This window comes from Aspergillus tanneri (assembly GCF_003426965.1).
Source record: "Aspergillus tanneri strain NIH1004 chromosome Unknown AapTan_4_pilon_pilon_pilon, whole genome shotgun sequence".
Taxonomy (NCBI): Eukaryota; Fungi; Ascomycota; class Eurotiomycetes; order Eurotiales; family Aspergillaceae; genus Aspergillus; species Aspergillus tanneri.
This window is the reverse complement of record NW_022984631.1, coordinates 514,197-584,086: the sequence shown is the minus strand read 5'-3', so window position 1 is coordinate 584,086 and position 69,890 is coordinate 514,197. Positions and strand designations below refer to the sequence as shown.

At 45.6% G+C, this 69,890-nt stretch overlaps 16 protein-coding genes across 16 annotated transcripts; 11 read left to right on the top strand and 5 right to left on the bottom strand.

Moving 5' to 3' along the window:
* Positions 1 to 2,327: 2,327 nt before the first annotated feature.
* Positions 2,328 to 3,487, top strand: ATNIH1004_005431 (uncharacterized protein; the record flags this gene model as incomplete). Its single annotated transcript, XM_033570085.1, has 3 exons — positions 2,328 to 2,366; positions 2,428 to 2,791; positions 2,841 to 3,487. The coding sequence occupies 3 exons, from the start codon at positions 2,328 to 2,330 to the stop codon at positions 3,485 to 3,487; spliced, it is 1,050 nt and encodes a 349-aa protein (XP_033426117.1).
* Positions 3,488 to 4,882: 1,395 nt separating this feature from the next.
* On the top strand, positions 4,883 to 5,410 carry ATNIH1004_005430 (uncharacterized protein; the record flags this gene model as incomplete). Its single annotated transcript, XM_033570084.1, has 1 exon — positions 4,883 to 5,410. The coding sequence occupies one exon, from the start codon at positions 4,883 to 4,885 to the stop codon at positions 5,408 to 5,410; it is 528 nt and encodes a 175-aa protein (XP_033426116.1).
* Positions 5,411 to 7,443: 2,033 nt separating this feature from the next.
* ATNIH1004_005429 (Nonribosomal peptide synthetases (NRPS)) lies at positions 7,444 to 14,572 on the top strand (the record flags this gene model as incomplete). Its single annotated transcript, XM_033570083.1, has 7 exons — positions 7,444 to 9,020; positions 9,091 to 9,278; positions 9,335 to 9,838; positions 9,867 to 12,133; positions 12,196 to 12,520; positions 12,577 to 12,972; positions 12,996 to 14,572. The coding sequence occupies 7 exons, from the start codon at positions 7,444 to 7,446 to the stop codon at positions 14,570 to 14,572; spliced, it is 6,834 nt and encodes a 2,277-aa protein (XP_033426115.1).
* A 2,258-nt stretch (positions 14,573 to 16,830) lies between these two features.
* ATNIH1004_005428 (uncharacterized protein) lies at positions 16,831 to 17,691 on the bottom strand (the record flags this gene model as incomplete). Its single annotated transcript, XM_033570082.1, has 3 exons — positions 16,831 to 17,212; positions 17,305 to 17,443; positions 17,493 to 17,691. 3 exons carry the CDS (start codon positions 17,689 to 17,691, stop codon positions 16,831 to 16,833), a joined length of 720 nt encoding a protein of 239 aa, XP_033426114.1.
* Positions 17,692 to 22,180: 4,489 nt separating this feature from the next.
* ATNIH1004_005427 (uncharacterized protein) lies at positions 22,181 to 23,161 on the bottom strand (the record flags this gene model as incomplete). The annotated part of the gene is made up of 1 exon (XM_033570081.1): positions 22,181 to 23,161. The coding sequence occupies one exon, from the start codon at positions 23,159 to 23,161 to the stop codon at positions 22,181 to 22,183; it is 981 nt and encodes a 326-aa protein (XP_033426113.1).
* Positions 23,162 to 26,939: 3,778 nt separating this feature from the next.
* On the top strand, positions 26,940 to 28,311 carry ATNIH1004_005426 (dynamin family protein; the record flags this gene model as incomplete). The annotated part of the gene is made up of 3 exons (XM_033570080.1): positions 26,940 to 27,509; positions 27,584 to 28,023; positions 28,191 to 28,311. 3 exons carry the CDS (start codon positions 26,940 to 26,942, stop codon positions 28,309 to 28,311), a joined length of 1,131 nt encoding a protein of 376 aa, XP_033426112.1.
* A 511-nt stretch (positions 28,312 to 28,822) lies between these two features.
* Positions 28,823 to 30,083, top strand: ATNIH1004_005425 (uncharacterized protein; the record flags this gene model as incomplete). Its single annotated transcript, XM_033570079.1, has 3 exons — positions 28,823 to 28,876; positions 28,928 to 29,020; positions 29,454 to 30,083. The coding sequence occupies 3 exons, from the start codon at positions 28,823 to 28,825 to the stop codon at positions 30,081 to 30,083; spliced, it is 777 nt and encodes a 258-aa protein (XP_033426111.1).
* A 981-nt stretch (positions 30,084 to 31,064) lies between these two features.
* On the bottom strand, positions 31,065 to 31,367 carry ATNIH1004_005424 (uncharacterized protein; the record flags this gene model as incomplete). Its single annotated transcript, XM_033570078.1, has 2 exons — positions 31,065 to 31,121; positions 31,215 to 31,367. 2 exons carry the CDS (start codon positions 31,365 to 31,367, stop codon positions 31,065 to 31,067), a joined length of 210 nt encoding a protein of 69 aa, XP_033426110.1.
* Positions 31,368 to 32,610: 1,243 nt separating this feature from the next.
* ATNIH1004_005423 (uncharacterized protein) lies at positions 32,611 to 34,821 on the top strand (the record flags this gene model as incomplete). Its single annotated transcript, XM_033570077.1, has 1 exon — positions 32,611 to 34,821. The coding sequence occupies one exon, from the start codon at positions 32,611 to 32,613 to the stop codon at positions 34,819 to 34,821; it is 2,211 nt and encodes a 736-aa protein (XP_033426109.1).
* Positions 34,822 to 38,838: 4,017 nt separating this feature from the next.
* ATNIH1004_005422 (uncharacterized protein) lies at positions 38,839 to 39,416 on the top strand (the record flags this gene model as incomplete). The annotated part of the gene is made up of 2 exons (XM_033570076.1): positions 38,839 to 39,196; positions 39,289 to 39,416. 2 exons carry the CDS (start codon positions 38,839 to 38,841, stop codon positions 39,414 to 39,416), a joined length of 486 nt encoding a protein of 161 aa, XP_033426108.1.
* A 1,091-nt stretch (positions 39,417 to 40,507) lies between these two features.
* ATNIH1004_005421 (uncharacterized protein) lies at positions 40,508 to 41,389 on the bottom strand (the record flags this gene model as incomplete). The annotated part of the gene is made up of 2 exons (XM_033570075.1): positions 40,508 to 40,594; positions 41,198 to 41,389. The coding sequence occupies 2 exons, from the start codon at positions 41,387 to 41,389 to the stop codon at positions 40,508 to 40,510; spliced, it is 279 nt and encodes a 92-aa protein (XP_033426107.1).
* A 12,915-nt stretch (positions 41,390 to 54,304) lies between these two features.
* On the top strand, positions 54,305 to 55,225 carry ATNIH1004_005420 (serine hydrolase domain-containing protein; the record flags this gene model as incomplete). The annotated part of the gene is made up of 1 exon (XM_033570074.1): positions 54,305 to 55,225. One exon carries the CDS (start codon positions 54,305 to 54,307, stop codon positions 55,223 to 55,225), a length of 921 nt encoding a protein of 306 aa, XP_033426106.1.
* Positions 55,226 to 55,279: 54 nt separating this feature from the next.
* On the bottom strand, positions 55,280 to 55,666 carry ATNIH1004_005419 (uncharacterized protein; the record flags this gene model as incomplete). Its single annotated transcript, XM_033570073.1, has 1 exon — positions 55,280 to 55,666. One exon carries the CDS (start codon positions 55,664 to 55,666, stop codon positions 55,280 to 55,282), a length of 387 nt encoding a protein of 128 aa, XP_033426105.1.
* An 825-nt stretch (positions 55,667 to 56,491) lies between these two features.
* On the top strand, positions 56,492 to 57,624 carry ATNIH1004_005418 (uncharacterized protein; the record flags this gene model as incomplete). Its single annotated transcript, XM_033570072.1, has 2 exons — positions 56,492 to 56,712; positions 56,781 to 57,624. 2 exons carry the CDS (start codon positions 56,492 to 56,494, stop codon positions 57,622 to 57,624), a joined length of 1,065 nt encoding a protein of 354 aa, XP_033426104.1.
* A 283-nt stretch (positions 57,625 to 57,907) lies between these two features.
* Positions 57,908 to 58,964, top strand: ATNIH1004_005417 (uncharacterized protein; the record flags this gene model as incomplete). Its single annotated transcript, XM_033570071.1, has 2 exons — positions 57,908 to 58,422; positions 58,451 to 58,964. 2 exons carry the CDS (start codon positions 57,908 to 57,910, stop codon positions 58,962 to 58,964), a joined length of 1,029 nt encoding a protein of 342 aa, XP_033426103.1.
* Positions 58,965 to 59,005: 41 nt separating this feature from the next.
* Positions 59,006 to 63,993, top strand: ATNIH1004_005416 (DUF3638 and DUF3645 domain-containing protein; the record flags this gene model as incomplete). The annotated part of the gene is made up of 6 exons (XM_033570070.1): positions 59,006 to 60,009; positions 60,070 to 60,203; positions 60,311 to 61,024; positions 61,087 to 62,024; positions 62,261 to 62,717; positions 62,780 to 63,993. The coding sequence occupies 6 exons, from the start codon at positions 59,006 to 59,008 to the stop codon at positions 63,991 to 63,993; spliced, it is 4,461 nt and encodes a 1,486-aa protein (XP_033426102.1).
* Positions 63,994 to 69,890: the final 5,897 nt, after the last annotated feature.

Genomic DNA, 69,890 nt, shown 5'->3' with positions numbered 1-69,890 from the left:
GTGCACTCCCTAGTGTGGTTGCACTCCCTGGTGTGGCTGCACTTGCTGGTGTGGCCGCACTCCCTTTTATTTATTTATTTATTTATTCATAGACTGTCCCAGCCGCCCTATTGGCAGCTATGCAGCGTACAACTATAAATACAGGAGTCCCCACCCTTCGCTGTCAGAAAATAAGCTATCCCTCCTCGGATTGCTTCCCCATCAGCTCTGAACGGTTTCCTCCCAACTCATAGCCTTTCTAGCTCTTCTGTGTCTCTGGCTTGTTCATTTTGATCGGCCATTCCCAAGGTGTTGTAGATGTTCACCAGCAGGAGAAGAGCAGCTGGAAATAAGATATGCATTCTGAACTTGCGATGTGCCAGAAAAAAACAAAAGGAATATAAGTGAGGATGAGGCTTTTCACTTAATTTTGGGGACTATTAGAAGTTTGAATAACATGTAATATCAACTCCTAATATAAAACCTTCCAAGGGAGGGTTTGAGGAAAAGCTTGTATGACATCACTCTTCACACAGAAGCTTAATCCTTAGGTGAATTTTCTAGCCAATAGCAAAAGATAACTCGCCATTGTAAATTATCTATAAATATTGATGTCCTCTTTATGATGACAGTATATTTGCAAGTAAGAAAGTTTCCGAATTTAAGGCCATTTCCGCTTGGTTCCGAGCAAGTACTGTACCATTCACTGACTACCGCTACCCGTAGTTGCCTAAGCCGTACAACATGGTCGATAATGAAAGTAAACTTAGTAAACCGCCTTAAAGGATAGTAGAGATACTAGTAATTCCTCCTTTTCTTTTGTTTTTTATGGTTGTACCAGCTATAGACATCGGTAAAGTACAAAGTTTAGCAAAGTACAGTGTTGGTCTAGTCCCTAAGATTCTTGAACACCATATGCGTAGGATAAATGTTTAACCAGTTAGCTACAGCACAGCGCTATTTCCTCCTAATCAATAAAGTATCCTAGTTACTTTACAATCCATCCACTGCGATTCCATAAAACCAAACCCATGGTATTCATGTAATGATGTTTTAAGAGGATACACTCATGTCTGCGTATTTTGGCAAGGAACGATGTAAGAAGTTGTTCCTAATGTTACTGTAGCTGCATGGTTTATATCAAGAACCAATCCGTTGTAAGTCTTTCTGTTCCTGCTTAACAGATTTTGAGATGATAAACATTATGTTCGCTGGTAATAGATGAGTCATAGATGTGATTTTATTTCCGCAAACAGCAAATAATAGAATAATAGGGATCCAGACGATACTTGATTGATAATACCAAATCCTTCTCATCAATGAATGATTGCTGTTTGCGGAGTTAACAGCAAATCTGTGACTCTTCTATTACACGCTTGCGGCTCCCCCTTCCAGATGGTGGAAGATAGTGAGTTCCAGAGACTGCTCAACTCGGTCCGCTCTGGACTCCAAGGAGTGGAACTCCCATCTGCAAAGACACTTCGTTGAAGACTGCGTGAAGCTGTGGTTAGCCGACAAGTATTGCAACTGAGGGATCTTCCTGAAGATGCAAATGCCTCTCTTGCCTTGGACTGTTGGACCAGGCCATTCTAGCAAGCTTTCATGACCATCACTGTCTATTTCATTAATAGAGAATGGAGTTGTAGAGAGCTCCTCCTTAGCTTTGAGCCTTTGCATAGCCCTCATTCAGGGGCTAATCTGAGCGACATCCTGCTACAGTTGCTGCGAGAACGGCAGCTGTTAAGTCAAATTTTCAGCGTAACCACTGATAATGCGACAAACAATGAGACTTTGATCCGAGTGCTGCAAGAGGCGCTTCTTTCCACTGGTGCGATCCGTTCTCGTGAATCTATCATTCGGGTTCCATGCATGGCACACGTCATCCAGCTTTATCTGAAGCGGCTGCTGGGACATATTAAAGCAGCTCCCCACAACAAAGACGTGGCAAATGTGTGGTCAGATTCACAGATGCGTTCTCTCGGAAGTTCAACTGACCATGAGGGTGTGGCCTGCACACTTAGAAAGATCTGTTTTCTATTGACTGACTAGTAGAAGTGACGGGACTAATGGATCTTCTAACAGATTAGGTCGTTTGCAACCTTTATTAATGCAAGCCCCCAACGGCGGGACGCATTCCCGCGCCTTAAACCAGGCCGTACTCGACTCTTTCCGCTCCACGACGTACAGACACGCTGGAATTCGACGTACTTGATGCTCCGGCGGGCGCGCAAATTGAGGAACCGCATTGATAGGTATTGCAGTGACCATCACAATTCATCATCCCCAACGACGGATGGCGACAGATTGATTACCTCCTGCAATTGACGAAGCCGTTCTTTCAATTCACCATGGCCCTTATGAAAACAAAAGACGTGACGATTCACAGCGTGTTTCTCGTGTACAGGAAGCTGCTTGAACATATTGAGGAACAAGACAACGCCATGGAAGCAGGGCATGGATGATGCATTACTTGCTGCGAGGCAAAAGTTGAAAGAGTACTATGAAAAGACCTATCGTGATCATGGGTTCCTTTATGGCATAGGGACCTTGCTCGCTCCGCAGTATAAACTCTGCGCCTTTGACGACACGGAATGCTCTAAATGCCAGAGCGAAACATCAAAACGCTACTGTGATTACCTGAGGAACTGTTTTGCACAATACCAACGCGAAGCGCCTGAGATCTCATTTCGTGCAATGCGTTCCTCTTGTCCACAGCAAGCATCAGAGTTAGACCGGCTACTCATCCCACTCAGTACTTCCCAGTCGAGTGCCAGATGCGAGCCCGACGAAGTAGATCGATATTTGAGAGAGGGTGAGAGACACAAGACAATTGTTATTTGACTGCCAGCTGACTTCCGCAGGAATCGTCCAGCTCCCGCCGCGAGCCTATTGGAAAGAGCATGAGCATGAATACCCTGTGTTGTCGCGACTTGCTCGCGACTTGCTTTCCGTCCCAGCCACGGGCGCTGGTGTCGAGCGTCTGTTCAACAGTGCGCGAGATATCTGCCACTATCGTTGTGGGTCGCTTAATGAATCGACCATTCAAGACTTGATCATGTACAAGTGTTCAGAGACATTCAGTTTGGAAACTGAGCGGTTGAGCTATCTTGAGAAACCGTTGATGGAGAGTATTGATCAAGAGACTCTCGAGGAAGAGGAAGCGATCAAAACAAGTGAAGAAGACTTTGATCCAATTAGCGATGACGAAGAGGATGCAGTTGAGCAGAGCAGCACCATGCTTGCTTCAAGGGAAGGAGCAACTCAGGAATGCATGATGTCGCATGTTTCTCCTATGCATGATAGTGATGAACACGAGGGCAAGGAAGAAGACGAAGAGAATGAGGAGGACGCTGCTGATGATGGATTGCTTCCACCAATAATCCAGCAGCTCGGCGACAGATCTCAAAAGAGATCCTCAGGGAGGGTATTAGAGCCGGCCACAAATAGAATTGAGCATGCAATGATTATGATCACTTCTAGTTTCCTGGGAGATCGAATAGTAGACTGATTGCCTTGATAAAAAGCACGAACCCCTGTGAATACACTGTGGAGGAGGAACGTTACGTCACAAATTTGTGCTGTGTAATCTATCGCCGTTTGTTTGCTTTTGCGGGTTCTACGGGTACCGGTGTGGGTTTTGGGTCGGGTTTCCCGGCTCGAAACCCGCCCACTGGTTTTGTTGAAGTGAGAATAGATTGATTGATTGTTCTATTCCTTAAGTTATCTTTTACAGGAGCGGGATGCCTCATATATATACTGTTCCCAATCCCCGCCATAAGGTTCAGCCATCGTGATACTCGACAGGCGGGTTTAGGACACCCCAAATGTCGAGTATCACGGTGGCTGAACCTTATGGCGGGGATTGGGAACAGTATATATATGAGGCATCCCGCTCCTGTAAAAGATAACTTAAGGAATAGAACAATCAATCAATCTATTCTCACTTCAACATCAAACCCAGCTGGGTTTACCCATGGGCGGGCCTAAAAAGTGAGAACCCAACCCAACCCGCGTTTTGACAAGGTTCATGGTGATAACGGTCTGTCCCTCAACGTCAATGAAGCGTTGTATGCCGAAGCAGCGGAAGAAATCTCTGACAAAAGCGATGAAAACAGCCCATAGGCAAGGAGGTGATGAGTGCTGAATTGTAACCTTCCGGATGTGGCTGGGGCCTCAGCCGCACATGGGTAATGGCCGACTTGTATTCTGCACCTCTTATCACTAGCTAGCTCAGACCTAAGTACCAAAAACCTCAGTTTATTTCACAGTCTACAAAAAATGATTTGTCAAAAGTGTGAGCAAAAAGTTGTAGAATGAGGCACTGAAGCTGCGGCTGAGGATAGCACCGAGCGCAAAAATCACGCAGTCATTGGTGGATCCTGCCTGCTTCTAAGCCAGTACGAACTTAAATCAAGGTGCAACGATTATCCACTGAAAAGTAACGGAGTTCTCTCAATCAGACGTTGAAATGCCTAGTTATTGGCTCTTTAATAGTGGAGTTGACTCCTTTTCGGTTCGTTCCCTATTCCGGCTACAGATATGTCTCATTGGGGATAGGTAACAACTAAGTACCTAGTAAATCGCTGTCATGATCGTAATATATCATATTACTACGTCATCACCCTGCTGTAGGTGTCATTTGCGATAATACTAACATAATCCACATAGAAAATGGTCGCCCAACCGAGCTGATAGATAACCAGAATACCCGCGCCTGTGGATATCTGCGATCAGTCCCTAATCCCCGCATGCTCAAAGATCAAGGCCTGAGCTGTTGCCGGTTGTTTCTGCCGTGTCCTCCCACATGCCCCGTGACTGTTGCGACAAGGGCTTAAGAGATATAATTTCCCTTCATTTCATCTCCACCTGACCTCCGCAATCAACAACAATTCAACCAACTACCATGAGAGAATTCATTCCCTTCTGGAAACAACCCAGCCACCCAGACCGACTCAAAGTCGTCAAAGGCGACAAACCATACAAATCTTCCGCAAGGTCACTGATCTCCTTACCCGCGGGGTCATTCTTTGCCAAAATCTCCACGGCCACCTTCGTCAGCCACGACACTTATACATCCGTCGCCAATGGGAAGGGCTCACGGATCGAGCTCAACTCTGACCTCATCTACTGCAACCATTCCTGCTCCCCCAGTCTGGTTTTCGACATGACCAAGTTCGAAGTCCGCGTCTCGGATGACCGACCTCTGGCAGTCGGAGACGAGCTGACGTTCTTCTACCCCAGCACTGAGTGGACAATGGTGCAACCTTTTGAATGTGAATGCAATGCCGGGCCAGGAAAATGCCTTGGACTCATAGCCGGCGCGAGCAAGGTTGACCTTTCAGTTCTGAAAAGATTTTGGCTGAATGAGCATATTCGACAACTTGTGCAGGAGAAGACATGGTTCAGGTTTGAGAAGTTGCATCGCACGTAGTGGAAAAGGTGTTGCGTCGGTCGGGCTGCCGGCAGTTGAACTCTCTGGTTTAATTTATAATAATATATGAACAGATTGGCCAATTTGAACTGTTTGACGATGATACGACCAGAAAGCAATTACATGCAGAAATGTCCCTTGAAGTAAAAAAAAAAATATAAAAAAAGAAAAACCATTACGCCTCCTCTCACAAATCGTCTAGATATAAATTAAAAATTGGTTTCCACCATATCAATAGAGATATGTACCTTGACAGATGAAAACCAGATCCAGAACATAAAGGCCGTTCTGTTAATCCCTTTCTATTCACAACTCACTTATCTTCATCCTCAACATTGAAAACCTCTTTTTCCCTAACAAACACTGTCTTTGAGCAGTGACCCAGTTCTTATTTCTCATATCTTGATTCACGTCATGATGGTTAAGATAGCGGGGAACTAAATTTGCTTTTAAGAGCAGCTCTCTCACTTTGAAGAATGTTAATAATATAAAAAAGAGGAACATAGGGTTGGACACCATTCTTCATAATGCGTTATACATTTAGAAAGTGGGAAAATAATGGCATCACGGTTTGGACAACGACGATTCACTACATCAGGCGTGGGTTGGGTTACGTTTCTGGGTTAAAAAGATACCATCTGCCACAATTTGTCGACTGTGCTTTTCAAAGCAATCTCGAATTCGCGATAGATTCGAGTATTTGGTAGAAAATTATGGTGAAGTCACCAAAAAGCTCCTGTCTAAAAAAATATCTTGATCTTTGAAAGCGGGCAGGACGGTGAAGTCGGCGATCCACTGTAGGTCGGCCGAATATAGTGCAGTTTTAGTTGGACGTTTTAACGTCTGAAAATTTCGGACATCACAGTAATGTACCCAGATCGTTTACTCATCATTTTTTAAGACGGAAATGTCCATCAAGGATGCTACAGGGTGAGAGAGAACTTACACTTTCAAATGTGTAGAACAGAGACGACTACTTGGACGGATACGATGATGTAAACACTCTAAATGTAACAGTTACGTGAGTCTCGTGAGTGAATCATCAAGGAAGTAAGATGGCAGAGTACCGCACAAATACTGCATTCAAACGACGTTCAAATGACAGTTATGGCTCATGATAATTCAATATCACACGCTTGGAATTCGAATTATTCTTATCGATTCTCATTAATTAGACGAGCTCCAATCTGCGAAAGTAGATAAGGCACCTTGGCTTCGGGCTGTCGTAATTGCTGACATTATCGAGGAATTAAGCTGGATGACCATATATATAGTAAATCGGTAATAAATGCAACAATGCATCTTTCCACTTTTTTACAGCTGTCCATTTAGGGAAAATTCGGGTCGATCGATAGCACAGCGGCAAGGTAGAATGACTGAGAAATAGTGATATCGCGAGATCTCAATATTGAACACAGCTGGTGCGTTTCTAAAGTCTCCGAGAGCTTCCCCAGGCAAAAGCTCAATTCGTCTGGCAAGCTTTGACTAGTTGCGCGTCATTATGACGGATTGCATTTGTGGCGCACAGCATCACCGGAATTAGTTGTCCGTCTTTTGCTTTGATTGTAACCGATATTTTGAAAATTTTCATCCTTTGTTGGGTAAATGTAAATCGTATGCGGAAGGTTACCAGAGTACAACACAACACAACCCTGAACATACATTGACCACCCATTGGGTGAATGGACTGACCTTACTGGTTAGGTAACGTAAAGTACAGGCTAAGGGCTCCGTAGCGCAGTCTCGGGCATGGTCGCCAGCCGTTATTATAAGAAATGGGCCACCGTGTACGTCGCAGCTGGAGCACTATTCTTTTCTTATTCACATCCGCAATCTGCTCAGACAGCAGCACGCTTAATGGTGCTTAATGATTAGGATATCCAACTATCTTGTTTAGGATTATCACCTTGTTTCTATACCAACAACAGCATTTATTTAAGTGAAATCTGGTAAGTCTTAATAAAGCTACACAGATGAGCTGGGGATGGCAGGCATGATGCCAGTGCTGACACCAACTTATTGGTAAGGTGAGAATGTCAAACAATACCAAAAAGGGTCATGTTTCGATGCTACCATTCCTCGAAGGGATGACGCCGCGGTACCATGCCTGGACAGGGTGTGCGATACAACACAATATTTTAGGCATTCCGTGGCATCGTTGCGGTGTCGGGTGTTGGACAATAGTAGTCGCAGCGTGGACCATTGTAGCCGCGGCTTATTCTGACTCAGCTGAGGCAGATTATTGTTCTGCAGCATCATTGCATCGGCTCGAAAAGCCTGTTCACGTGACGGCTGACGGCGAGACAGTCGTGGAGCAGCTAGTACAGGACTTGGAAAGCCAGATGTATGGGGAAATGAAAAGTGCGCAGACAAGCGAGCGGTGCTCCAAGAAAGAAAGATTAAGACCCGGGAATGGAGGCAAGTTCAGAGCCTTACTGGTGTTGGAAGCAACGGGGAATGGGGGAGTGAATGATTTTAAGGCACTGTTAGGAATTTCTCGCCCAGCTCATGGCACTGAATTGGCGAATTCTTTCGGGCCATATACGATCGTACTTGAATGCAAGCTTGACGAGCATGGTTTGCAACTCCATATGAGCTTTGATCCCAACGAAATCAGCCAGGAAGAAGCCCACAGTGTGGCTATCCGCATGGAAAACGTCCTGAGGCAGTTGACTGACGGAGGCGTCGAAAAGGAGAAGCTGAAGGATATTGAATTAACGAGTGAACAAGACCTGCGTGACATTTGGAACTGGAATGCTACTGTACCGCCGGCGGTGGAGAGGTGCGTACATGACCTGATCATGGAACGGACCCGCCAGCAGCCAGACGCACCGGCCGTCTGCGCGTGGGACGGAGAGTTGACCTACAAGGAGCTGGACGAGCTCTCAACGCGGCTGGCCCACCACCTGGTCGGGCTGGGAGTCGGCCCGGAGACAATCGTACCGCTGTGCTTTGAGAAATCAATGTGGATGCCGGTGGCGATGCTAGGAGTGATGAAGGCAGGCGGAGCGTCGGTCGCGATAGACGCAAGCCAGCCAGAAGACCGCCTGCGATCAATTATTAGGCAGGTACAACCTACCGTCATCCTTTCATCGGCCACAAACCAAGACTTGGCGGGCCGGCTCAATATCACAACCGTGGTCACCGTTGAAGCATCCAATCTCGCACAGCTGCACTGGCCGCCTAACAGTTACCTCCCAGCGGTCGAGCCATCCAGCAAACTGTATGTGGTATTCACGTCCGGCAGCACGGGAGCCCCAAAGGGAGCCATTGTCACTCATTCAAACTTCAGTAGTGCTATCAAATACCAGCAAGATGCACTGGGCTTCAGTCCAAATGCGCGGGTGTTTGATTTCGCTTCGTACTCCTTTGATGCTGCGTGGTCTAACTTTTTACACTCGGTATCGTCTGGCGCATGCTTATGCATTCCGTCAGAGTCAGCGAGGAAAGACGATATAGCTGCTTCCATGGAGAGAATGCAGGTTAACTACGCTGATCTGACACCATCCATTGCTCGGCTTATCGACCCTGCAACAACACCTAGCCTGCGAACACTCATTCTGGCGGGGAGCAAATTACACAGAATGATATTGCCACTTGGACATCGAAGGTGAATCTAAAAATATTTATGGCCCGGCTGAATGTACTCCTGCGGCCACTGCTATATGTGTCTGTGAAAGACCCTGGGACATTGGGAATATCGGGCGCGGTATAGGGTTAACCACTTGGGTCCTTGGGTTGTCTAATGGCGGTCGCATCGCACCAGTTGGGGCAGTGGGTGAACTTTGGCTCGAAGGACCACTAGTGGGACAAGGATATCTGGGAGACCTGGAAAAGACAGCCACGAGCTTTGTGGAGGACCCCCGTGGTTGCTGAAAGGAGGACCGGGCCACCCGGGAAGGCGAGGCCGGCTGTACCGGACAGGAGACTTGGTGCGATACGATCCAGACGGTACGCTAGTCTTCGTCGGGCGCAAGGACGCGCAGGTCAAGATCCGTGGCCAGCGGGTGGAACTTGGTGAGGTAGAGCACTACGTGCGGCAGAACCTAGCAGAAGGCGCCAACCCGCCAGTGGTGGCCGAGACGATTACTCCGCGAGACAGCAACACTCCAATGCTGGTGGTGTATCTAGCCATCGGGAAGGAGGCAAGCGGAAGCGGCAACAGTGTTAGGGCGGCCGTCCAGAAAGCCACACAAGGGCTCGAGGAACGATTGGCCGAGCAGCTGCCGGTCTACATGGTACCCACCGCGTACATCCCCGTGGAGCAGATCCCGATGACGACGACGGGCAAGACGGACCGCCGGCGACTTCGTGAGATAGGTGCGGCACTGACGCTGGAGCAGCTGGCGGAGCTGCAGCCTTCGCGGGGGCGAGCGGCGGGCGCCGGCGACCGAAATGGAGCGACAACTGCAGGGGCTGTGGTCGTCAGTCCTCGGGGTAGACGCCGGCAGCATAGGAGCGGACGACAGCTTTCTACGGATCGGCGGCGACTCGATCGGGGCGATGCGGCTGGTCGGGGCGGCGCGCGAGCAGGGGCTATCGTTCACGGTGGCGGACGTGTTTGGCACGCCGCGGCTGTGTGAGCTAGCACAGAGGGTAAAGATAGGAAACGGCAAAGAGGAGACTATTGCCCCATTTTCACTCCTCAAGCCCGGTATTAGTGCAAGAGATCTCCGTGCACAGGCGGCCATGCAGTGCGAGGTTAGCACAGATCAGATTAAGGATGCGTACCCGTGCACGCCGCTGCAGGAAGGGCTACTCGCTATGACAGCCAAGCAGCCGGGAGACTACGTTAGCCGAAGCGTGCTAGAGCTCCGGGACGAGATTGATATTAGCCGGTTTCGGAGAGCATGGGAGGAGGTAATCCAGATGACGCCTATCCTGCGGACGCGGATCATCGATCTCCCGGGGCAGGGGCTAATGCAAGTAATACTAGCAGAGGAATCGAAGTGGACAGTTAGCGGGGACCTCCAGACCTACATAGGTGAGGATAAGCAGAGGCCTCTAGGCCTAGGGACGCCTCTTGTTCGGCACGCACTAGTGGAGGACAGTTGGGGCAAATGGTTCTTTGTGTGGACACAACACCATGCTATTTACGACGGGTGGTTATTGTCGTTGGTACTAGAGCAGGTTGAGAGATTATACTGGGAAGACAACACAGACACCCTGACTCCCTTCCAGGGGCTTATCAAATATGTACTAGGGCGCAGCGAGGACACGGATCAGTATTGGCAGGAGCAGCTAGAAGGCTCAGAGGCAGTGCCATTTCCCAGTCTCCCATCGCCAGGATACGAGCCACGCGTCGACGATATGCTGCAATACCAGATTTCCGGGCTACAATGGCCGCAGAACGACATTACGGCCTCAACAGCGGTACGGACATCCTGGGCTATTCTAGCCGCGCGCTACACGCAGTCACCCGATGTGATCTTCGGAGCCACAGTGACGGGACGGCAGGCGCCAGTCCCCGGGGTTGAGCGGATGGCTGGGCCGACGATCGCTACCGTGCCAGTGCGAGTGGGTATTGACTGGGAGTCGGACATGGATATTCTTCTACAGCAGGTACAGACACAGGCAATCCAGATGACCCCGTACGAACAGACGGGATTGCAGCGGATCCGGCAGATCAGTGTGGAGACAGAGCAGGCAGTTCGGTTCCAGACGCTACTTATTATCCAGCCCGCAGCCCGGGACAATCCGTCAGAGGGAGGGGTTGAATTATTCAAGACAACTTCAGATGGAGCTAACAATAATATAAGTAAACTAAATGCTTTTAGCACATATGCCTTCTCTCTGGATTGCCAGCTCGAGGAACACGGAGTGCAGCTGCGGGTGAGCTTTGATACACAGGTGATTAAAAAGGAACAAGTGCAGCGGATATTACAGCAGCTGGAGCACGTACTACGGCAGGTGTGCGCGGACCGTGAAGTCCCGTTGCAAATCAAGGACGTTGAGACAACCAGTGAGCAGGACCGCCGCGACATCTGGACGTGGAATGCCACCGTACCGCCGGCGGTGGAGAGGTGCGTACATGACCTGATCATGGAACGGACCCGCCAGCAGCCAGACGCACCGGCCGTCTGCGCGTGGGACGGAGAGTTGACCTACAAGGAGCTGGACGAACTCTCAACACGGCTGGCTCACCACCTGGTCCGGCTGAGAGTCGGCCCGGAGACAATCGTACCGCTGTGCTTTGAGAAATCAATGTGGACGCCGGTGGCGATGCTAGGAGTGATGAAGGCGGGCGCAGCGTCGGTCGCGATAGACGCAAGCCAGCCAGAAGAGCGCCTGCAATTAATTATCAGGCAGGTACAACCTACCGTCATCCTTTCATCGGCCACAAACCAAGACTTGGCGGGCCGGCTTAATATCAGAACCGTGGTCACCGTTGAAGCATCCAATCTCGCACAGCTGCACTGGCCGCCTAACAGTTACCTCCCAGCGGTCGAGCCATCCAGCAAACTGTATGTGGTATTCACGTCCGGCAGCACGGGAGCCCCAAAGGGAGCCATTGTCACTCATTCAAACTTTAGTAGTGCTATCAAATACCAGCAAGATGCGACGGGCTTCAGTGCAAATGCGCGGGTGTTTGATTTCGCTTCGTACTCCTTTGATGCTGCGTGGTCTAACTTTTTACACTCGGCATCGTCTGGCGCATGCTTATGCATTCCGTCAGAGTCAGCGAGGAAAGACGATATAGCTGCTTCCATGGAGAGAATGCAGGTTAACTACGCTGTTCTAACACCATCCATTGCTCGGCTTATCGACCCTGCAACAACACCTAGCCTGCGAACACTCATTCTGGTGGGGAGCAAATTACACAGAATGATATTGCCACTTGGACATCGAAGGTGAATCTAAAAAATATTTATGGCCCGGCTGAATGTACTCCTGCGGCCACTGCTATATGTGTCTGTGAAAGACCCTGGGACATTGGGAATATCGGGCGCGGTATAGGGTTAACCACTTGGGTCCTTGGGTTGTCTAATGGCGGTCGCATCGCACCAGTTGGGGCAGTGGGTGAACTTTGGCTCGAAGGACCACTAGTGGGACAAGGATATCTGGGAGACCTGGAAAAGACAGCCACGAGCTTTGTGGAGGACCCCCGTGGTTGCTGAAAGGAGGACCGGGCCACCCGGGAAGGCGAGGCCGGCTGTACCGGACAGGAGACTTGGTGCGATACGATCCAGACGGTACGCTAGTCTTCGTCGGGCGCAAGGACGCGCAGGTCAAGATCCGTGGCCAGCGGGTGGAACTTGGTGAGGTAGAGCACTACGTGCGGCAGAACCTAGCAGAAGGCGCCAACCCGCCAGTGGTGGCCGAGACGATTACTCCGCGAGACAGCAACACTCCAATGCTGGTGGTGTATCTAGCCATCGGGAAGGAGGCAAGCGGAAGCGGCAACAGTGTTAGGGCGGCCGTCCAGAAAGCCACACAAGGGCTCGAGGAACGATTGGCCGAGCAGCTGCCGGTCTATATGGTACCCACCGCGTACATCCCCGTGGAGCAGATCCCGATGACGACGACGGGCAAGACGGACCGCCGGCGACTTCGTGAGATAGGTGCGGCACTGACGCTGGAGCAGCTGGCAGAGCTGCAGCCTTCGCGGGCGAGCGGCGGGCGCCGGCGACCGAAATGGAGCGACAACTGCAGGGGCTGTGGTCGTCAGTCCTCGGGGTAGACACCGGCAGCATAGGAGCGGACGACAGCTTTCTACGGATCGGCGGCGACTCGATCGGGGCGATGCGGCTGGTCGGGGCGGCGCGCGAGCAGGGGCTATCATTCACGGTGGCGGACGTGTTTGGCACGCCGCGGTTGAGCGAGCTGGCACACATCGTTACTGAAACGAGTGCCTTTTATCAGGACCCTCCAGTGTTTTCGCTTATTGATACTCGGAATTCCTTGCTTTCATGCCTTGATACTCCGAATTTCGACGTTGTTGATGTGTACCCTGTTACTGGCTTTCAGAGTCGCTGCGTCACCGCCGCGTTGACAAGGCCCCTAGGGAGATGCTATCACTTTTACATAGACCTCCCCTCTGGCGTCAGCTTTCCTCGCCTCGTTGACAGTTGCGAAAAGCTGTGGGAGCATCTCGATATTCTTCGTACTGTATTCGTTGATTTCGAGGACCACCGAATGCAAATTGTCATGAAGAATATTAAGCCTATTATCGATATCTACGAAGCTGAAAGGGACCTTGCCGAATCTTCTCAAGATATCTACCGCTCTGACTTGCAAAGTCCTCTCGAACTGGGACGGACATTCACCCGCTTCCTCCTCACACTTACTCGAGACGGGCGAGCACGGTTGACGATAAGGCTTTCTCACGCTCAGTATGACGGCTTCAGCTTACCAACCATTTTCTCCTGTTTCGCAGCATTCTATGATGCACGGGAGCCACCTGTTGTCCCCAAATTTGCTGGTTACATCAGACACGCCTTGCAAAATAGGGAAGCTGGGTCGCACTACTGGCGTTCCCTTTTGCAGGGTTCTCAGATCACCAAAATAAGGTCTTGTGCGGAAAAGAACGGAACTTACCTCTCAAATGATCTGTCAGGCCAAACAATTCGTTTTAAGAAAATCGTCCCCGCGCCAAAGACTTCCAATGATTTCACCCCAGCCACAATCTTCATTGCCCTATGCGCATGTACACTTGCGAAAATGACAGAGTCATCAGACGTGGTATTTGGATTGGTTGTGTCAGGACGGTCATCACTTCCTCCTGGACTGCACGGCGTCATCGGACCTTGCTTGAATGTTGTACCCATCAGAGTCCATGTACCAGCTACCGAAAGTTTCGCATGTGCAATTTCTTGTGTCCATGAGCAACGTGTTCAGGGACTAGCGTTTGAAACTAGCCAGTTCAGCGACATTGCAGCGAACTCCACAGATTGGCCCAAGGGTATCAAAGACTTTGGCCTAGTTGCTCAGTTTCAGGACATTGATGAAAATCCGGCAACAGAAATCTCGGGCATGAGCACTAAACTATATGCTCATCAGGGGCAGGAGGATTTAGTTGACACAGACTCCGTTGGCATCTTGGCAAAGCCAGTGGGAGACTCTTGGGAGGTGGAGATAGCAGCGAGTCGGAAATCCTATGCACCGCTCGCAGTTGAAAGTGTGCTAGTGGAGCTTTCGGCTCTTCTGACGAGCATCAGGTAAATAAACGTCCATCATCAGAGGAACCCAGGCAGCCGGGTCTGGGAACTATCCATGGTGTCCACTAACCAAAACTACTTGAAAGACATATCGACACGATATATGTTCGACAACAGCCGCAGGCAGCTTGTATGTTCCTTCTTTTTCTAATTCCCTTTTCTCCTGCTGTCCTCGTGTATGTAGCACCAATAAATAACATTTCACATTCTTTGAGAACTTGGTAATAGTGGTAAAGTAAGATTACGTGCGCCGCATAGAACTATAAGCCATGAGAAGCTAGGCCGGCGAATGAGAAAGGTTGAATGATCTGATGACATACCTAGTGTAAAACAGGTGTATAGATCATAATTCCGGGCATTGTACCCTCAGCATTTCATTTGATTGTGAACATGTTCATTGCGAGCAATCGACCAGAAACACGATCCTCGTTCCAGAGCTCTTCTCTAACCCGTCGGTCATGCTAAGCCCGCGCTTTTCCGCTGGGAAGACCGATGACATGGCCAGCATCTTGCCGATTGGGATATAGTTTGTATATGATATAATGAGTATGGAATAACTGAACAAAGGCTGAAAACGGACAGGGCTTAAACCCGAAATCCTTTTCTATTCTGGCTAAATAAATACAAACATTCCTATAAATATAGTAATATCCTTGTTGGGAATTCTACCACAGCACAGACCTCAATGAACTTGGCCATATCGCTTTACGAGAGCTTGATAATTGTGGCCAATATGTGTCATTTGCTTCATGATGTGAATGCTTCTAACTAGAAAACCTGTAGAAGGTCCTGCGCATATGGCACACCGCATTCCCTCGAGTGGCCGCGCTCGATGGAAAGGGGGAATAGGTGGGGACGAGAAGCGGGCCATCCATCGCATGGTCGGGTATCTGGCGCACGAACACCGTCAGCATGAGTAACAGAGCAAAAGTGGGCAAGCGGTCCAGCATGCTCGTCTTTGGGCTTATGTTTATCCCCGAGCAAAGCCTCTATGTAGCGACGCATTGCCGAGAGACTCAATGGCCTTGAAATGGAAGTGGTCGGCGGATCGGACAAAAGTCCAGTAAGAGTGATCCCGAGTCAGAGATGCGGTGTGATCCTATTGAATGAAGGAAAATTCGTATTGCCTAGTAAATTTGTATAGAGAATCTAACTGCAGCGAAGGTCTTGATCTTCCCAAATTGATGATCCTACATGATGTCTATATACCATTCAATGAGGCCAGGTGTCCTCATAGAGATCGACAATTTTGAAGCCATAGAGTTGATCTAGGCGGTAAGCGGTATGGTGTTGGAACTTAGCGGTGAAATCGCGTCATTTCCGCGGACAGATTCCTTCTCGTCACATGACTCTCAAGGCTTAGCCATCTTCTCTAGGCCTCGCTTGCTATAACCATGGTGTATACGGCTCGCGCGACCTGATTTAACACCCGCGCGAGTGTAACCCCACTTTTATGTAGAAACACTCACGCGAGGTTTAGCTTATTAAGCAGTTTAGACTCACGCGAGGTCTTAAATATCCGCTGTATTCTAATTTCATTTAAATTTCTTACTTATTCTTATTTGTTTTGAATGTAAATCTGACCATTCTCTTTCAACCGAACCATGAGCGAGACGTCCGCATTACACTCCTGGCAGAATTCAAACGCCTTCCGAAACAAGGTATCTCCTCGTCGTTTGTGTTGTTGATGTTTTACCTTGGGCTTATTGGACTGGCGATGACGGATTTTTCTAGTCTTTGCCATCCTTAGGGGTTTTCAGCGACAGTAACAGATAACAGGATAGAATGAGAGCGATGACTTCGGGCCCAGAACCTCGACGGTTCAGGCATTTATATATTCCTATGCTCACCTTCCCCGCGCGATCGAAGCCCTTTATACATTCCTATGCTCACCTTGCCCGCGCGATCGAAGTCCAAGAAAGCAGACGCTAGATTAGACTGCGGCAAAACCATGGACAACCGCGGATAACCAAAACCGCAACCGCAAATTTGCGGTTTTGGGGCTGATTTAAAAACCGCAAACCGCACTGTGGGCGGTTGTGGTTTTCACTTTGGAAAACCGCGGTTTTTGCGGTTATCCATGGATATGTAAACATTACAAACATGCTGAAACTCATGACTTTCCAGTGAATGCATAAATTGTGCACTTTTCGCAGTATTTTTGGAGTATCTAGTATGTAATAGATTACCTATATCTCTTAATTTAAAACCTTTAGAATACACTTTTAGACCAATTTCGATTTCTATTCTAAGTCTCTAATATTACAGCTTATCAATCTCAAATCCCTCAGGTAGCTTAGGCCTCTTCCGAACCCTCCCTGACCGCGCCTGCGTCTTCTCAATTGGCATATCAGGAAGTGGGAGACCATTATCAGCATCATCTATAGCCTCAGAGGTGTTACTTCGGCACCGCTTCCGTTGTACCTGCTTAGTTTGAGCTACAGGCTGCGTGGTAGATAACCCTTCTTCTGCCTCGTTATCAGATTTGTCTGTATTATCCTCAGATAAATCCTCTGCTTCGCAACCCTCTTCCTCATTATCACTAATTGGTTCGAGTTCATTAAGCAATGGAACAGGCTGTCTTGTCTGATCAAGCATAGCAGCCTCTCCGACAGAGAGATACTCTTTAATCATCTCTAGCTCGCTTTGTTCAAGATCAAACTTAGATGAGAAGAGATGGAGCATTAGATCTTTAATTGTGCCTGGCTTTAACTGTCCCCGACGATAGTGACAGACATTACGAGCACAATTAAAAGCCGCTCAACACCAGCGCCACTCGCAGGAACTGAGAGGATATCTCGTGCAATCTTTGCAAGGACTGGATACTCGTGCTCATGCTCCTTCCAGAAAAGCCGAGGATTACCTTTTGTAAGCCCTATAAAATTAATTAACTTCAGAATAGTATAGAAATAGAGAATATTTACCTTTTACCAAATATCGTGTTATTTCATCCTCCGGTTGATCCACTTCAGCTTGTAGAGCTGTCTGTGATTCATATAATAGCTCAAGCTTATTTTCAGCAGGATCAAAGATTGCTTGGTTATCAACCGGTTCGGTTTCCTGGATAACCTGCTGCTGATATCGCTTAAACTCCTTCTGTAAAACCTCCCGGTAATGCTTCATGAAATCGACTTCCTCTCCTTTCTTATTTTTTTCCTCTCCATCCGCATTATCAAAGTATCGAAGCTTCTTTGATGGACAGAGAATTGTTGCAATTGCATAGACTGTGCTATATAACTTATTGTCTGTTTTAGTGTAGTATTTTAAGAGCTTTTTTTTTTTTGCTGACTAAAATGCCTGAAGTATTCTCCTTTTCCATAGGACAGCTTTACATTTCAGTTTTTCTCAATGTCATCAAGATAATTAAATAGCCGATTGTAGATACTGAAGACATGGTGAACTATAACATCTCTGGTCTTTGATAATACACTAGTAAAATCAAAGAAAGGCTTAGTAATTAGAAGCAAATATTCAACTTGGCGCCATTCCTCTTCATCTAGCTTAAATTAAATATGTTAATATGTTATACAATACCGATCAAAGACTGATTGTAATTTCCTGGCACGATTAAGCATTAGAAAGGTAGAATTCCAGCGTGTGCGAACATCTTGGATCGGAACAAGCTTAGGCTCAGTAGTTTAAAGGGTAAGAAAAGCTTCCCTGCGCTGTGGACTAGCATTGATAAAGACAGCGAGCTCTCGAATCTAAGGATATTAGTATAAGTATAAAAAGAGCGCGAAGATATTCTTACCTTTTTAAGGTTCCCATAATATTCCTTGTAGGCTGCCGAGAGCTAGTTTGTAGTGACTGTGTACGCGTATCAGACCACTCAGTCTTTGCTTTTCCTTATTTGTTGGATTTGCTTTTATCTTTCCAAGTAGATCCTTTAGGCTAAGCTGGATAACATGCGCAATACATGGAATTCGGAAGACAGAAGTCCCACTTAGAGCTTGCGATTAAATTATCTCTTGGACACCTACCATCATGGTGTTGTTATTTGACGTATTATCTGTGGTAATTGATAATACACGATTATCAATATTATGTTCCATGAGTATTCGAATCACAGTCTGACTTAAGTGAGCACCGGTATGCGATCCTTGGAGATGCTTAAAACCAAGAAGGACCTCGCAGTAATTCCATTCTTGATCAAGAAAATATCCAGTAATTGCCATAAATGCCTGGGAAAAGGGAGATGTCCAGCAGTCAAGTGCAACTGAGAGATAGCTTCCTTTTGGAAGTTTGCTAAGCATATTTTGTTGCCTTTCCTGGACAGTGTTGTCTAAAAGTCGTCGGATAGTCCGCGCAGAAGGAATATCAAGCCTTGATTCAGAGAGTTGGGCAGCTTCGAGAAGGTCTTTAAACTCTGGGTGTTCAACAATACGAAATGGGAGACGGGCGGTGGTAATAAAGTTAAGAATTCTTCGCTGGAAAAGATTATTGGTAAAGACCTTTGTTAGTGCACGCGGCTAGATAATACTAATATTAGTAGTCTCTCTCTATATCTTTAAAACAATATTTAAAACGTACTGATTCACGTATTAACTGGTCAATCCCTTGCCTCTTTTTTTTCTAAGCGACATGTACCACCGTTCAGATGTGCTTTAAGTGCAGAGGTTCCCGTACGCTTATAACCTGGATGAGTAAGGGTTGCAAAACACCGCTTACACATAACCTTGGGCTCGCCAGTCTTCTCGTGTGCAACCTGTTTAAAATGCTCCCAAAGCACTGATGTTTTTTTCCCATCCCAATGTAAGCTATCTCGGCATTAAGAGTTCAATCCAAATGTAGTTGTTAACCACTATTCCACGAATTGTTTCCGGGAGTCATCCATCTCAGGTTTAGTAGCATAGAGAATCCAGAACTTTCGAAGTGTAGATCCGACACGTTCAAGTGACTTCGGCGCATAAGAAAATCGCGGAGGGGGGGTAAAAGGAATAGAAGTCACAGTTGGTTGACTGCTTGGTAAATCAGGAAGGTCATCTGATTGAAGAAGATCGGGATTGATAAAGGAATCAGAATAAAAGGATACTTGGGACTGAGACATTGTCGTAAGTTCCTAAAGATTAGAAACTAGAAATAATAAAGAGACATCAGGAGAAGAGAAAGGAGAGGGACTTACAGGAATTCCCCTATTATTTAGGAGATAAACAGGTCGCAACCGCGAGTTCGACCTGTACAAAACTATACTCTATGTTAATTGGGTGACTAGCGATGGTAGTGCGGTTTTAATGCGGTTTTAACGCGGTTATCTTGCGGTTATCATGGATAACCACAAGATAACCGCAATGGAAAAAAATCACCAAATTCAAGCAATTTGAAATAGAAACCTGGTTTCTCCTGAATTTTTAAGTAAATATACTAAATTTAAAGTAAAATATAAATATAATAGGCTCTTCTCTATTCTTCAGTAATAATTTTAATCTATAATAGCCTGATTTAGTCAACCTACGAAATCTTATAAAGTTCATTCAGAGAGTGTACTAACTTCTATTTGTATAAAATATATATTTTTACAACAACATCCTAATTCCTTAGTAATCTTAAAATCTCAGACAACACCACTTACTAGCTACGCAAAATAAGAGGCGATATATCAATATTCGGCTCGTTATTTAAGAAAAAAGGATCAAAGTAAGCAATAGGGTGGATATTTATATATACTACAATGCTTTATCACCCTCCCACAACCAAATATAGAAGATAAAATAAGCAAGAAACTACACAAACCGATATTGCAAACTAATGCTACAATGACTCATGCATTGCAAGGAAGCAATATTACTATCTGACTTTGGTGAATGGTGATGCTAGGATCGGGCCAGGACCTCACGGTGATGATATAATGCCCAAGACCATCTTGGTTACTTATAATATACTAATGGTCTAGTGGTAACGCATTAGATCTAGTAATCTAGAGGTACTGGGTTCGATTCCTAGTAGGTGCTTGAATCGATGTTAGACCATCTGTACTGCAGCTGGCTAATATCGACTCGTCCAGTGCCTAATCCTATGGAGGACCTCTGGATATTTTTATTATTTTACATGCTTTTTATTTAACTTTTAGAGTAAGCAAACATGCTTTAACAGGGACGAAATGCCTTGCTATTTAATAACTAGATATACACAAAGAGGAATTGTTAAGATAATAAAAGTAAAGGGAAAGAAGCATGCGTTCTTATACTACAAGAGGTGACGAGGTTATATAACTGCAATAAGCGGACCAATCACGTGCGCCAATTGCAGCGAAGGCGAATAGGAATAATATACAGGCGTGGCCTGCAACACATTCCTTGTCTTCAAGTTTTCGTAACAGCTTATTATCGTACACTCCTGGGAGCATATTGCCTGGGTACACGTATATAAAACGTTAGAGGAGCTACAACCAATAGGGGCAATAGGGACAGTTGGGACAATAAGGACAATTGGCCTGAGAGGTTAACCGGGCTCACTGTATTAACCAGAACAGGTGTATTTTCAAATTAAAAACAAGAGTATGTAAGCCGCATAAGTGTCACCTGATATGCTAGAATTGGTTAAAGAAGCGAGAGTTATGCTAGTGCGGTTTTCTTGCGGTTATCCATGGGTAACCGTGGTTAAACCACAAATCTGCGGTTGTGGTTGCGGTTTTCAAAGTGATATCCAAAACCGCAAATAGACTTCATCAGAGCCCACGAAAGCCCAAGCCCAACCCAACCCAACCCACTTGTGGGCTGGGCTTTGGGCCAGGTTCTAGGGCCCATGATAGGCTATAGGCTGAGCCGAGGGGCCCACGGCCCACAGATGGGGCCCAAATGGGCCCCCAAACTAGGCTAAACAGTGCAAACATGCCCCGATCTTATGACTGCATAACTTGTGCTTCTTTTTAGCTGTAATATTGAGTATTTCTCTTACATTATTTCTCTTAAAAATTGCTCTTTGTAATGTCTACTCCGCCTGGTTATATTTTACATTCTTACTCCTGAAGCGTTCAGCATCGTGCAGAGTTTGGTTACAAGATATTATTCAAAAGGCAGTAATTAATAATTAATGATATCAAACTCATTATCCTCCCTACTTTTCCGCTTTCTTCCTGAAACCCGTGTTTGCTGATATTCTCTGGCAATTCAGGCTCTGTATAATCCTGTATCACTGCTACTGCCTCATATCTTCTTGTTCCTCAGTATCACTAATCGACTCTATCTCAATCTCCTCTAATTTCTCGTCTCTCTCTTCCTTTGCAGCCTCTATCTCATAGATAGAAAAGAATTCCTTGAGAAATTTTGCCTCTTGTTCTTCAAGATCAAATCTTGATGTACAAAGAAACATCATAATCCCTAATTTCTCAGACTTCATCCGACCGCGGCGGTAATGACAGATATCTCGAGCAGTATTAAAAAGTCGTTCAACACCAGCCCTGTTGCTGGAATAGAGAGAATATCCCGTGCAAGGGCTGCAATAGCTGGAAATCGATATTCATTGTCTCTCCAGAATTGAAGGGGCTCCACATCGATAGTATCTTTTAGGAAGTTAGGATTAGACTAAACAATAAGGTGTTTAACATACGCTGTAAGATATTAGTTATTTCATCCCTACTGGCTTTGCCTGTGGTTTGTGCCCATTCAACATCTTATTAAGCCTTGAGCTTGGTCTTGCTGCGGTAGGGGTGGTTGCAGAGCCTTGAAAGTAGAGAGACGTTCTTGATAAGGAACCAGGGCTTCTTGGAAGGATTTCCGGTAGAGGTCGCGCCATTGTTTATCCCAGTCATCAGATAGGAAGAATTGGAACTTATTATCGGGGCAAGCATTGTACTAATTGCATAGATATGTGGTTTAACCCTATCTGTCTGCGAGTAGTACTCATCAAGTTTTAATCGACCAGCTTCAAGAGAATTAAGCATCTGCTTTTTCCATGGAACACACTTCCGCCGAAGCTGCTTCATTGATTTTTCTAGATGCTCGAAGAGTGCATTGTAAATCTTGAAAACAAGATGTATTGTTACCTCTCGAGTCTTTAATAGCTCGGTTGTATAGAGAAAGAACGGCTCAGTAATATAAAGAAGATAGTCAATTTGGCGCCACTCCTTATTATTTAGCAACATCTCTTCACAATCATAGTCGGCACAAAATCGTGTAAAGATATCACGGAGTCGTTTCGCGCGACGAAGCATAAGAAAGGTTGAATTCCATCGAGTTCTCACATCTTGGATTGGTGTAAGCTTTGGATCATCTGTTTGAAGATTGTTGAATGCCTCTCGACGTGAAGGGCTTCCGTGGATATAAATTGCAAGAGAGCGGACCTTGTTTAAGGTATAAGAAATCTCATGCTTCTGGTGTTGTGTATTTGCCTTGGCTAAAGTTGACAGCCGGTTAGTCCACTTTGTTTCCTCGGTATTATTTAGTGGAACTGCCTTGAGACGGTCAAGAAGCTGGTTCAGGCTAAGTTGGATAACATGAGCAAGACAGGGAGTTCGGATAATATTAACATTATTAGATAAAGCCTGCTGGAGGGAATCAGCCAATGTCTTATTATTCGATGCATTATCACTGGTTAATCCAAAGACTTGGTCTTGAATCTGATGGCTGTTTAGTGTTTCTAGAACAACACCACTCATGTTCGAACCAGTATGCGCTCCGTGAAGAGGTTTAAAGCCAAGAAGTACTTCCCGATATACCCAATCAGCATCAATAAAGTAGCCAGTTATAGCTAGAAATGCCTGGGAAAACGGAGATGTCCAACTGTCAAGCGCAATTGATATCTTCGAACCTGAAGGAAGCATCCTAAGAACACTTTGTTGCCGATCTTTGACAAGCACTTCTAGCCGACGACGTATCGTCATTGCAGATGGGATTTGTGGAGCAGTTGGTGCATTATGGGCCATCTGAATTAAGCTTATAAATGTTGGATGCTCGATTAGGTAAAAAGGAAGCCGATTGATTGAGAGAAATGATAAGATCTTCTCCTCCCAGGCTGGTTGTGAGAAAGGAACATCAGTCGGAGCAGATTTCTAGTAAAATAATTATTAATTAGTCAATAAAGCATAGTAATAGAACATTAGATATACTGTTTTTGGAGGAATTTAGTGATTTCATCCTTCTGTCTGTTCTCAAACCGTTGGCACGCAGCAGTCTTTAGGTGCCTTGTCATTGTTGATAAACCATGACGCCCTTCCTTCCCTTTAGCATCCTTTTTTGTAGAGTAAGGATGTTCAAGGATCTGGCTGCAGCGTTTACACATGACCTTTGGTGCGCCGTCTATACTAGATGCGACCTGATCATAGTGCTTCCAAATATCTGAAAGGTGGTTTGAGTCCCAATGTATCTTACTTTGGGACCCATAATCAGTATGTAACCACCAGTCTACCTATTCACTATGAGTCATTTCGTTATAAAGCACATATGCCTTTCTTCTATCGGGCCCGACACGTTCAAGAGAGGATGGAATTGTAAGAGGAATAGCTGGTCGAATAAATAAAGGGACCGAAGTGTCAAGGGCATCAAATGTATGCTGGCTGCCAGATGGAGTGGTGGGTGATTTAAGAAGTTAGAAATTTAGATTATCTATCTCTGCATCATAAAGAGATGATGCAAAGTCAGATTGCTGGCTTTGGGATATAATGAAGTAAGTATACAACACATGGATAAAAATAAGAGAAGGGTAAAAAAGGAGATGGATACATTACTAGGAGAAGGATTTCTGATTTACTTAGCTATGGACTGTGAGTCAAACAAACAAGTCTACATATCAAAAGAAAATATTCAGCTAGTTGCTAATTGGATAGATATCACAAGTGAAGTGTGTTTGGCCCAACGAGGCCCAACAAAGCCCATAGGGCCCATGAATAGCCCAACAAAGCCCAGAAAAGCCCACAAAGCCCACGAATAGCCCATAAAGCCCACGAATAGCCCATGAGAGCCCATTAATAGCCCATTCCCAGCCCATTAATAGCCCATTCCCAGCCCAACTCGACCTTAGATACCCTCAAAAAATTTTCACCTGGTCAGATACAGAGACAGAATACTGGTAGAAAGAGCTGAATTCCTTTAAATTCACTTCTTTATACTATCGTTTAGGATTAGAATTCCAAAGTAGAGAAGATAAGCTTTTATTTCATGTAAAGAATGAATAAATCAGAGCAGGCAGAAGTGGTTAATTTTTTACTTCTGTCTCTTATTAAAAAGATGCGCACACTCTCGTATATATAAAATATATATCTAAACAAGTTTGCAGTGAATTTATCCATAAGCCATCAAAACACCACCATAACAATCAGAATATGGGATTTTTATGAGTAATTAACTTAAAACAAGCCTTACTTTCTTTAATTCCAAGAAGATTTCCTAGAATTTCTTACTATTTTAGGCGAGGTTACAACGAAGCTCAGTTGATGAACTGGAACAGGTGTAAAAAACAGTATTTTATTTTGATTATTTAGCAGCTTTATGAATGCCAAGACCAAAATTTTATGCAAAAATGGGCTTTTGCGGGGGCCCATTGGGGGGGCCATCGTGGGCCTGATGGTTGGGCTTGGGCCTGAAATCCGGGCCATCAGCCCACAGTGGGTTGGGCCGTGGGCCCGAGATTCAGGCCCATTTGTGGGCTCTGATGAAGTCTAGGGGATATCTCTGCCCAGGGCAGATGAGACAACTACAGTATATCGGGCTTGTGTGGCTCCCATTATGGACTACGCATCGACAATCTGGCATAACCCACTAAAGGACAAGACTTATCATTGGGCTCTCAGCACTGTGCAAAGAACCACACTGATCTAAGTCGTGCCCGCATTTAGGACGGTTGCAACACAAACGTTGGAAGTGGAAACACACCTTGCCAACACATTTAAGGCTCCAACAACGGTCGTAGAATACAGTCGCTAGTTTGTATATACAGAGTAAACAATTAATACACAAATGTCTTGAGAGGGCTAGAAAACGGATTTCGTTTCCCACTGGCTCAGACAATGAGACCAGGAACCTCAAACGGCTTGAGGCTGTAGAAAAGCCGCTGACACCGGGGATCCCTTATGGGAATATTCTACGCCATAAGCCTAGCTCTCAGTATAACGCACAAAATGGTGGGACCGTCAAAACAAGTTAGAAGCCAGCAACAATTCTCTGTGATAACATGCCAGCACTGCAGGAAATAAGGAACCCGTCTAACAAGTCAGGTCAGCGGATCGTCTAGGCCATCCTAAGGGCTACAAGAGAATCAAAAGCACGAGAACTTCCCCTTTGCAATCAATGAAACCCGGGGCATTGCGACGATCTGGGGAATGACGAGAGCGGACCTCCTAGCCAAAGAAGGCGTGCACCCGAAAGGCACGCACCCATTACGACGCTTGGTCTCGCGAGAAAGAGGATTTATTTGAGAACAATTCTAAAGAAGTGGGCACGTGAATGGAACCCATCCAAGAAAGGTGGACATCTCCGTCGAATCAATATCGTGCTACCCTATATCCATGTCCAACGACTATATGACTCGGTAGCTTGTAACTGAGCCTACTTACTAGCACAACTATGGACAGGCCATTCATGGCTCGCTCCCCACGGCAAACTCCATCGTTTTCGTGAGATGACAAATGCGAATGCTGGGCGAAAGAGACAGTTGAGCACGTTCTCGTGGGCTACCCCAAATTGAGGGCCCTGACAGAAGCTACGGAAAGATGCTGGCGGAGGATATGATGACATCTTATTTTTCTGGGAGCAAAGGGCCAGCGAGGAAAAGAAGACAAACAGAACAGCTTAGGCCAAAGCGGTACTCTAGGTGCAGTGCTGGAGTTCGCGGAAACATCTGGTAGGTTTCGCACCCGCGTGCCCAGGGGCCCGCCATGACGGGAAACAAAGGCAAATAGGCCACTACAGGCCCTGATGACGCTCTAAATTCGTCCGCACCAAGTGGTAGGAGCACAAATAGCATGATTCTTTGTCCATCCATTCTTCCACAAGACATTCCTGTTCATCGTTTGCGGATATGGATTTCGACCCTGTTATGGCCTACGAAACAAAGATAGAAATGAAACCAAATCAACTCTATTCTGTGCTTGCAACAGAATACTAAGCATGAGGACGGAAGAAAGAGAATAAAGATAGCCAGTCACATAGATGTCTACACATTCTATCATGTCTGACCGCTATCCCTGCAGCCAAAAGTAATAAACCAAACAGGGAGCCCAAACGGACCTCGCTTCAAACTTAATAAACCAAACAGTAATTGCAAACGGATTTCGCTCCGATCCTAGCATAGCGCCTCTAATACACAGTTGATCTGATTGGGTCGTTCAGACATGACCGCTGTCCATCGCGATTATAAAGAGTCTGGTCCCTTTTTATCTTCCCCGTCTGTCTTTTTCTTATTAAGACCTTTTTCAACATACGAGCAAGGGTTACGCCTTCATGGATACACCGCCAAAAAAGGATTCGATGCCGCTGGAAAGTGGCCAGGCCCTAAGCGGACTTGGCCTTCGATCATCTAGGATATCTGAACGTCTCAACCAGGTGGACTGTGTCCGCGCCAATGGGGTTGGAGACCATATCCCACTGCCGCAGCTTGTTGTCTGTGGTGATCAGTCGGCAGGGAAGAGCTCTGTCTTGGAGGGGATCAGTGGCATTCCATTTCCTCGTCAGGATGGCCTTTGCACAAGGTTTGCTACCGAAATCATCCTTCGACATGAGCCGAGAGAGCAGCAAACCACAGCCACCATCATACCAAACATGTCGCGCGCGGAAGACGAAAAGACTAGGTTAAGTGCCTTTCGCCGCGACATAAGCGACCTTGCAGACTTGCCTGGCATCATTGACCAGGCTGCAAGCCTTATGGGTGTGAAAGACTCGCCAGCCTTTGCGGCTGACGTGCTCCGCTTAGAGGTTGCCGGCGATACTGGCTTGCATCTGACCCTTGTTGACCTCCCTGGTTTGATCTCCGTCTCTGAAAATGAGGAAGACGTGCAGCTCGTGGGCGATCTGGTCAATTCTTATTTGGAGAATTCACGGACCATTATTCTGGCGTGGTCCCCGCAAGCAGTGATGTGGACACGCAGAGTATCATCCAGCGTGCTCGTCGCTTCGACAAGGATGGCCTCCGGACTGTTGGAATTATTACGAAACCTGACCTCATTAATGATGGCACTGAATCGCGTGTTGCGAAGCTGGCCAATAATGCCGATAGGACAAAGTTAAAGCTTGGCTTTTTCCTTCTCAAGAACCCCAAGCCCTCCGAATTGCAGAAGGGCATGACCATGGCGGAACGTCGGAAAGCGGAGCAGCAATTTTTTGCGAATGAACCTTGGAAGAAGCTTGGACTCGATCCTTCACGTATCGGAATAGACAATCTGCGGGCATTCATGCAGGACCTCCTCGACCGTCACATCGAGCGCGAATTGCCCAAAGTTCGAAAGGATGTCGCTCAACTGCTAAATAAGATTAACAAGGAATTGATGGATCTTGGGGCGGAACGGACCTCGCCTGCCCAAATACGCATGTACCTCACACGCATCAGCACAGACTTTCAGAACCTAGTGAGGGCAGGAGTTAAGGAGTATACGGTAGCCGAGACGCATTCTTTCATGAAATCACCAACGAAAATGAATTTCACCGTCTCCGCGCTGTTATTCACATTGAAAATGGAAAATTTTCTAACTATATGAGGGAGCATGGGCAAAAGCGTAGAGTGGTTTCGGCCGAAGACCAGGAAGATGTTGAGCCGGAAAGTGGTCAGATCTTAGTGACCGAGGAGGAAATGTCGATGTGGATCAAGAAGGTGCAGTGACTGTCAATTTCGAAAGAATGCAACTAACTGCTGCAGATATACTACCGTACTCGAGGCCGAGAACTTCCTGGCAATTATAGCCCGGTCTTATTAGCTGAATTATTTCACGCGCAATCAGCACGTTGGAGTGACATTGCTCGTGACCATGTTAATGTCATTGCGGATTTGGTTTCCCGCTTTGTACAATCTGTTTTGGTCTCTGTTATAAACGATACCGATGTCTGGGAAACCATCTCTCGATCTATTAGCGCCACACTGGATGAGAATGTCAAGGGAGCATTCAATGAACTTGACAAGCTGCTGGAGGACGAGGCTGATCGCCAATCACATACAACCATTATTATACGGATAATGTTGAGAAGGCGCGGAATGACCGTTCCAAGAAAGACCTTGGCACCTCTCTGGACAACGCTATCAACGAAGATTGGAAAGGTCGATTTCACGTTAGCACTCGTCTTATGAGATCAGTCGGCTTGCGACATCTCTCCAGAATCATCGTGTCATCGTTGATATGGAGGAGCGGGCGTGCTCTGAAGCACAAACTGATCTAGGTGCTTACTATAAGGTTTATCATATATCCCGGATATTTCCATCGCTTTTATTGATTGTATCTTAGGTTGCCATGAAAACCTTTGTCGATAATATCTGCCGCCAAGTTGTTGAGAGGCATATTATTAATAAACTCCCGGATGTATTCAGCCCGGTGACTGTCAGTGGCTATTCAGATGAAGATCTACTCTGCCTGGCTGCGGAGTCACCTCAACTTAGTAAACGGCGTGTTGAGGCAACCAACTAAAAAGGGCATTAGAAGATAGCCTTCGGGAATTGCGTTGATTTTGAATACCTTTGCTGCTCCGGCGGGGTTTCTCCATTGTTGGTTTTCCCTCTCTGTTACGCGAATGCGGGAGCGGTTTCTGTACGTATTAGTTTCTTGTCTTTCCGGTCTTTTCTCATAGGACAATGTAACGGTGGCATTTCGATCTTTTTTGGCGAATCGCCATTCTAGGATTGGCACCCAACTACTTAGACAGTAGAAGCAGTTTACACTAGTAAGGTTCATGGTTCAATGCTTCCGGGTGCACATTCGGGCCCCGGGCGTCCTTCACACCAGTCCTTCTCGAATTTGTATCACTACAGATTAGGCCCAGCTTCTGGACGGCACCCCGTACATTACAGGGTATATCGAGAAGTTTCAGAATCCTCCGCTAAGCGATCTCTTCGGTCTGGATATCGTCACGGAGTGGGGAAGATTGGTAAATCTGTGTCGCGATTACAATAATCAGCATCTAGAGGCCATGTTCACATTGGGTACAATCGCATTCGCAGACAATGCGAACATGAGCCTTTTGCGAAGAATGGCTGCGATCTGCATCTTGAAAGACGCTAAGGACCTGAAACTGCCACTCCATACAGGATATTCTGGGTTCCAATTGAATGACAAACCCACACAAGAATCTCTAGGAACGTTAATGGACCGCTATCCTGAAATATTGAATGATGGTGCAAGCTTCGACAGGGCTTATAATTTTGTGACAGAATCTGAAGATCTTTGCAGGGATGAGTGCCACGCTCTCGCGAAGAAGCTTCTACAGCAGTGGCCGTGTCCAAACCCTTCCAACAGCAACCAAACAGCAACGCACATTGATGTCAATAAGGTCCTCGGCATGGTTCAAGAGGAGTGGCTCCGGCTCTTCAAGAATTTTGAATTTGCACAGACTCTTCTGGACTTCCAAAAGTCCTTAACCAATATCAGGGTAGATCTAATCCGATGATCTCGGAAATACCTTCACCACGTCTCCTGCAGTATTCCGCTCCAATTCGAGACGTGGAGATTCCTACAATATTGACTTGCTTTCAAAGAAAAGGCCCCCTACATATTTCGGCTGAAATATTCTCTATGGTCTACATTGCCAAGACGAGAGCAGTTTGTGAATTCGGCGGCTGATAGCTCTGAGCATGCATCGAATGGCACAGCACGACAAAAACCAGATTCTCCAGAGATTGAAGAGCTTACAAGCATCATCAGAAAACTTGCATCTTCCAAATCTGCTGTACGAAGAGCATACGCGAAGAATATGAAGGATAGTCTGGCTGGGGTAGGATGGCAAATGACATAGAGACTATTCTTAGTTTAGTTAAGCTTGGCCTATCCTTTCCAACGTACTATAAGCTAAAATACAACTCATCTTCTTTATCGGGACGACACGACATGGATCATTCACGCTGGCTTGTTTTCTCCTTCAGAATCCAGGAAGATCCGCGAGGAATGGAAAGCGCGGAAGAGAGAGCGAGGTTCAGCGCAGGGTTTTCGGGAAGCGTGAGCTTTCTTCCTCCCAGTCTGCACATGCCAGTCTGGTTGGCACTTAAGGATTGTCCATGGTTACGGCTTTTTCCGTTTTCCTTCGCCTGCTATACACGGTCTGCCTATTCTGTATATCTGTTTCTACCAATTAAGGAGTTCTAATATATGCACCTCTACAGGAAATATCGGGGAAAACGTGGCAGTGAGAAGCGCCATTGAAGCAGCTTTTAACTGTAGTGTTGCGCTTTAACTTTAAGGCCGTATATCTAATACTGCTACTAGGTACACAGGGGAGTGCTGCACACGGCCAATGCAGGGCTTAAGCTTTCATACACATGGACATATTGTAAAAAAAAAATATAGAAATTGTAACTATTGGTCCGTACAAAGTCAGCCCGAGCGAGAACTGGTTGGCTCAGAATAACAAAGGGTAGAAACACGACCTGGAGGATCACAGGTGCGAGGGGTCAATCAATTCCCATCCCTTTTCGATGTCATTGTCCACAGTCTGGTCAACGTTAGCATCTGTCCGTTTGAGGGTGGTATATGCAAGTGCAATAAGAGGAAGAAAAAAACATAGAATTATCCTCGCGACGCTTACACTTTCGGATTGCTTGGTAACGTTCCTCTTACTAGACTCTAGGAAGAGACCACCACTGAGACCTTCCACTGCCATGTACTCCCTAGCGCGTTGCTCCAACTGTGTGGTGCTTTTTTCCAGAATTTGCATTGTTTGGAAAATGAGTACTTGCATCTCTTGAATTGAAGCGCAGTTGTCTAATAAACGCCCTATGCCATCAACCATTTGAAGGGTAGCACGAGCTGGAACACTGCCGTTTTTTGCTGCTGACCCAAGAACTTGAAAGGCATTCTGCCGCAGCTGGTTGTATACGTGGTTGTCCATACTTTTGACTGTCAGATAGACTGGTCTCTGCTTGTGGATACATAATAGCAATGTGTACTTACACTGACGAAGCGAAACAGTGGGCTGATGCGAAGCTAGATACTATCCAACAGAGAAGAGCAAGTGCGATTGGAAAGGTAGAGAGCGCTGGGGTCTTCGGTTCGCGATTTGGATACCAGACGGAGTAAGATGGTTCTATTGACCTGAAGATGGCGGGTGGTGTTCAGAGAAAATAGCACTATAGCACGACTAGCGCTATCTCAAAACCTGGTGGGGTAGGTGGCGCGGTGTTGAGGGTGCAGTGGTAACTGGAGCCAATCATAGCGCCAAGGCGAACGCCCCGCGTGCACAGACCCCAAGGATGAGTCCTCGTTCACACTGCTGCCAGTTAACACTGTTTATCGTATAAACGTGCCACGGTGATATGCTGTATCACCGAATCAACCCCCCTTAGAACTGGCAAAGGAGACCATTTTTGTGGCCTTTCAAGCGCTGTCACGATTTTGGACTGTCCAGCTCTGTTGGGGGCTACATGCGGTAGCTTTGTATGTTCAGTCCCACCCAGCCCCATATAATATGGGCGCCTAAAAAACGATTGATTGCCCAGCGCTAATTAATTGGGTGACAGTCTCCTGGTATCTTTCTATATCTGTACCGTGGGCTAAAGAAACGTCGCTGCGGCGTGACGGAGCGCGTTCGTTGGAGTCGCGAGACTGCAGATCGCGGAAGAGAAAAGTAGGTCCAGTCCCACTCTCCGAATCCTGCCTTTTTCTGGCTCTGCCATCCCATTTGCAGACGCTGTACGAACAATTCTTTCTCGACCCGCCCAGTCTGACTTGTTCGTTTACTTTGCGTTCGCTGCTCGCTCTGCTTCGTGCCTCACGTTCTCTCGTCGTCATTGGATTGACTTCGCTCCATTACTTCGATTTCAACGTATCCCTACCATACTGAAATCTCGATCCAGAACCTCCAGCCTGCATCTTAGGATACGCCATTTCCTAAGTCTTCGGTAGCTCGGTTATACTACTCTAAAAGCAATACACACACGATTTGTCGATTTGAGTATTCGTTGCTCGAAGTTTGGACTACAATCATGGAATCACTGCTCAAGGAGCAAGATGCGTTGCTGGAAGAAGTTGCAGTTGTTTTGCCCAAACTCAAGACCATACTTGATCTGCGCGGCACCACCTCCAGCAGTACATGGGAATCTGTCAAACTCTTGATGCCTGACACCTGGAAGGTAGTTCGGTTCTTTGAGAGCCATTACTCAACAACTCTCGATTTCAACAATGTAGAGTCCTGGCTGGAGCAGATTAAAGAGAAGATATCTAAGTATAAGGAAAATCTTGAGGATCTTTCCGAGCATGGGGTCAATTTCAACGCTCTATCTGATCGGGACTTTGCAAAGCCAAACTTGGAAGAGATGATGGAGAAGGTGGCTGTGGACAAGTCCCAATTTAAATTGATGCAAAAAATGATGCCAAGTTTTTTTGGAGCGAACTGGGCATCTCAGAGAGATGCAATCTACAGACGAGCAGAAATCGATGGGGAGTCGTCGGACAAAAAGATACCTCTGAGTACATTCAAGCTGAGCGTCAACAAGGTTGCGAATGAGATCCTCGATATGTGGAAAACCCTGAGGGAAAGTGGAAGCGGAATGAAATCCTTTAAAAAGCAGTGGGACAAACTCCAACCAGAGGCACGGAAGAGTTGGCTTCAACAATTCACCGAACTCCACCGATGTCCAGGCCTGGCTATTCACATGCTGGCGCGGTATCCGAACGATCGTTTAGACAAAGAAGCGTTTCTGACACCTCTGCTCAACGTGGAGGACCTGGCTGAAGCAGATGTTCTTCCAGATATGTTACAAACTCGGTCATCCATACATCCGAAGATGTTCTTATCTACAGATACCCGCCTTGTTGAGCTTGGATACTGGTACAAATCAATTACGCAGATGCAAGTTGAAGGAAGAATGTCATTTTATTCAGAAATTGGCATCGACGAGGGAGGTTCCCTGTACGGGATACAATTTGACCCTGACGCCTTCAAAAAGCCACACCTTACTGATCCAGCTATCGGCTTACATCAACTCATAGCGCAAAAGAAAACTTATTGTTTTCTTGTCTCGTGTCTTTCGGCTCAGATAGAGCCTTCTGTCGACCCAACCACTAGTACCAATAGGGACAAATGTGAAAACCATCACTCGCTTCTAAGTCGCTCTGCGCTACTACAATACAAGAGACCAGACTATATAGACTGGGATTACTTGACAGATGTTTTCAGATCGTCCGCTGATGAAGCGATGGACGATCTGTGGCAGCTCCGGAACGACGCAGATTATTGGGATCTGCGGTTTACGGACATGGAAAGGAACACTTCGAAGTTCTTGCATTCTGTCTTTGGACGTATCGATGTATTTCTCACTGTTGGTGAAAAACTACGTGTTTATCGCAACGATCAACAGATCAGCTCCTCTGGTGATTTGTCGGCAATCCAACTTTCTTGCGATGATGCCCAGATCACTGGCGCGATATCCATGCATGCTACACTTCGCTCTATTCTCAACGAGATAATTTCTTCGTTGCGGGGCAATGCGTGGCTGCACAGAGCGACGAAAAATAAGACATTACGCTATCTTTTCAACTTAATGGAGAAGAATGATCCTTTAATACGATTGATGGGTTTCGATGTAGTCTTGAGAACTATTGAGCGGGAGCTTTCGGGTGACAAACTTGAGAAAGCGCCCCCATTCCCAGTCGTGCAAACGCTCCACGACATGTCAGTTGTCGCTGCTTGCATGCAGGAGACTTCCAAACACTACAATCTCATCCTCAACCTCGACTGCAAATATACCACTTTGGCCCATGACGCCACATCGGAGTGGCAGGAACGTGAACGACCGTGGGTAATACCTATCCAGAAATTTCTGAAAATAATCCAGCGCAAGGGAAACGAATTCAATAAAGAGGCCAGAGACGAGAATATTTCCTTGGAATACAGCCACTGCAGGTTCTGGAATAGCATTGATGACTGCATGAGCAACTGGAACAAGTCTGACCCTATTGTCCGTATGATTCTCAGCCACGCTCCTGTCCCGAGAGCATCCGAACCCACATCCGCATCAACTATCTTGGAATCGAGGTGGAGATCACAAGATACGAACACCACGCCAACTGAAACAATGACGAAAAAGTCGCGAAAACGGCAAACCCGACGGAAAACCCGACGGAAACTCCAGAATTGTTGCGGACTGTCGGCGTCTCATCCACCACAGCAGAGCCGCGTCGTCGGCCCTCTGTAGTCATCACGGCGACCAGGGATATAGAGTTCTGGAATTGCATACAGAACGAGAAAGGACAGCAGCGCTTTGGGCAGTGGAGGGGCTTTCTCGAACGTATAGGTTTTGAGGTGACATACCAAGCGGGATCAGGGTATCGATGCGTATTCAGGAGCCCTGAGGGAGGATTCCATACAATAGTATACCACGATTTGCACGGATCGAACGATAACAAGCTCCCACATCATTTGGCACAAAGTCTGTGGACTGGTAGGCTTGAAAGACATTTCAACATCATTCTGTCAGCAGAGGGAGCGGCGGGTTGAGGAAAGAGACTACTATATTAAAATGGAGTACACATTGGACCTTCACATCGCTATGGCAGAGGGGAAATAATCTCGGCCTTATTGCCATAACGGTATGCCAGTGAAGACATTCTCTGAGTAATGTCCTCTTGTTCGCCGGTGTATAGAGGTTACTCATTCAGACAAGCAAACTGTAGCTAGTAGCCGCCAGGCAATGTCCTGAGAAGAATGATTTTAGTATTGAATGAGAGGGAAATGGTAGAACTCCGAAGGAGTAGGTCAAGGAGACAATCTTAGACAGTTCAGAAGTTGTGGGCCCCGAGCCCACAAGTTCCTGGCAGGAGAAAAGACAACATGCCCTTTACGCAACTGCGTCCCGTGGTCTGTGAGAAGGTTGTTGATTGTCTATTACCTCTTCGAACGAGGACTTAAGATAATAGCTATCCATACAAATGTCACGTGCTAATCCCCCGAATTCCTCCACTACAGTATTTTCAAAAAGTCCCTTTTTTCTCTACATTCTCAAACCTGTAGGATTATAGGGACACAGGGGCTAAGAAACAATGGCTAGCACCTGACCAATCGTGGGTGTGCAAAATTAACCCTCAGTCATCCTCTAGTTACTTTTGGCGTTTGATCGGGAGGCTCTGGCTGAATAAAACATGAGTGGTCACTTTCACTAAATCCAGTTTCATGGGCCTTGGCAGCTGCACCGAGACACGGGCAAACCATCGATCCTGCTCAAGCATCGGGGAGCAAGCTTGGGTAATGGAAAGTGGCCGACGTACACTACCAGATGGAGAATACAAGGGCTTTCTGCAATACATGATCGGCCTAAAGGAAGGGTTTTGGGGGAGACCGCCTAGGTAACGCAAAATGAGACTTCAAGCTCTCGCGGTATAAAATGGCAGCCACTGAGACATCGTCCTAGTTGACCTATCCGTGATGTATGCTTAAGGATCAAACTGAGAGGCACGTAGAGTGAGATACGTGGTGAACCTCAAGAGACCAGAAGCCCCGATTACTGGGTGAAACACTGGGGTAGTGGCTCATGCAAGTAAGCCTGTCGAAGCTACTTCATATCTTTTAGCCCCAGACTCCATACCCTGCCATGAATCCTGTTTGGGACGCCTTACTACGAGCCCACAGACGAAGGAATAATATTAAGGCACACGTACGATTCCGCTCGCGGAGGCCTTGAAGACCATGAGCTTGGGGGGGCGTCTGCTGCTCGGATCAACATCCGGCGGCACGATCCTGGGACACAATCGCTCGCAAGGGCGGAAAAATGGCAAGGCACCTCCTGCCAGGGGCGCAATTTTGTGCGTGATAAACTGTTGAAAGAAGCCATCCTATACTACAAGGGACAATTGCTATCGCCATTTCTCTCTTTTGAGTCACGCGATGACAGTGCCGTCAATAAGGGCTTTCTTTCGTTCTGGTGAGCTATATTACAGTAGTAGTAGTGGCGTAAAAAAGGTCATAAAAGAGGGGTTAAATAAACTCCCCTACACCTAGCAGAAGAAGCAACCTAATGATCCATAATAATTATCACAAGAATGATCATATGTTGATCAATATAATCAAGAAACCATCTAAAACAATCGCTTTAAGCACCCTTTCAAGAATAGTGTCTACTTTCCTATTCGGTATTAGCCGAATATCGAATACAAGGTGGAAAGTCACGTGACATGGATCGAGGGCCGATGATAGGGACATTGGCCCGAGAGGTCAAATGGGCTCCAGCCCTTTACAAGGGCCACTGTTTTCAGCAATTGATGTTAATGAGAAATTGCAGAATGACCTCATAATATCACTTGCATGAAAGACGGAATATGAACCGTTAAAGCCTCTTGCAGCTGAGCAGAAACTCGGCGCCACCAATGACACCGCTCCCGAAGAGGGTCACGAAACAAACGCAAAAAGAAAGAAAAAAGATAAAAAGAAACGAAAACAGCAAATTAGAAATCCCGCTCTGTCTAATACTAGTGAAGCTACTGAGGATCCTACCCGAACAAGAGGGCATGCTGAACCTACAGCTGAATCCGCCGCAGTAGGAATGCAATTTGACGCGACATACACGATTCCCTCACCCGATGACCAAACTGAACATGAACATGCGGAAGACAGCGAAGCTGCCAGGCAGGCTCCTGATGCTGAGGAGCATAAAGAAGAGGACTGCTTTCGCATCCAAGTGTCCGCAAAGCATTTGATTCTGTCCTCTCCTGTGTTTAAAAGAACACTTACAGGTGGCTGGCAAGAAAGCCTCCTCTTACTCAAAAAAGGCTCTGTGGAGATTACTGTATGCGGTTGGGATCTTGAAGCCTTCATGATTTTGATGGACATATTTCATTGTCAGCTTCAAAATCTACCTCGAGAAGTGAACCTCGATTTGCTTGCAAAAATAGGTATTTTAGCAGACTACCATGAATGTCATGCGCTTGTTCGATATTTTACAGAGAGGTGGATCAACCCTTTGAAAAAAAAATTCCCTGAAACGTATTCTCGCGATTCAATGCTCTGGGTATGGGTATCATGGGTATTCGCATTACCAACCGAGTTTGAAAAATCTACAGCAATAGCAATATCGCAGAGCAGCGGTCTAATTACAAGCCTTGGTTTGCCAATCCCATGGAAAGCTATCGGTGAGGTCTCAGATATTATGATTTATAGGAACATATCATAACCTTTGCCCAGATTATATGAACAGTCGCAGAGAGAATGGGATTCTCGCCATCCTTTCCTCGCTCAATGGCCATCGTGATGCGTTCTTGGACGGAAGCAGAGGATGCTCTTTTGATTGCAGCTCAACCCTGTTCGGGGCTCTGACGAAGTACATGCATTTCAATGCTCTACTCTCTCCACAGTCTAAGCCTCATTGCCCCGGCCTAAGTTACCATGGGCTTGAGGGGATAGTACGTTCTTTTGAATCCCCACAATTGTGTTGTTATAATTGGGGTTATGAACAATACTCGCAATATTCGGGGTACCATCCCTCCAATGATCGGGATTCCCATTCTCCCCTGATAAATTTGCCTGAAGATATCATCAAAGGTTTGAGTTTCTTCGATTTGTCTTCGCAGTAAACTCAGAGATGATCTTAGTGACACCTAATCAATTTGAAATTACCCCGTATACCTTTGCTATTCTACTATATTGTCATCCTGGGGGATGACTAAGATAAGAGTGCCTAACGAATATAGCTACAACGCGTAGGCACTCCGAAGACAACATGATCCCATATCGTACGATATAGGATACCACCGCAGTACGCTGGAAGACCTCGGTAGACACTAGGTTAAATAGCGGTCTACCTTAAGTAGCAGACCAGGGAGGAGGACTTCAAGAAGATAGCTTAGGCAATACACTCCTTCGCAAGACTCAAGAGAATTCGCTAAGTCCCCCTTCCCATATTCGACTGTCACTACAGCTTATAGCGCTATACACTCTCGCCCAGTCGCCTACTTACCGGCTGTGTGCTGAGCGATATTGCAATATTATACCAGAATCATAATGGATCCACCGCAGTCACGTGTGTGCAGGTGGAATCCGTTGTTGTTTATAATTCTGCTATACATATAGTCTGCGCTTACATCCATGCCTAGACACAAGCGGTCCGTCATTGAACCTGTTCCTACGGTTACCAATATTGCTCTCGCTGTAAAACAATCCGTGAGGTCCTTGACTTTTTACGCGTTGCTCCTTCGAGGGCGCAAGCCTCTAAACAGTTTGCAACATGCTTTACTTGCCGTGTAAGTTGTCTACGCAGCCTTTACAGAACTTTCTAACTCTTGTACCGGTTACTCGACTTCGCCAACACACCGCTTCGGTCGCTCCAACAGCTTCACGCCCAGCTTCACGCCCAGTATCCCCTACTGCCTCCGTTGCTCCTGCGGCCGCTGAGTTGCCTCCTCCTAATCTACGGTCCGAAAAGCGTCTGCTGCTCTTCCTAGGCCTCGCCGCCGTCGTGTTGCCACTGAAGGGTTCCAGCACTGCTCGCGTTGCGGCTGCTGTAAGGATATACAGGAGTTCTCGTGGGCTGTGCCGAACCGAAATGTTACCGGCGCAAGCTACAGTCGCTGTTTTAACTCGTCGTGTTTGTTTACCTCTATATTTTGCGGTCCTTTCTAAACTTGGCTTTAGTTGAATGAGTATCGTCTTTCTAACCCTGTACCCCAACGGGTAGTCCCTCCTGCAAACCCTGTTGAAGACGACCCCGACGAGCCGCAAGGCGACCCTGATAATGACCCGGCCACCATACGGGGCTTGCACGGTCCTCTTCCGCTCGCTACCGATCTCAGATACATTATATAAGACCGTTGGATTTGGGCCGCATGGATCTAGGGTGTCCATACTGCAAAGCTTTACACTGGAAGGGTGAAAGAGAAAATGGTTCTACACTCCGCAATCCCGTCTTTACAAAGTGTTGCCTTCGCGGTGACGTGCAACCTCCCCTCGTCCGTGAGCCACCATATGAATTAAGCCGCTTATATACTGAAAACACCCCTGAGGCCCGGAATTTCGCCGTAACATTCGCCATTATAATGGCGCGCTGTGTTTCATGTCTATAAATGTGAAATCTGACAACCGTACCGCTGGCCAACACGGTCCGGTTCAAATACAGGGTCAATTACTCCATTTGCAAGGACCGTTACTTGCTGATGAAGGTGAGAAGCCGAAGTAGGCTCAGGGCTAACTAAAATTGACCCTACTCACTCTGCTTACATCCCGCTGCAGTATCCGTTGCTGTTTCCCTACGGTGATGGTGGTTGGCAGTGGGGTCTGCAGCTGCAGAATATGGGCCGCCAGCGCCATAATAAGCATCTTACAGCCAGGCTTTTTCATTCGTATCGTCTTTTCACCCGTACCAACCTGTTCAGCTCATGGCTGTGTGCCGGCCGTCTCTGGCAGCAGTATTTAGTTGACGCCTGGGCTACGATCGAGCAGTCCAATTAGATTGGATTACAAGGCACCAGGATGATATACGGGCCGATTTATACACTGGACTTACTGAGCCTTGCCCATGCAGATAGGGATGTGGAAGCGACTATTGAATCTGGCCGTAGAGTTATTTTACCATCAGCCATGTTGGCAGTCCACGTTTTATGTAGCAGCTATATCAGGACGCAATGTCAATTTTGTCAATATTACGGGCCGCCCTCTTTGTTTATTACATTTACTGCGAACCCTAAATAGAACGAAATTTCACAGAAATTATTGCCCAGCCAGAGCTACAAGGAACATCCAGACCTAATAGCCCACGTGTTCAACCTAAAACGGACCTAATTTATTTGAGATGTGTACTGATGTGCATACACGTGGTATTTTCGGTAAATACTACGGTCCTTTTTTTACTATTAAGTACCAGAAGCGTGGCCTCCTACATATGCATTTAGTTCTCTTTTTTAGCGGGCCGTGATCGTTTTCTTCAGGCGCTTCATATTGACGAGATTGTGTGTGCAGAGCTCCCTAACCCTGCTGACGACCCGGAACTGTACGAACTCGTAAAGACACATATGATCCACAACCCCTGCGGTCCGGGCTTTAATGCAAAAGCCCCCTGTTGAGGTAAACATCCTGACTCGGGTAATTTATACTGTACCAAGCGGTTCCCAAAGGGCCGTATAATGGAGACACTCCCGCAAAAGACCGATATCCCTAGTACCGTCGCCGTTGTCTGGGTTCAGGCCGTTTTATCAAAGATTTACGTGGCCGTTTAATTGAAAATTGATGATATATGGGTGGTCTCTTACAATCCGTATCTTTTGAAGCAGTTCAAAGCCCATATTAATATTGAGATCTGTCGTGGTGTTGAGGTTATCAAATATATTACTAAATATATTTATAAGGGTCCGGACCGGGTGCGCCAGCTAGCGGAGCATTACCGTACCCGTTCATCCGACGCCCACTTTCACCCACCGCCCGCTTTTCTGGTTCAACCACCAAGTAGAAATGAAGCTATACAGCCACAAAGAAATGATAAAATGATTAGATTTTTGGTGGGATAGAATAATTGACATAAAGAAGCTATATAGCTATTTTTAGGTGACACGAAATCGCTGCGGAAGCCGTATTTGCCTTCCTCGACGACTTACCATAACATGTGCCTCTTCCACTTCTTCCTTGCTCTTCTTATTAATATCTTCAATTTCTTCTGCAGTAGAAGGCTTCTTGATATTCTTCTTGTCCTGGTTGGCCAGATTAATTTCATTTTGAAGCTGTATAGCAGCTTCCTTTGCTGCCTTTTCCTCCTCTTTCCGGTGTTTCTTTTCCTCCGCTTCCTGCATCCGTCTACTCTTATTAAAAGCCTTGATTCTCTTTCGTTCTTCAATCAAGCGTTTCTTATCTTCTTTCTCTTAGCTGACGGCGTATCTTATCCTCCTCTTTTGCAGTTCTAGCAAGTCGTGCAGCTTCCTCCTTCCTGGCTTGAAGATCACGGGCTTGTTGAATCTTTCTTGGGCTAAAAAAGATTGCATTACCGTCCTCCGGAGCCTGAAGTTGAAGCTGTAAAGGCTTCCCACGCTGTCGCTTCTTCTTCTCATTTTTTAAGGCGTTTTCAAAGCCCTTACAGCGTAGTTTAAGAAGAATATTCTCGGTACAAAGATGCATCATCGCATTATTTAATTTCTGGACCCTTTGGTCGTAAACATCCAAAAAACTTGCTTAAGAAGCTTTTCAATGCGACGCCAGTCCTCTGCTTTCAAGTAACTTTAGGACCCGCTAGAGAGGGTTTTCCATGCTTTTGGGTGAAGCGTGCTAAAACAATCTCTGGGTCCCAGGAGCAACCAACAGATTTCCATCCACTGTTAATGTTTTTGGTTGAAAAAGCTGCATTCAGCTTGGCCAAAACAATCTGAAAAATCTCGCTTTGTAATTGGCTGATTCCTTGAGAATCATATAAATTGCTCCAATCTCTCACTATACGCCTGAGATAAAGGACCAAAGAGACTGACATCAAGGGGCTGCAGAGTATGCGTTGAATGAGGCGGAAAAACACTTAAAGATTTTATTCTCCTGCAGTAATTAATAAACTGCATTGTGATTGGGATCCGTGGCCATCAAGAATTAAAGCGCCAACGCCTCCGTGCTTTCTCTTTTGTCTCACGGTAAAATAAGGTAAGCCACGCATATCCCAGCTTATCATTTGTCCAGCCACTAGCTGATGATGAAAAAAGCAATAATGCTCACTAGGATTAAAATCCTGAAGCCATGTATCTTGAATATCTTCAGAGGCTGCCTGGTAAATCAGACCTGGTGAAGGGCAGTCCCATCAGCGCAAATACAACCAATTGTAGTAATCCATTCTCTATTCCCATCTTGAAGTCGTTGCTTGACCCCTCCCTGCTCATACAAGTGTCGTGAAATGATTCTTTTAACTTTTGACAGTACCCCAATAAGAAAACCTTTCTCATCATGTTGTAAATATCCCTTGATTCAATCCCATATTCCTCAATCTTTCTGGGCCAAAGCTCGAAGTAGAGTGCATACTTGTAGGCAGAATCAGCCTTTTTGCGTGAGGAATCCATTGCACTTGTATAGCGGTAAATAAGGCCATTATGGTGTCTCTTTAGAAAGCGATTCGGCCAGCTGTTTCCGGGCTTAATTCCAGTAATTTCCTTTGCGGAATTGCGTAACATCGAATGGGATGGTGGTAAGCCACGCTCAGTGAGTTGATTAATCCATTTAATAAGCTCTTTTGACTGCTGGTTGTTGAGGATTCGCTGATTTTCATACTGGTCGTCTCGAGAGGCCTGTACACCGCGATGACGTCTTGACAGCGTTGATCGGCTTATACCGTAAGTTTTTGCAAATTTCGAGTAATTGACCTTTTTCTCTGGCCCCAACTTCTCTATATCAGCAATAGCTTTTTCAATTGAGTCCATATTAATGGTGTTGTGGTCTATTAAAATCTATCTAAAAAGTCGGTGTGTAGATACAAATTGGGCGCCGGATGAATCTGGGCGTCAGGTGACCGGGTCCGGTAGGTATCCTCTCCACGCTTCGCATTCTAGTTAATGGGAACGCCATTATGGATGAGCGGCCTAACAATGTGAAACTAGGAGTTTTGCCTGTGTATTTAGCAACGCCCGCGTAGCAGGAGGTCACATGGTGCAGGAGCAGTCCTATATAGCCCTTACTTAATAGTCCTTACAAGGCGTAGCCTGCGACATTTCAACTATCCAAAGTATGATTCTTAGCGCCGCTAGTTCATTAGATAATTGCTATGCAGTGACTTCAGTATGACTCAATTACAAAGTTCAGAATAATATGTCTCCTACCGCGAACGGTAAACTAGGCCTCGCCACGGCCTGTCCATTGGCAGACTGAGCGTCCATAAACTACTCAGCACCCGCCCATTTCTGCATAGATTTATGGTTTTTACAGTCGTGTTAGTTATAATAATAGTCAATAAAGCACTGCCCCTCAAGTAACTACAAAATGTGGCAACATCCCTAGCCAGCTTCAGAAACGTCATTTACACCAACCAGACCTCTGCAACCATGTAAATACTGGCTGACACTCTGAATCACAACTGCATGGTTGGATTCATTATGTCCAGACTATGGCATCTTAATAATATTCGATATCTATTCTATTAGGGCATATGGTTCTAGAATGTCTATTTTGACTGCAGTTACTACATCGTGGTGGCGCATGCTTCATAGGATTGTCTTCTCGTGCCAGCTCCAAGTCTCCAACTTCTACCTTTTATTTTATCTATTAGGTTGGCACACCCATCCAGAGCCTATTGGCATCTAAAAACAAACGATGATGTCAGAAATAGAAGAGATTATGCAACCAGGGAGTTTCCGGAAGCACTGCACTCGAGGGAATTGTGTCAATATAAGAATTGGTCGTATTCTATTCCACCAATTGTATTCATAATATGGCTATCTGATTCAACATAATAATAGGCCTGATCTCTTATACTACGCATATTTTGTCTACTTATATATATGGGGGAGCTCGGTTGAGCTGCTGAATAATCGCTACACTGATCATTTCCGAATATATTGAATATCACATACGTATACCGAATGGAGGTAATTTATATCGACAAATTGTATGTGAATGGAAAATCGTTGTATTGGTGAGTTGTGGGCCGAGCTGATGTAGCCACGGCCCGAAGCCGGGAGCCCCCACAAAACGCTCTAAAAACAAAGCGACTCCAATACGAAACCTAATATTTGCGACTGTGGGCGGTGGCAGACGCAATGTATATTTGCCGAATGCGTCAAACGCCACATAGCATTAGTCATGCTGTCATATATACATCATGCATTCTGTATTAAATGATTAATTTTAGTATTTTATCCTGAGGTTTGGCAAATTATAAATACCTGTTAATCTCTCCACGCTATCAGATTCATACCTAAAAGTCTAGCCTACAATGGGTACCGACCACCCAATACCTGAGTCATAGCATACTTCTGTATTGTGAGTCACTCTTATGATATTGAACTTCGTGATTCGTAAATTAAAGTAAAGCTTACCTTACCAAGAATTACAGTTCCTTTATATTTAACTTTATTATGAAGGCTCTCTCTATCTTGCTGACTTACGCTGCTCTAACCACTGCCAATCGGTGGGGTTGCAGATGCTTGTGGTGTTGGGGAGACGACTACGCTGTTACTAAGGCAAACTGCGACCAGCGTGGTGGCGATATGGTGTACTGCGCAGATACGCTTTATTATTGCGATTCGTATCCCGACGACCAGTGGAAAAATTATTGCAATGCTCATTCCTGTCGTGGAGGAGTTACTTCCTGCTAATGAATAAATGGGTGATAAAAAGTCGTTATTTGAAGGGAGAAGTGCTTTTGGGGTTGTCCGCAGCGCGTTTCTTGATGCCAGTGAATCAATCATTGATAGTTTCTTGGCATACCTAATTCTGTGTACCACAGTTTACTGTCCACAGTCCCTCACCCCCTCTAAAAAAAAAAAAAAAAAAAAAAAATTTAATGATAAATAATTTCAGCTGGCTGATAGCTGTGCTTGATATTTTTGCTAAAAGAAGAATAGTAGTACGGTAGTCGTGCCCTGCCCTGTCTCAACTTAGCTAACGTAATCGAACACCTAGTTCACCCAGGACACAGGTGAGTACACAGGTCAGGTGCCGCTTCCCAGAAGCCGTCAGCCGGCCCCACCGGTCTTGGCACAAGCGGCGCGGCACCTCACCCTTTAAATACCGTACTACAGACGACGAAATTCAATTTCAATTCTCCCTCCATAAATATTTCTTACCATCGAATATTTTCCCTACTCTAACTACTTGCTAATCAATTATCAACTGCTTATGCCAGTTAAATTAATATGGATGTAGAAGATTCTTTGTCACATTTTGGTGAGGTTGAAGACACATCGAATACGGATTGTACTGGAGAGGTAAGAAATCTAACTAGTTCTTAAGTACTTACTAACTGCTTATGTATTACTTAGCAACCAAGTGCTTTTATTCAACTAACAGATGCAAAATCAAATCCACTTCGAACGCTGTTTATTGAGTATGCAGATGATCTACCAGAGTACCCTAGAACTGATCAAAATGGATACACTTATATTGTATCTATTAGTGGCCGATTACAAGAGGCAGAACATATAATACAAGATGTAAGTGCTTCTTAAGTAGTTGGTAAGCAGTTATTAACTACTTATAGATTCAATACTCCAGGTCAAGCATCCGCGGTGCAAGATCAAGTGTTAAGTCGTCCTTTTTAAACTGCTCAGTTAAAAAATGGATGTGGAAATGTTCTGGAGCTTTAATATGTGAATATTTAAAGCCGAGTCTTCGTACACTGCATCATACTTATCTGGACGAAACAACATGGGAGGAAATTCAAAACATTCGAAAGAATATTGATTTGATTGAAAGGGACATTCGGAAACGAAATGCGTACAGGTAAGTACTTTATAACTAGTTAAAAACTAGTTATGAACTACTTACTAACTAATTATATCGGTATATAGTCTCTATCGGTCAAAAAAAACATTTTTTCAGAAGGGCCTTGCATGTATTGAACAGCTTCCAAGCTGCGCACCAAGGTTTAAGAGGCACTTCTATCCTGTGAGTGTTAAGCCAATTAAAAAGTAATTAGAAAGCAGTTACTAATTGCTTATTAGTGCAATATCGCTCATCACACGGCCGGTTAGGTAGGGGACTGGACGAGGTAGTAGAACACTATGAGCTGTAGGGACAGTCGAATAGGGACGGGGGCCCCAGGGGCCGCCGTGATGGCGGCCCTGGGGAGGACTGAGGGAATTCTATTGAGTCTTCTGGATGAATGTATTGCCTAAGCTATCCTTGAAGTCCTCTGTCTCCGGTCTGCTACTTACGGTAGCAGACCGCTATTTAACCTAATGTCTACCGAGGTCTTCCAGTGCACTGCCGTGGGATCCCATATCATACGATCCCAGATCGTATGATGTGGGATCGTGTCTTCGGAGTGCCTACGTGTTGGAGCCATATTCGTCAGGCACTATACATCTTAGTCATCCGGGATGACATTAGGATGTTAATGAGGAATACCATCCATATATTGGATGTATAAACGAGTCGCCCAACTTTCTTCGAAAACATTATTACAGTTCAGTCAAGGGTCATACTTCTATTGATCTGGATTTTTTAGAGGAATTATTCAATAATTCCATTCTTCCATCTCAAGAAGAGTGTGCTGTAATTGAGCCATTAACATCTCGACGAAAGTATTGTGGTAAGTAGTTTACAACTACTTTATAACTAGTTTTTAAATGCTTATAAACTACTTAGACTTTGATCATATTCAAGGACCTGGCAAATTAGAGCATCTTAAGTGTGGTGTTAATTTTACTGCACTAGTACCAGTTGATATTCAAAATTGTCCTTATATTATTTTCACATCTCATGGAATTCATCAGCATCCTCCTCCTCCACCACACAAGCCTCCAGAGCTTATCCTTAAAGGAATTCAAAACATTATCAGGCAGATGAGAAACCCTAGTCTTACTCGAGGTATAACTTAAGCACTTGCTAAATACTTTTAAACTAGTTACTAACTAGTTAACAGCTCATTTTTTGCGAAGTCCAGAATTAGAGGCTTTTTGTTTACAACATAATGCCTCTACACCTGCCGAAATACATGTATCTTTTTCAAATATAGATCGTATTTCTGCAATTATCCAAAAACAGCGACTTCTCTCATACCCAGCAGGTCAAGGCTATAATGGAGTTATATATATTTATAACACCAGTCCATTTCTTAGGGTAAGTACTTAGAAACTGCTAGATAAGTACTTTATAAATACTTACAAAGTATTTACAGGAATATATCCAAGAGAAATATCATGATACAAATGGTATTATGATTTTATGTGCCTTCAAAGAACAGATTCAGCTTTTAACTCAGTTAACCTCTTTCGAGGTTGATATGTCATACAAGCGAATCAGAGAAAAGGGAATAAATGAGGTTGTTTTTGCAACTTATTTGCATGAACATGGAAAAAGTAAGTGCTTAACAACTAGTTATAAAGTAGTTCCTAACTAGTTATGAAAGTTATTACACTTTTCCGAGTTTTTACAGATCAAGAAACAACGGAGGGCTATTATCTTCTATTTAAACGAGTTTTTACTCTAATCCAGAAGATAAACGGGCAGCCTGTTCAGTTCAATTCTCTTCATTCTTCTGGGATTTACGGGATTATTGTTGATATGGATAACAAACAATATAATGGTATGTAAGTACTTATAAACTGGTTACTAAATACTTACTAAGTAGTTAGGCCTTGGCCAATATCTTCAAGAGATTGACCCTCTCCACCATCCAATCCTGTGGCAACTGCAACGAATAATTATATTTTGCCGAGTTCATTTTTTCCGGACTATTACTGAAGCTGTTGGAAGTAGTGATCAAAGCACAGGAGTTTGGAGTCGAATGGCTGCTTTAATTGATTGCAAGTCTGAGAGTGATTATGATCAGTTATGTGATTTATTAATCAGTAAGTACTTATAGACCAGTTTATAACCAGTTTCTAACTAGTTTTAGTGCATGAAAATCCAAAGGTTCAGTCATGGGCAAAACATAAAAAGACTCCGATTATAAAGGCTGGTCTTAATAAAAACTGCTCGAATATCCCTGCCTTGATTTATGATTCTATTCGAAATCATACAAATTCAGCTGAACAGTCTCATCACAAGGCTAATGCCGCAGGCAAGCGATTAACATTAGTAGCAGCAATCCAAAAGTAAGTATTTACAAATTGGTTATAAACCGGTTTGTAACCAGTTGATAACCAATTGTTAAGTAGTTACTGATTATACTTCTCTAGTTCTGCAAAGCTGGATAAACAAGATGTTCTTCAATATATAAATCGGACTCGTTTTGGTATTCATCATTCATATCGAACAGCAAATATGGAAGTTAATTATTTACGACACATGGCACGGGAAGGCAATATATATATATATTTCATAGTACTACTTACTAACTACTTAATAACTACTTAGAATCACGGAAGCGTCGTCGCTCATCTTCAACTCATTTATCAGTAGATTCTCAGCAAGAAATACAACCTCAACGATCTCAATCCCAGTCACGAGTTTCAGGGTAGGTATAATGCAGTTGCGAACCAGTTGCCAACCAGTTACTAACTAGTTCCTAAGTAGTTCTGTATCATCATCCTCACAAAGTCTTCGGCGGATCTCCTCGCAAAATATATTAAGTATTGAGCAACGACGACAAGCACTGGAAGTCCGTGAAATTGAGCTTCGATTGAAAGAAAAAGAAGAAGAGGTACGAGCAAAACAGATTCAAAATCAGGCAAAGGAGCTTCAAAATGAGGAAAAAGAGATAGAACTTATGGAACGGCGGGAAAAGTTGCGTCAAGTAAATAATGAAATGTAGTAAAGGCTTTGTATAGGTTAGCCGCCGTGTAATTAAAACTCTGACGTGTATTTGCCGGAAGCCGTAAAATAGGTCATGTGATTGACTAGCGCGGCATCTCACCTCTAGAACGGTGCCACCCGACCTGTAACCTGACACAGGTCAGTCGCACGTGGGGCAAACCTCGCGCAACAAGCCTAACCGCCTTTGGAGGTCATCTGACCTCCCGCCAACAGCTTCGTATTTAATCCATGTTGCGCGACCTAAATTTTTCATTACCTTACCACATCCCTACACCGCTTTAACTAGCTACTTCACAGCAACACCAAATACTCTAGTTATTATTTTATAGCGAAAGCAGGAAGGTGTTTATAAAGGAGAGAACTAAAAGCCTTTGGGGCTGTAGTAAAATATATAGGGTTCCCGACAGATAAACAGAGATAACAAGAAGAAGGTGCATAGCGGTCGGAAGATATGTATATATATATTAACACAGGAAGCTACAATTCAGAACAGAATGTAAAGGGCTAGAGCCCGTTTGACCTCTCGGGCCAATGTCCCTATTATCCCTATTGTCCCTACTGTCCCCGTTGTCCCTATTGTCCCTATTGTCCCTATTGTCCCTACTGTCCCTACTGTCCCTACTGTCCCTTTTGGCCCTGTTGGCCCTTTGGGCCATTGGCCCTCGATCCCTGTCACGTGACTCCCCATCTTGTTTGTTTACCGCTCATTTTTCCTCTTCCTTTCTTCCCTCCTTCAACGATTCCTTCTTGTACATAACCTATCTGTAGGTTCTACGGGTTCAGCCCTTGACACAGAACACTAATAGAAAGGGATAATTTATAACTTTAAATTATATAATTCAGCAGTTATTCAAAGAACCTATAGGATTCTCAGTCTAATTAGGACTATCAGGACTATCGTATTCAAAAAAATGCGGCGGTAGAGAGGAGAACTAGTTAATAACTGGTTATTAACCAGTTCGGTCCCAGTTTCTGACGGCATGCTAGTCACTGGAGGTGGAATAATACCCTGAGAAAGTGACAGCTGTGTAATTGCTTCATATCTTGCTAATATGAGCTTCCCGCCATCGAATGTTTAAATCTAATTGTCGTTGATGGTAGCGCTGATTTATGCTGTTTTCAGAAGCAACCTGACGAAGCGATGAGCCTCTCCGTCTAGGTAACTTGTTAGTAACTAGTTACAAGCTAGTTTCTAACTGCTTTAAGCTTACCTTGAGCCTCGTTGCCTAGATGGGGTTTGACCTCTTGACCTTGAACTAGACCGTGAACTAGACATTGAACTAGGTCTTGAACTCGATCTAGATCTGGATCTAGATGTAGATCTTGTATGAGATGAAAATGGAGAACCTGAAGAGGTATAAGGCTGTATAGGTTCCTCGATGGTATCAATCGGGGCCTGTAATGAGGAATTCGATGATTGTCGACGGCGTTTTCGCTCTAAATAACTATTTAGTAACTGGTTATAAACTGGTTTGGAACTAATTACTAATACTTACGTTCTCTGATCAGGCTATTTGCATACCGCTGGGCAATAGTGTCCGTACGATAGGAATGATGAATTGAACCCTACTCATTCAATAGATTTCTGTATGGCCACTACCCCAGATTGCTGCCCAAATCATAATGGAGATTCCTTTGCCTTTGATATATGGAATAATATGCTTTTTTTCTATTTTTTGTTAAGGTAGTTGAGCCGCCATACCCATTGATTTTTCTTTCCTTTGCCAAGCTAAACAGAACATTCATCACTCCATATAATCTTGCTCCACTGCTCGTAAGTCCAATCCTTGCGCGCATATGCCCATTGATAGCGTAGCTTAGCTGTTTCCTCAGTTAATTGAGGTCAGCTCTGCAGTGGCCATACCCTGATTCTTTCAACATGCGCGAAACAGTGCGTGCAGAAATAGGCTTGTTAAGTAATTTGCAGATGTCTTCTGTTTTAATAAAGGGATCACGCTTGATTTGTAAAAGAATATATCGTATCAGCAGCAGAAACGATCTCTGGCCATCGGGAGTGAGGAGAACTAGTCCCAGTGTGAAAGTCTGGTATGTTTCAATGGTTGTTTGAACAGTTGTATATGGTAAATTCGTGGCGCGTTGAGTATCGGCCTTTTTCTGGCCTGCAAGAAATCGACCAACTACAACTCCACGCTGAAATGGTCCCAATTCCTGTCTACTAGACTTATTAGAACTAGTAGACCGTAAAGGGCGTGAGGCATGATAGGCCTAGGTGGTTGAAAAGATGAAGTATAATATTGAGGGGCGCCGGGTGGCGCGGAATTACGTAGACTTTTGTCATGTGACTGTATGCCTAGCAGTATAGCTAAGGCTTTGCTTCTTATAACCCTTCGAACGGAAGATTATCCTTGAGACTATGCATCAAAGAATCCGGCTTCCTCTAGTCTCCATAACAGGTAGACCCCGTTAAGCATGCTGGTATTTAAACCTGCTAGCTAACTGGGACTAGAGTTTAGTAATAATAACAAGATTGCTGAATATTGACAGCTGATTAATGGAGCGTTGTGCTGTGTGATGTAAAGGGCTAGAGCCCGTTTGACCTCTCGGGCCACTGTCCCTATTGTCCCTACTGTCCCCGTTGTCCCTATTGTCCCTATTGTCCCTATTGTCCCTATTGTCCCTACTGTCCCTACTGTCCCTACTGTCCCTACTGTCCCTACTGTCCCTTTGGGCCATTGGCCCTCGATCCCCGTCACGTGACTCCCCATCTTGTTTGTTTACCGCTCATTTTCCTCTTCCTTTCTTCCCTCCTTCAACGATTCCTTCTTGTACATAAACTATCTGTAGGTTATACGGGTTCAGCCCTTGACATGTGATTGATTTATTTTACTACTGCAGCAATAATTACTATCTTCTGTAAACCGTGGTATATACTCGTTATATCCTAGCTCTTGTAATGTAGTAAATGGATAGGCCATTGTAATTGCACAAGCTGTGAACGTTAGTGGCTTATACACTTGTCGACATATTAGGACCTTAAAGACTATCATTAATATAGCGTGCAACTATGTGCAGCCAGCCAGTGTCTGGCTAGCTTCTGTTACGTTGAAGCGGAACAGCAGTAGTAATTTTTGAGCATGATCTGATCTGTATCTGCAAATATCTGCAGGTATTGGATAATGTGCAGATATTTGTGGAGCGCCCTATTGCGCCGTTGATGTTGAACTAGTACTTATTTCAAAATCAAAGAGAGGCCTAGTCTTTCGCGTTTACTGTAGCATCATTTGTTTGTCAATATTTAGAAGACAATATTGGGGTTTGTGTGAACACTTTCATTTTCGACAGGGCTCATATCTTTGCGTATCAACGTAGGCTTTCATCTACGTACCACTTGCATATTGGATTGACTCAACAGGTTATTCGCCTTCGGATGCTTTGGTTAACGTTGTTCTGCAGTCCTTCAGGGCACGGATGTCAGCATCTGGTCTCTGTGTACTAATGAGAGCATAATCCATTAGAAGCTTCCTTGCAACAGCATTTTTATCTCAAATTATCATGCTGAAGTCATGCATCCGAAAAAATTCAATTAGAATGTTCTCGACCAACCGTACCATGAGCAGTTGAAGATCCATGACGCCTTCAGAAGGCGGAGTGAATGGAAACCGACCCGGATATCATCAGCAAATATGACTGTTTCGTATCAATACCAGAATAACGATCGACGCAAGCGGCATCTGGTAGGATGCAACGTATGGTTTTACCTCATAGCGTAACCAAATCTGATTTTGTGTTCTAATTTTGTGGAGCATATGTATGGTTCAAGCTCATCATGTTTCTGACGTCAGTGACGTCCCCGGCTCCTGAGGTGACGTGGGAGTGAGTGCCAAGAAGCCTCTGTGGGGCGAGAGGTGAAATGGCTAACCGCATGGCATTACGTACTACGTACCTAACTCGCGGCACGTTCCGCGGGCCACAAAACCTTTCTTTAACCCCTCCCTTTGGCTCTACTCCGTAGGAATATGCAGTCCTAACCCGTTAGCTGCAAGCATCAACTATTTCCACTGCTAGCAGTAGACTCCTTGATGTTTTTCAGTTATCGGTCCCAGGGCCCGGGAGATTTCTAAGTCTAATTCTCGAAATCCGTTGTTTGCAGCGGGTTGTTGGGTTGCTGACCAGTATATAACGGTGGTTAGTATTTTAAGTTATGGTCACTGGCCCTCGATGATTGTGGAAATTCTAACTCTAGAGCGAAAGTATATTGCAATCGGCAGCTCTTGAAATCATTTCCATGGTTTCTATAAACAATTATTAATGCTTGTATGTTCAGTTTTTTAGCTCTGCTGCAAACTTCGACATCCAGATTTTTAAAGTTAGGGCCAAATTTAGTTATTACATCACCAGCATGTATGAGGATATTCGCGGATTGATAAATATAGCTGGCAGCTCACTCTGTGAAATTTCTAACCGAATATTTTAGATATCCTCTCCGTAAAGACTTGAATACACTTTATCAAACGAGTAAGTATTTGCAGTTGATAAAATTCATAGCGTTGCTAATTGTTCAACAGTCTTGTACTTCTACTACGAAACTGAAGTAAGTGAACGCCCCTGTTGGAACTCATGCCACCTTAGGCTACACAGTATGCATATATTTACCTGTTTACTAAATAGTCACCATAATGGATGCTCTCGGTATTGGTAGTGCTGGTGGTGCGAACGGCGGTGGAGAGGCGCTCCCCAAGTAAGGGGTACAAGGGGAGTGTCGGTGTGGTTGATATGCCTTAAAACAGGTTTTTGCCCTCTTTATGCGAAATAGTGCGGTTGTAGGGTTTTTCCCTGTTTTGTAAATGCAAATGCAGAGGCTGGATGTTGTTAGCCAGTAAACTCATTCCAACAGTTGCCAAATATTGTGCGGTAGACTGAGATATTAGAGGGCTGATTAGCTTGTTCCTCAACTTCGATTGTTGTGCCAATACTCTCCACTGACTCTCAGTAAACTCACGAGGGACCATGATAAAGAATATCGCTTTAATACCACTAATAATCACTATACTGTACGCAACTAGACTAGGTAAAAATATGACCCAGATCCAATATAACAGTAGGTCATTGTCAGACGTTCAAATAATAGGTGAGGGGCTTGAGCTCGAGAATGACATCACCCCGGTCTTTCGGCCGAGTTGGGCAGACACATCCCGGGCACTGATAAGGTATATACCTATATGTGGATGGCTGACAGTTATTTGTCGACGCCGCCGCCCATGGTTGCTTTCAAGTATATCACACCTCAGAATTAGACTTCGTCTGCGCTTAAACCCTGGTCACACAAGGATTTCTAGCTGGTATTATATATGAATCTGTGCCAAATGCCCGCCCAGTCTAATCATCCCGGCAATCCCGTTCGACGCCTCCAGGAATCAATATCACAAATCCACCAAGTCAGGGAATTATGCCAGGTTCCATCTATCTCATTTGGTGTGGTCCATAAAGGCAAGGCGGTATTGCGAGAGAGTGTTGGATACCGAGATGCTAGGCAGAGGTTCAAGGCTGATGCAGACACGATCTACGTACTCGGCTCATGTTCCAAAATGTTCACCTCTGCTGCCGTGGGCATCTTAGTCAATGAAAGGAAACTTAAGTGGCAGGATCCAATCCGGAGGTATCTCCCGGAGTTTAATCCAGTTGGCGATCCTCATATCGGCCAGAATGCTGACCTTATTGATGTTCTCCGCCACTCGACTGGTGTAACCTCTCCGGAAGCACTCTTCTTCGGGCCACGTGGGTCAATCCTTACTAGTGAGGAGGATATCGTTAAGCTCCTGAATATAATGCCCACGGCAAATAAGGAGGGACAGAGATTTAATCGCCACTGGGAATATAATAATTTCACATACGGGATTATAGCCCTGGTGGTTGAGAGAGTTACTGGCCAACGGTTTGCAGAATTTGTTCGAGAACGAATTTTACGTCCACTTGGGTTGAAACGAACGATTCTGGCTAGGGCGGACATCGCGGATGATGGCAATGTCGCTGTTCCATGCGCATCACTTGATGATGGAGCCTTCGTTCCCCTGGATTCCGAATTGTGGCCATGTGAAGATCATTCACCGTTACTGGCCGCGACAGGAATGCGGAGTACTATCAATGACATGCTCAACTGGTGTATTGCAGTGCTTTCTGCGGAAAGAAACGAAAAGCACTCCGAGCGCAAGGCAGCTGATTGCCCAAGTCCACCCACACCACGAGCACTTGCTCGACACACAACCAACGCCCAGGACAACCACTAAAGCAAATGAATTATATCGCCGCGGGTACTGGACTCGACCGGCCGAGACCATCATTTAGCAAGGATGCGGCGTATTGTATGGGATGGGTGCGTATGGATCTCCCTTCTTCAATGCTAGGGGCTTCAGTGGCAATCGCCACTCTCGGGAAACAACCCCAGATGCATCTAAAACATATATTAGGAGTGGAATCCCATCATTCCTGGCGATCGGGCATTCTGGAGGTATGCCCGGATCCATAGCAACGGTGTGGACATTTCCCGACACGCAGAGCGCGGTGGTGACTATGGCCAACGGCCGTAGTTTTGGAGACGCCAGTGATTTTACCGCACAGATCTTAGTCCAAGCATTGTTTAATTTAACCCCATGGATCGACTTGACCCCCTGGGTGAAGATGGAGTAGACTTGGCGAAGAGGTTCTTTTACAGGACTGTCTGCGACCATGGAAGGAGAATCGACGGACCACTGACGCTGAACGGGAGGATCCAAGATATATATTGGGGAGTACCAAGGATTTAATGGCGTATTCACGCTAAGTGTTGTTGCAGACTGGGGCGGGAGGTTTTAAAGGTAAATTGGCACTAATATTCAACTCCCGCAGTGCTTCGAGACGGCGACTTGAGTTTTACCGGAAAGATACCTACAGTTTCTTTCCTGAAGATTGGAACAACTATACAGTGGATACAAGTGTTGTAAAAGACTATAGGCAGACTCTCCTGGAGTTCAATGTGAACGATGAAGCACAGCGAGTTACTGGACTCTGGTGGCTATGGAATACGGATGAAAAGCCAGCCTGGCTAAGCCGAATTGAATAAATCAACGTACTGGATGGGTATGGAACATAATACTAGATACATCTGTCTTTGGAGGTATAATACCGTTGAACTTGGGATGAGTGGGTTTCCTTCAAGAACGCTGTCCAGAAGAGCATCCCGACCCTGCCTCTCCGAGCGGATCAACATGATCTTCGCCTGAAGCTTCCGAACAGTGCACCTTCACCAGCTCCTTTCGCGATGGAAACATGGTTACGCAGAAGAAGCTCTGCAATCTTCTAGTAAAAATCTGGATAATATCGTTTATTCTCCATATGATCACTTTGCGAACCGGTACCGTTCCTTGAAAAGATTGGAAACTCAATTAAAGAATAGATTCCCGTTGTCCACAATTGTATACCAGGATGACAAGTTTGCAGTACTTTCGAAAGCGATTGAAAATTACCTTGACGAGGTATCCGACTTGTACGATGACTGCATTGAGCAGAAAAGTGCCATGACGGTGACTCTCTTCCAGTTGTGGGCGGTCATGGAGATATATACTGTTCACCAGTTCCCGCTCCTCAAGGAGTACCCTCCGCCCTTTCCGCCAGAAGTGTTAGACATATTGCAGCTTTCCAAATACGAAGATTTAGCCCGTCTTCAGAGATACAACAATATCTGCAAAAGCGTGAATCACAGTGTTGATTCAAAGCTCTTACGTTATTCTCCGATCCTGTAAGAAATTGCTTCGCGGATCGATATGTCCGTTGCTCCCTTGATGCTGACCGGCTACAACGGCTCAGCCATGATATTGAAACCGCGTCCTCTACGGCAAAAGATCGGAAAAAGGTGGAACTGAATGGAATCAACGAGCTATATTCAAGTCTTTCCCAGAGGATAACATCAACAATCTGCACTCGAAAGCGAGATCCACCGGGTACAGGCTGTAGACACTGCAGACTCAAAAAGCTGAGAAAGAAGCTGCAAATAACAGCCCACAAAGACTTTCTACCTGAGGAGAGCACAAAACATGCCGCTGTTCAACGGAGAGCGATCCTTTTTGAGCTTGCCATGCCGTCCTGTTTGGCTGCATATCGGGACACATCATGGAGGATACTAGCCAAATTTGGAAGACCAAAAGATGAAATGGAAGCAAGTCTACCTCCACCTAGGGTACTTTTATCCCGATGGGACTCTTTAAGACCATATGTCAATCATCGCGAATTACGGTTCCATTTAGCATCCACGACGAAATCGTTCCTTGTCTCCCACTATAAAGGATCAGCACTCCCTGTAACAAATGCCCAAATACTTCTTCCCTTCGGGCTTCGGTTATTATACTATGATACGAGAGAGGAGAGATGGGCATCGCATCTATCCTCGGGGTTCACATTCGCACATTCGTTCGGACTGCACCAATCAATCCTCACCCTGCTGGGACCCGAAAACGCTTCGGAATTCGCGGCAGACGCAGATGGGCGGTCGTCGTATAAAATAATGAGCTTCCAGAACCAATCTCCAGGAAGTGCTCGGTCCACACGGTCTTTGAAGATGTCACGTTTTGTGATCGGCTGGCAACTCAAATCGAAAGTTTATTACAAGGGATCTCGGATAACTGGCGCGAATCTTTTCGCATGGAGGCGTTGATAACTTTTTCCCTTCGTCTATGCTCCCTCGGGCCGACGCAAGCAGCTGCAGGAGGCAGGCGACTTTTTTACTGACAGCACGGCAAATCACTTTACGATGGATACATCGAATACGTGAGGACATTGGCCAGGCAGTAGATTCAGCGGCTGCTCAACAGCTTAGCAGTTATGCATTATTGGCTGGACTCTTATGCAAAAGGACATTCGAATTTGATTGTGATCATATACGGGATAACAGTGCCTTAGAAACCTTTCTCTGCGCTTGCTTGGCAATTCCAGAGAACATGACCCTTAAGCCCGAACAGCTCCCAGCTACGATTAGAGGGATGCTTATTCGTGATATTCAAATGACTGTGTCGATTCAAGGGCTGCTTCAAAGCACGATCCAGTGCCATCCAGAAAGTCTGCAGCTTGCTATCAGCAGCATGTGGCCTGATACCGCAGATCGCCCAAGGACGTATCGTCCTTGGCGGTACATCTCGAAATCTGATATGTGGATGGTCTCGACCGCTACTGCATCGGATCTTTCTAGACCACAGCTAGTCCACTATCATATATTAGAGGGACATCTCCTTGTAGACCGCAAACCCGTCGGCAAATTACCGGCTGAGATACGAAATGCGGATAGTGTCCAAGAATTATTTGGGCCGCAGCATCTGCTCGTCTTTCCGTCCGCCTTGAAAGATATGACATATGTGCTATCGACGTTGAGGAGTGGACATCAGATCCACTTCGGCCTCTATGAAGACCAGGTTGCGACTCGGGCCCGCGTCCGCGGCACCGTCCTTCAATTTGTGGAGTGAACAGTTTTTTGGTATAGGCATCAGGGCTGATTTGCCGACTCCGCTCCTCGGCGAATATTTCCACTGGCTAGACTTGGGATCGGGTGAGCTAGAATTTAGAAGACGGGCCCAGTTGTGGTGGTATAAACGCCCAGGAAATTGGATGCTGCACGTGGGTGCACGTCAGGCGTCCCGCCGACAAACCCTCCTGGTCGACCCCCACAGCAACGTATTCCATCGAATTGCCGGGATTTTCGAGCATTTTGAGTCCGCAGATAGGCTAGTTGTTTTCCAGCCAGCCAAAAGAAACCTTAGCGTGGAGTTGAAGCGAATGGACTTGGACCTTACCGTTAATGGGAAGGGCATTTTCCTGTGTAGACAGCTGCGCTCGGAGATAGTTCCAAGCCAGGATGCTGGAACATGGTATGGCTTGCAAAGTAAGATCGTTCTTCGCGACAATGAGAATCATCTACGCCGAAGTATTATCGTGCCAATTGGGTCTATACAGTACCGTCGCCACGATGTTCACGTCCTCATTAGGGTGGTCAATGACGGTTGATATGGCCAATACGTGATCGATAACACACTTGGGCGGCTCGAATGTACGCCAGAGCCACTGCTGGTATTTACAAAATCGCAACTACATGCTTTTACTTCTTTCCCCTGCCCGATACACTCACAGGGCGTACCGGCACTGAGGAGGCCTTGTCGTGCTTAACATCTGCACAAAGCCAGCCTTGGACTCTTCTGGGCCCCGCTCAGTGCATACCCCTCCAAACTATTGCGAGGCTGACACCAGTAAGGAAGTACTATCCTTCGCATCTTAAACGACAGCAGGACGTCACCTGGGACGAAAACCTCACGATGACCATCCAACACGATCAATACCAACCTGTAATTGAGAAAATTATAGCAAAAGCAGAGAGGCTCTCCAAATTTACATCGCACAATATCCATCGGTTGGAGCTGGAACCAGGTGGTGCTGCATGTTTAAGGGAGAGGAACTACATTCGACGCCATCGCTTCGAACGACCTGACGCTTTCCCAAGACCTACAATAGACTGCAGGGATACAATGTGTGACAGCCGAGACAAAATAGAACGGAACAATGCCACGTGCAATGTATTCGAAATTATCAACATCCTTCACACTAGTCCTTCACGAATTTGTACCACTACAGATTTGGCCCAGCTTCTGGACGGAATCCCGTACATTACAGGGTATATCGAGAAGTTTCAGACTCCTCCGCTAAGCGATCTCCTCGGTTTGGATATCGGCACGGAGTGGGGAAGATTGGTAAATCTGTGTCGCGACTACAATAATCAACATCTGGAGGCCATGTTCACATTGGGTACAATCGCATTCGCAGACAATGCGAACATGAGCCTTTTGCGAAGCATGGCTGCGATCTGCATCTTGAAGGACGCTAAGGACCTGAAACTGCCACTCCATACAGGGTATTCTGGGTTTCAATTGAATGACAAACCCACACAAGAATCTCTAGGAACTTTAATGGACCGCTATCCTGAAATATTTAATGATGGTGCAAGCTTCGACAGAGCTTATAATTTTGTGACAGAGTCTGAAGATCTTTGCAGGGATGAGTGCCACGCTCTCGCGAAGAAGCTTCTACAATAGTGGCCGTGTCCAAAACCTTCCAACAGCAACCTAACAGTAACGCACATTGATGTCAATAAGGTCCTCGGCATGGTTCAAGAGGAGTGGCTCCGGCTCTTCAAGAATTTTGAATTTGCACAGACTCTTCTGGACTTCCAAAAAGTCCTTAACCAATATCAGGGTAGATCTAATCCGATGATCTCGGAAATATCTTCACCACGCCTCCTGCGGTATTCCGCTTCAGTCCGAGATGTGGAGATTCCTACAATATCTAACTTGCTTTGAAAGAAAAGGCCCCTACATCATTTCGGCTGAAATATTCTCCACGGTCTACATTGCCAAGACGAGAGCAGTTTGTGAATTCGGCGGCTGATAGCTCTGAGCATGCATCGAATGGCACAGCACGACAAAAAACAGATTCTCCAGAACTTGAAGAGCTTACAAGCATCATCACAAAACTTGCATCTTCCAAATCTGCTGTACGAAGAGCATACGCGAAGAATATGAAAGATATTCTGGCCGCGCTTCAACATCAATCAACAGAGCACGACACAGAAGAAATTCCCACGGCTATTATTTCCAAAGTTCGGAGCCATTTGAGAGAACAACTCGCTGAAATTCGTGCTTTCCTTTCTGTCAACGACAGGCGGTATAAATGGCTACATGCCGCTCAACTATGGCCCTGCTTAATCCCGATAACTGTGCTTCAACAGCTAAGATCAACCAATTGCTATGGCTTTGATTCTAAGATAAAACACGCTCTTTTGAGCTATGGCCTCTCTATAACCCATATGCAACAGCTTTTACGAATCCACGATGCCAGTCTGAAGAACGATGTTCAACGTTTGCAAGACGAGTATAACAACCCTGCACATGAATACTGGCTGCTGATGGAGATTGAAGCAAACATGCTTATCCGAAATGTCCAAGTCGCTGTTGCGCGAGCAACCATACTTCCAGTGTCGAAATCCAATTCCGTGCTTCAGCTGAACATGGGGCAAGGTAGGATTCTGCAGAGTGGCAAAAACTTTTATTCAAGGTGCACATACTTACGTTATCGATAGGCAAGACTGTAATTATGCCTATGGTGGCGTGTGTCCTAGCCAATGGCCGCAATCTTGCCCGCTTGATTGTACCCAAGGCTCTATTGCTACAGACTGCACAAATCATTCAGTCGCGTCTGGGAGGTGTCGTTGGCCGCGAAGTTTGTCATATTCCTTTCTCCCGGAAATCACCAACTGGGGTTTCATCTGTTCAAGAGTACCAAGCCCTACATATGGAATTGATGGGTAAATGCGGCATTGTGCTCACCACTCCAGAGCACCTACTTTCTTTCAAACTTAGTGGGCTTCAGTGTCTCTCGGATTTGCGCCTAGAATCGGCCAGTCGCATAATTTCAATAACGGACTGGCTCACACGAGTTTGTCGGGATGTTGTTGACGAGTCAGATTTCTCTTTGGCTGTTAAGACGCAGCTAATTTATCCAAGTGGATCACAGCTGCCGCTAGATGGTCACCCTTATCGATGGAAGATCGCCCATGCTTTGTTAAACCTAGTGAAGGAGCATTTAGAGGAAGACCAACAGGAATTCCCTGAAAGCTTTGAGCTCGTAAAGCGTACCAATGATGGTTTTCCATTCATTCATATTCTCCGCGGGCTACTCGGTCATGGAATCCTTCTGCAGTGCCTAAAAAAAAGGTGGAACGTGCAGTACGGCTTGCATCCTAAGAGGGATCCTGTCGCGGTCCCTTTCCATGCTAAGGGAGTCCCTTCCGAACAAGCTGAATGGGGCCACCCTGATGTCGCAATAGTGCTCACCTATCTATCGTTTTATTATAGTGGTCTTACGCTCGACCAGCTACGCCAGTCTCTTGAGGGGGTATCCAACGCCGATGATCCATCCAGTGAATATGACCGCTTGACCAGTTATGTAAAAACCTTGCCGGAGTCTTTGAAGCACTGGAATCTGATTAGTACTGACGATGAAGGCCAACTTCGCGAAGTCTGGACCCATTTACGTTATTCAGTGACCGTCATCAACTATTTTTGGATAATATGGTGTTTCCAATGCATGCAAGGCACTTTCCACAAAGACTGCAAATGTCTGGATGGGATATTCCATTATTTACTACCGAGGGAAATTCGATGCTATGCAAGGGTTCCCTGTCGCACGCATTAACCACGGGATTCAGTGGCATGAACGACAACCGTGGGCTTCTTCCTCTGACGATCCGGCAGAATGACTTGCCAGAGTTATTTCACACAAATGCAGAAGTTTTAACATACCTGCTACAGCCGCGGAATCGGCTGTATGTGCTTGCTGCACGCTCACATGGTAAACGCTTATCTGAAATCCAGTTCATCAAGAAGCTTGACATGATGGGCATCCGTATTCTTATAGATGCTGGAGCACACATTTTGGAGCTGGACAACAAAATTTTCGTGCAGAAATGGATGGAAATTGATTATGGTGCTCCAGCAGCAGTTTATTTTGACGCAGGTAGCAAACCTTGGGTGGTGGACCGCAACAACAAGGAGGTCCCCTTATTAGCGTCGCCCTTCGCGGGTAACTTAGAGGATTGCTTGGTGTATTTGGATGAAGCCCATACACGCGGCACCGATTTGAAGTTTCCCTCGTTTGCGAAGGGAGCGCTCACACTGAGCCTTGGCCAAACCAAGGACCATACAGTTCAAGGTAATTACCCCTCCGCTACTGCCTCTGCGAATATCTCGCGAGTCTAACTAATTCATGCCCAGCTGCAATGAGACTCCGTCAGCTAGGGAAGTCACAATCTGTGGTGTTCATTGCCTCGCCCGATGTGAACCAAAGTATCCTGGATGTTGGAGGGAAAACCCACAAAGATAAATTGGATTCAGCAGATGTTATAGGTTGGCTTCTTGAGCAGAGCTGCAGCAGTAATGAGAACCTACAAACATTATATCTCACCCAGGGATACGACTTCTGCCATCGGGTTGAAGCTGCTTCAGCATATAAAAATTTCCTTTCGGATCAGCAGCACCAACAGGCTCTTCTAGCTGAGATAATACATCAAGAGCAACAGACACTAGAGCAATTTTATATGCCGAAAAGCGTCAATCGGGCGGTACGTGCTGATGTACACAGGCCAAAACCCATCCAAGAGTTTGTCAATGTGCTGGACCAGCAGCGTCTTGATCTGGATACTAGTAAGGTGACTACACTTCTAGAATTCACAGAGGTCGAGCAGGAACGTGAACTTGAGGCTCAAGTCGAGGAGGTACGGGAAAACCAGCGTCCTGTCTTCTTCCAGCCGCTCGAATTTCCTGGACTCCATCCAGCGGTGCTCAACTTCGCAACCACAGGAGGACTTCAAGGCTCCGGTGGATATGAGCCAGCTTTTGCTGCACTACAACGAACAGCATTAGGAAGGAAATACGGAGTCCACGGTGTGGGGAAATCAAGACTATTCGTCTCCACCGAATTCACCAGAACTATTGTTGGTGTTAGGGATAGTGACTGGTTAGATGACTTCCTTGTAAGTGCTGGACTTTACATCAATACAGGCATCTCATTAAATTATCCCCAGCGTCCCATCCACTGGATCCTGTGGAGTCCCATTACAAACACAGCTCTCGTTATCATACCGGAGGAAGCGGAATGCCTCGTTCCAACGATGAGGACACAGAACACACCGACAACACATCTTCTCGTGTATGCCGCACCATTCACCAGGAAAATGGCGTTGTTCAATCAATTGGATTTTTACGCGCTGCCACCGCTGGATGGCGACAATCGATTTCCAACCGCCTTGAAAATAGAGCTAGGAATTTTATCTGGCCGCCTCTATCTCGATTTTGACGAGTACAGTGTGACAATGCAGTATCTAAATATGGATGGTACTTGCGCTACAGAGAGATCAGGCAATTCTGCACTCCCCATCACAGTGGATAAACCAGATGAATTTGCAAATGACCCCCTCAGTTTCTTGTAGGAGTGGTTAGCCGTCACTAGAAAGGGTCGGGAGTTTGGACATACGCCTGTAGGCTACATTTGTCAAGGACGACAGCTTTCAAAGAATCACTCAATCTTCAAATGGGGCACCACAAACATGCCCATGGCTGAAGAAATGTCCAGGTTGCAGATCAATGATGATAATACAAGCATAGATGGACGAGAAGACGGTGAACTTTCTGACTAGACTTCCATCAACAATATCTTCGGACGGTATGATTATCTTTTCGCGAGAGCCTTGCTTAGTGACCTGGGAACATCCGGTTGCGCTTCTCGGCATGTATCTCTCGAATGGTTCGCGAGTAGAGATGATGAATTGGATATGGAGGTAGTTAAGAACACAAGAGTGTCGCAAAGATTGAGATGGTACATCCAACTGTAGCAGGAGCTGAAGACTTTACCAGATATGGCCTGTGGATAAGACTGATTCTTGGATTTCGGAATTTGGAAGCCGTACGCCACAGACATGCTGCGGCCTGCGAAGGCAAGACTTACGAAGCTATAAAACAGGCCATTGAGCCCATCAAACTGCTCGAAAAGTGGTGATACTCCTATTTGGCGGAAACAAGATACCGACTGTTCAATGAAGAACTCTCCAAATCAGGCTTGGCAAGAATTAAGGAATAAATTTCGGGTGAATAATCATAATTCGGGATAACTAACAGTTAGTGTTGGATTTTTTGGGGGAACGCGCCTATGTGACCTGTAACCTGGGCGCGCATGTATGGCGGTATGCTCCGCTCCAACACCGTTGAAAGCGATGGATGCTATATTGGTCAGTGACAGCTCAGCCTAGAGGGTCTTCAACCTTGACATCTCCACCGGAGGACCCACTCTAAAGATTTTCTCGACGGCCTAGACCAGTTGCTCTATTGGACTGCTTCTTAAATAATACGGCCGTTGGTGGACCTGAATTATGTGACTATATCGGGGTAAAACCCCCACAGAGCATACAATAAAATAATCATCAAGAATAATCAAGAGAATAATCAAGAAGAGCCGAGCCAGCTCAATTCATTCAAATAAGACCATTTTACCAATCATACTCTATTTCCTCTTCGGGACTAGCCGGATATCGGACGCTTGTCATGCAAACCTCCCTACTCAACCGAGGACCCAGGTACAGTGGTGTTCCACTCCCTCAGGTGATACTGTAATATAATGGACTAATGAGACCTCATTTCTGATACCTAGCTGGGCGACTCCGGTGCTAAGATTTCTTCGGTTCAGGGCCTTCCACTTTCCCGCTCTTACAGGGTGGTCTTTGCTCGTGAGTTACGGAATAAAATATGGACTTAGGTTCGTATCTCGCCTACAATGGCGTGGAATACGAATGTACTGCCTGCAAAGGTTTTTTTTTTTTTTTTTGGTTACAAACCTGCCCTGTATGCATTGTGCGCATCTTCGAGAGTACAACAGACATAATATCTGCTTAATTTGCCCTAAACCACCTAATTTTGAGACCGATAAAGAGCTTTAAGACCACCTAGTAAAGTCTTACTACTTTTGTCCAGATTGTGACCTTTGTTATAATTCTGTTCAGCAATTTCAAGGACATAATGTTACCGAGCAGCACCTCTGTGCCAAATGCGGTGACTACTTTGCAAAGAAGAATAATTTACAAATGGTATATACCGTATGCCTGCCAAGTAGAGTTAATTTAATACGTTCAATACTAACAGAACCTTCTCTTCAGCACCAACAGAAGCATCAGCCTTGAAACATAGAATACTACTGTTGTTACCAGGCCTTTAAATCTCTGTCCGGAATGTTAATCTATCTGGAGTCTGGAATTGGCGCGTCAGATGTTGCTGAGGAGGAAATTGTTAATATAGCCCGCGAGTGTTACCAGAGCTGGAAAAATATAAATGATAGTCTCGAGGATGGAGGGTGACTCTACAAATGTCCAAGCTGCGAGAGGGAGTACTGAAAGCTTTCCGCACTTTACCAACGAAGATGTTCCATTCTGCTCCTCTCCTGCCAATGGGCAAGGCTGTCTTGAGAAGCTGGAACGTTTTACTGCTCGCACACTGCAGTGGCTTCTTTAATATGTTTTTCAATAAGCCATTCTGTTTTTCACCATATTAGACCTCGTTGCGCAGCTCTCTTGGTCATCAAATATCTTCAATATGATGTACCTCCACGTCTTCATTTTCATTATCTGAGATGTTTCGCGGTCCCAAGCAAGGAGCACATTTCCTTTCCTTAAATTCAACCGAGCTCACTACCCTTTTAAAACGATGACATCCATAACAAACTATTCCGTCTCCTCCAGTGGCACCTCCAAATTGGAGCCACGCTCCAGGAAGGTAGCGCTTTAAGCGCACACCACAAGGAATGCAGAAGCGGCGCGCTCTCTCTGGAGACAGGATAGGGGACAATTTTCCACGATGGCCTTTCATCATTGCGTTGGAGAAATATATCGCTGACCGGATCTTAAAACAGATATGACAGGCAAAATAGTCAAGTCGTGCTATTGGTTGGTTTATGCCCTCTAATTGTTGTCCCCTAGAGTAGCAAGGCCATCGCTCTATCTCGAGAAGATCCATCATGGTGTAGGCTCTGGGAGATCCGTGGTCCTTCACAACTGAGAAAAGTGATTTGCACGTCCATTGCAGCGCTATTTTTGATGAATAGTCAAGGTCACGCAAGATAATGCTGAAAAGTTCAGCTGGTAAGGACAGTAGGTAATCTGCTATTGTTAAAGAGCAAGCCATACTATAGATATAGGTCGCCCAAAATGAGTTCCAGAGATTTCCGAAACTCAGGCTTTATTTAATATTTTGAAATCTAATTCACGAACCTCTTCCAATGAACCTCCAAAACGTGGTTGGCTGCGATTGGGCTCTGGTTTATGATTGTCACTGCACTTTCTATTGGTGAAGATAGTTCCCCTGTTTATGGCGAACTAGAGCACGTATGCTACAGCTGTAAAAACAGTTGCTGATGGATTAATCTGGAAGGCCCAGGATGCACTTTGCAAAATCTATGCCCAGATCTTGCACTCTTCGCTTCTTTCGAAACCTAATGCCAAGCCACGCCAAATTATTGTAGGAAATAGACTTGCCAGGCGTATAGTATTTCGGCCATTGTCCTAAATTTATGAATGTGTCAGATATAGTGGGAGGTCTGAATTGATTGTACTCAGAAGGATTATCTGCCCAATCCCTCTATGAGTGGTATTGGGTATATATGTTGGAAATCAGGATGCCTGAGGCACCTTCGGATATCCTAGTCCCACAGCGATCTGATATATCACATTTAGGGGCTAAGGGACACGTAGACATACGGAAGCATTTGTCTACGCTCTCTCTCCTAGATAGACGAACATACTCACCATGCGATATTAGATCGCGCGATAGTTTCAATATACTATCTAGTCACCGCTATCCTAGCACCTCACGACATAGCTTCTTCCACGAGATACTCAACAATATATATATTTCACATGATGTCTTAATATGGACTAGCTTTATTCTGACAGAATGCAATAAAGACTCGGTCGTCGGGATTTTTTATCCCAGCGGGAGAAAATATAGTATATTGAAAATCAGGATGCCTAGGGCACCTTCGGGCATCCTAGTCCGCAGTGATCTGGCGATAGTAGATAGTAGATCACATTCAGGGGCTAACTCAACAGCAGCTTGAAAAATAACAAGGCAATCATACAACATACGATGTATCAGCATGATAAAGGTAACTATTGGGAACATGCTAGGCTGCTTACAACGAATATATTGAGACAGAAAGCGTTGACACCTATTCACACGTAATTTTATTGCTTGCCCGTATTACAAATTACAGGAAATACGTTATTAATAACCCCAAATAAATGTCAAATAATATGGCCGTTGGTGGACCAGAATCATGTGACTGGATCGGGGTAAAACCCGCACGGAGCACACAACAAAATAATCACTCAAGAATAACCAAGAAGAATAATCAAGAAGAGCACAACCAGCTCAATTCATTCAAATAAGACCTTTTTACCAATCGTACTCTATTTCCTCTTCGGGACTAGCCGTATATCTGACAATAAATAGCTTAGCCACCGCGCCGGAGACGAGTACTCCTATTCTAGATTTTTCATTCTGCTCCGTGCCTTTGTTTTCCCTCCAGCTATCACAGGAATGGCCATTTGATAGGCTACAGAACTGGATACTTGTCGAAGTACTCCGTATTAAACTAGATTATTCAATCCATTTCAAAATTAACCTAGGTCTGTCATACCCCGGGTCCGTTACGCTGTAGGCCGAGTGCCAATCCGATTCGAATCCCTATACTTAGCTAGCGCCTTGGCAAGCATGCGGGGTTTTTACTTAACCCCGAGACTTCTCACTTTTCCTGTAACTATTCAGGCAAGGTACTGCTCAATCTACGTCTTGTCTCCCTTCAAATGCTATATTTCCGTGAATCCATAGCATATACGGAGTAACTTCCGTATATGAAGCTCTATGGTTTACTTGATCGAGCCTTTATTCACAACAGGGATATATGCCCTCCTCTTGAGCAGTGATAGGTGGCATTTGATAGCCATCGCCAAAAGCTGTAGCCATGACGAAGTCCGCTCAGATGCGAGCAGGCTAGTTGGTTAAGGCATCAAGGCTAATATGGTTCTTTCCTGTTAAGCCAGATTCCATGACAACGCCTCTAGATCAGGGAAGTCTCGCCTGTAGATTTTGAACACAAATGACATTTCGCATCGCTAATGACTTTCACTTGATGAGACTTTAACGATCACAGGAACTATTATTATGCTGTTTCCAAATCAGTAATTGTTATATGTAGAATCTAGTCTTATACTCACGGCGGATATCACGGAGCGAATCCTATTAGCATCATCGACGCTCACTCTCGGTGTTATGTCTCTTAAAAGCTGTTCATAATCGCGCACTTTACTTGAGAGCAATCTCAACTCTCTATTCGGTGGCCAATAGCTCTTAGTGGTACGGTAAGTGCAGATCGGGCATATCGGGGGTATCAAACCTTTCTCTCCATTCCCGCTTCCTTGCTGAATACCAACATTGTATCTGAGTCGCAGCGCAGCGGCGGCACTGTGGTTGTTGTCCATCGCATTTTGACTTACGCTCATGGCATGGACCGCACGCATGTTGTACTCGACGGTTCGACCCTGTTATTATTCTGCTACGGATCCTGGATATTGGTAACTTTGATGCCGGGCGTACATTGGTATTTGCATTCAGGTTCTTGAGGTTTTTAAGTCGTCCGATCTCCTCTTGATGGTAGTCCCCTTGCTCGAGTGGCTGGTGCAGTTCTTGCTGGGATACACCGTCTGTTCTGTGTACAATACGGGAGATTTCCATAATGAACACTAACAGTCACTTTGTCACTTTCGCCTAGCAGGGAAAGCCCTGTTTGCGGGAGGACCCAAATCAAGTTACATCCACTTCCCCAGAGATAATAACGCCGTATAAATCCCACGAAAGGCGGTTCCGTGCCAAGCGATAACGTGCAGAATGGATAAATAAGCGATGAGAGAGTTAACAGAGAAATATGGTACCACTAGTCGGCGAGTTGTTTGGGACAAGTGGAAGCAGGGAAGGGACTCGTAACTCTACATTATATTGGGAGGTGGGCAAGTGTCAGTACATCTATCCGGGTGTACGCGAAGTAGTAAGAACACTCTCGTAAAGTACGCACTAAGTGGACTTTTGTTTACATACGATCAGGTACCTCTTGGACTTGTGTTCGATATAGTGGGTCTGAATTGATTGTAATCAGATGTTTTGCCCAACCCCTCTATGAGAGATATTGGGTATATATATTTCACATGATGTTCCGATCTGGACTAGTTATTCTGACCACTTGGTTAACGTCTTTGTCACCGCCCAACGCCCGCCACCAACCAACGCCCCG